General features: G+C 44.4%; 1 protein-coding gene across 1 annotated transcript; it reads left to right on the plus strand.

The window, feature by feature from the left end:
- The first annotated feature begins 13,413 nt into the window (after positions 1–13,413).
- Positions 13,414–55,303, plus strand: TRIM29 (tripartite motif containing 29). The gene is made up of 9 exons (XM_078379652.1): positions 13,414–14,554; positions 34,037–34,132; positions 35,526–35,759; positions 36,805–37,003; positions 37,289–37,291; positions 41,466–41,552; positions 42,923–43,018; positions 47,274–47,350; positions 51,934–55,303. Exons 1-9 carry the CDS (start codon positions 13,709–13,711, stop codon positions 51,994–51,996), a joined length of 1,701 nt encoding a protein of 566 aa, XP_078235778.1. The 5' UTR covers positions 13,414–13,708; the 3' UTR covers positions 51,997–55,303.
- Positions 55,304–72,089: the final 16,786 nt, after the last annotated feature.

The raw sequence follows: 72,089 nt of genomic DNA on the forward strand, positions 1-72,089 counted from the left end.
TTGCCACACAAGTGCAGATCCTAAGCTGGTTCATCTTCATGACTCCATCGGACAGATCTGCTGGAAAGCGCAGGCTAGGCTGAAGCGTCCTCCTTTCCCTTGATCAGCTGTTGACTTCTCTCTGACTGCAGCTCCTTCTCGGGTGAATCTTTTCCCACACTCCGCTAGGTGCTTGTCCAACAGTCTGTTGCAAATGGTAGCAGATCTGGGCCGGTTGACTAAGAGCAGCTTCAGGTTGTTCCAAGACGCTTAGTTTTCTTCCCCCAAAGATGGGACTGATTAAGGGTGGTTTTCATCACTTCAGCATCTGGTGGAATCTCGATAAAAGGATGAGGGTGCTACCCAACTCATTATGGCCTGTCTTTGAGGTGGAGAAAGGAGATAGTTCAGTAAAAAGCAAGCATCAGAAGAGTTATGGGTTCTGCTTCTGCCGGTCAGAATAGAAGTCGTACCATCACAGACGGGCTGAAGTAGTACTGAGAACGAAATAGGGCCTGGGTGGGCCCACTCTGTGCTCTCGTTTTAAAGCAATCACGGACAGTCTGTAGATCTTAGACAATGTCCAGCTCTCAGCTCTGACCTCATGCATTCTGGAAAGAAGGGATTAGGTTTTTCAAGGCCTGCATGATTCTTCGTCTGTACCTTTCTAGATAGGTAGGAAGAGGAGAGAAAGAAAGAGGTGGGCTCATCCATTGTTAGAGCAGTGTGACAATGGAACCAATGACCTTGGGAGGTGGTGAGTGCCCCAACACTGGACGCATTCAAGAGAAAATCAACCATCTGTCAGATTTGCTTTGGTTTGGATGCCTGCACTGAACAGGGGGGTTGGACTTGATGGTCTCATAAGCTCCTTCCAACTCAAGGATACTATGATGCTATGATTCTGGACCATCTGCTTCTGACTGCAACCTCGCCTGTTCCCAGCAGGTGATCTCTAAGGGTGGGGGGCTTGGTAGCAAAAAAAGCAAGGTTGTCCACCCAGATTTTGAACATTCAGGTAGGTTTCAGCATTTTGGCTGGTGGTTCTGGTGTTGAATTGTGAAGCCCTGGCTGACTTGGAGGAACCACTGCTTCTCTCAGTGGGCTCCCAGGTTTCTGCTGGCACCATGAGATGGTAGTTCTCCATGACTGGCCAACCTGAGATCCAGGAGGGCTCTGGTAGTGGCATCTAACTCATCCTGTAGGGCAATCACATGCAACAGTTTTTTTTTCTCCAAGCTCCTCCATTATGGAATTATCAGATAGACAAGACTGATTGCACAAACTTTGGGCAATACAATTATGTGAGGTAGTGGGAAGAGTGTTGAGCTGGTTCAAATCCCTTGTTGGCTGCAAAACTCAATGGGCAGCCATGGGTCAGCCCCCCTCCCCCAACTACAGTAAACCAATCTCACAGGGTGATAGGGAAGGAGGAGAACCAGAAAAACCTCCTGGAGGTCACTGGAGAAAAGATGGGCTAGAGATGAATCTAACATGTTAGAAAAATAAACGTCTGGGGTACCAGTGACAGCTGCCTGTTTGCCTTGTGCTTGTCATATTGCAGCCGAGGTTTATAGTGTTGGTTTTCATTGTGTGGTTTTATTTTTAGCCCCAAGCTTTTATATGGAAGGTTTGGGGCATAAATGCTGCTGCTGCTTATGAAGAGGATGATGCCAACCTGACCTCACTGTCCCACAGTTTTCTCCCTGTTGTTTCAACCGAAGACAGCTGCTGATTTGAGAGTACTGACTTATTTGCTCAAAAGGGCCAGATGAGACCTTAAGGCTGATTTTCTCTCTCTCTCTCTCTCTCTCTCTCTCTCTCTCTCTCTCTCTCTGCCCATTGCTGTTCAACAAAAGCATTTGAAGGATAATGCTGTAAGCTGTCTGGGTGATGGTGAGCGATGAATTCTGAGCGGTGCCTCTCCGTGCTTGTTTTGTGATGGACGAGCGGCTGCATAAAAACAAACCCTTTTACAGACAGCCCTGATGATCATCGGTTTCTCCTGACCTCCCTCTCCTCTGATTTTCTTGCTGCTGCCTTGAACACGGACAGCTGTCAATCTCTGATAGGCATCAGGGTTGGTCCAGCTGGGAGGCAGAGTGTCATGGAGGTTTGAGTGACAGGCTCCTGCTGGAAGTGAATCTGGGTTCAAGGGCTCATCAAGCCTCTGGACCAGCTGTTGTCTTTTAGCCTAAAAGACCTCATAGGGTTGTTGTGCAAGGAGTGTGGGGGTGGACAGAAGCATGTCCCTTGGAAGGAAATTGGCACACGCATAACCCTAACCCCGAACCTAAATAAAAGGACTGAATAAACATAATGATCAGAATCACCTTGTTTTCCTGAAGGGGGCACAGAGTATCTCCATACCCCCTGATCCCCATACGTATGGAAGCCCTAAGGCTTTGCATTGGGTAATTTCCATCTTACTCAACTGCAAGCCAAAAAGCACACCGAATGTGCTGCGAATCCTGGTACAATGCTGGCCGACGGATATAGGCTGACTATTTGCATGTGGTCTCCCCCAGCCCCTGCCCTGTAAAACAGAGAAATGGAAAAAAGGGAAAGCAGAATCAAACAAGCAGATGAAAGAGGTGACCGAACTGAATAGTGTTTGTCTAAGCTGATTTATATGGGCAGATGCACATTAGGAAATGCTTATTATAATTTAAATACAAATATAATGATATCTCTGTCCAGAAGGAGGAAGATGGAGAAGAAGGGAGCCAGCTGGCTTTGTCTTTCATGAAGGTGCTCCCTGTGGACAAGCCGCCTCGAGGTCCCTGCTCTGCCTTCGCTGATTTTCTTTGCCATTAAACTGGAATTAGGATGGTCACCCCTTCAAATAGGTCATGCATCTTCCAAAGAGAGGTGCATCTCTGTAAAGGAGGCCACACAACTATTCTGAAAGGAAGGGGGACTGAGAACCCCAGTGTCGTTCCTTCTGATGATCAGTCATTTCATTTTTTTTCCAAAAATATTTCTTTCTTCATTCTCTCTCTCTCTCTCTCTCTCTCTTTCTCCCCTTCCTCCTTTAACTTTGCCTCCATGGCAACAGAGGAAATCAGCTTTGCTTCCCACCTTTGCTTTCAGGAGGAAATGCCAGGGTAGGTGCTCTGCAGAAAACCAAACAAAAACAAAAACTCCTGTTGCTTCATTCCACATTTTTCAGTTTATTCAGGGTTTTCAGGCAGAAGGCAAGTCTGTAGAAACCGTCCGAGGATTCATCGCATGGTGGAAGCTGCACAAACGGAAAGGAAGCTGTTTGGCAAGTTTGGGCAAATCTCGTTTGCAGAAAAATGAGCAACTCGTCCTTCTGTGTTTCTTGCGAGCCAAGAAGGCGTCTCTGGGGAGCCAACCCTGAGTCTCATCCTAACCACAGGGCGGCTAACACTTGCTTTCTCCACTGGGAATCCTGTGCCTTCAACGCTTAGGAGGACCAGTGGAAATTCAATGGGTCGTGCTTAGTTGACAGTCAGATACCGTTTCTGGAAGAGCTTCGTAACAGAAAAAAAAAGAAAGAAATTAAAACAAAATAGGGCACCACAAATTCCCAATTATCCATTGCATCACCTTAAGCTTGTCCCTAAGCTCTGCTCCACTTTCTGATGCTATGTTTAATGGTGTCACTCCCAGCCTTGCTCCTCCTTCAGCCACGAAGAGCCAGACACGACTTAACGACTAAACAACAACAACAACAACAAGCTTGTCCCTGGCTTGTGCTGGCAGCACCTGAAACCTGCTGATCAGCTGTCTCCTTAGGGGTGGCCACTCAAAATTCATTGAAAAGAAGGTCAAAAGAGGGCTCCAAATTGAATCAAATCCCACATGCTCGTTTAAAGGTCCAGATGCAAAATCAGAATGCTTTTCATAATTTAAATGGAACCTGGGGCAAGGAAGATGATAGCCGTTTCGCCCGCTGTTGAGTCTGCTGGTTGAGGGCTCTTCATGGTGGATGATGGGCAATCTCAAAGTCACTGAGCAAACTCTCAATGATTCTTCCCCCCCTTGTTTTTTGGTCTAGACTGCCCTCCACATGGAAGACCCCCTTTAAGAGGAAGGTGGTCCTCTGGCAGCCCTTGGTCTGGAGGATCGCCCTCCTGAAAAGAGGACACTCAAGATCCTACTCATGAGCACATGTCTTCAGGAGAACTGGAGCTCTGAAAAGGTGCGGTTTGGGCTACCACTCCCAAAATCCTCAAAGGCCAGCAATGGGCATGGCCGGCCACCACAGCAGCAGCAACCGACAACAACCACATGTTGCCAAGCTCTGAGCAGGACATACTCCCTAGGAAAGGAGATCAGATCTTTCTTTTCTTGGCTGGCACTCATCTCTCTTTTCATGTTTTCAGCAGCCCGTGCCATGGGGGCAATACTGGACCACTTGGGAACGCTGGCCCTTGCACGCTGGCCATCTGTGTGCGCCAAGTCCTACTACGTTCAGCAGTGTCAAGCCGTCTTTCCAGTGAGTCGGTGCCCGAGGGCTGCTCTGCTCCCTCCCATCGCCCCAACCTTGGCTTCCTCCTGCTCTGCTCCACTTTCCGGGGCCGTGTTTAACGGTGTGACTCCCAGCCTGGCTCCTCTTTCAACCTGCCTCTTTGTTCTCAAACTTGACTTCAAACGGGCTTCCTGTCAGCCTCCAGGACCTTGCAGCCACAGACCCGAATGTTCAGCTCAGAAAGGCTGAGACCCTAAGGCAACATGGTTGCTTAGGAATAAGTCTTTGAACTCAGGTGATATTTATTTATTTTGGAGGCAGGCGAGCACACTGGTGTACGATCAGGCTGTGTGGTCCACGTCTTATTTGCATCAGCTACACTGCTGTCAGTCTGGTTTTTCTTTTAATGCGGAGCTGAGATCCTTGCCTTATATTGCTTCATATCTTTTTCCCTGTCATCTTTCTTTTGGCCTTCTCCATCCTCCATCCAGTCATTGATTTATCATTCTCTTTTTCTCTCCCTCTCTCTTTCTCTGTTATGTTTTTTCATCCTCATACATTTTCTGGACTTAATATTTTATTCCTCTAACTTCTGTTTCTTGTTCCTGCCTTCCTTTCTATTTTTTTTTTTTTAAATAGAGACAGAGAGAGAAAAGAGAGAGAGAAAAAACGTCTGGCTGTGTGACTCATTAGCTGCGTGTTCCCTTGTCTAAACCTGCTTCCACCAAGAGCCTTAGAAAAGCTGCTCACCATAAGAACGCCTTCTGAGTCAAATGATTCACAGCCTTCTGCTTTCTACCATAGTCTGAATGGCTCCATAGCTAAAGACCTTCTGGATCCTGGGGGTGGCAGGGTGGTCCATTAGCACAATGGTCCCCAACCTTGGGCCTCCAGATGTTCTTGGACTTCAACTCCCAGAAGCCTTCACCACCACCTCTGCTGGCCAGGATTTCTGGGAGTTGAAGTCCAAGAACATCTGGAGGCCCAAGGTTGGGGACCACTGCTTTAGCAGGTCTCATGTAAGTGTCTCTCTTCCTTCCACCTCTTCTGCTCTGAAAGATTTCCATTTCTATTAAGGCAGGTCTGAAATACCCTTCTGGATGGGGGGGCGGAATATGGAGTGCTTGAACCCTTGTTGTCTTTAGATGCCACCCAGTTGCTTCTGGTTGATGGAGACTTTAACCAGGCGTTGATATTTTGAAAGAGTAGTTTGACCACTGCCACTTCCCAGTGAGTTTCCCTCGCTGAGTGGAGATTTGAACCCACCTCTACAGAGTCCGAGACCAACACTCTCTCCCGTATTCTACACTGCCTTCCATTTTTAAAAATAAAAATCACAACCAGGAGAGGAATTTCATTTGGGCTGTACCCTTATGGAGTCAGTACAAAGTTACAGAACTTTTTTTTTTTTAGGCTTAGATGTAATTTATTCTACAAAAGCTTTGTACCCCATGGATTATTTTTAAAAAAATAGGGTTGGGGAGAAAACAAATGTTGTTATTATTTATTTAATTTTTTTGGGGGGGATTAAAAGTATATTGGGGCTGTGGTGTGGAGAGGAAACAACTGTATGGCTGCATATTATATTATTAACCAGCACTTACAAATTACAAGGGGACAAATAATGACCTACAATGGGTTCCTTTTTTTGGATCCTAAAGGCACAACCATATTCAAAGAAGGGAAAATGGGCTTTTGTGACGTTTTGAGAGAACAGATTTATTTCAGCATGAGGGTTTGGGATTCAAACCACAAGTTTAGTATGCGCCCTAGCCACAGTTAGGGCTGTAAGTTTGCAGTGAAATAGGACACAGGAAGTGGTAATTGTGCTGTTAACACTGGTCATAAATGTTCAAAAGGCTGCTCAGCACCAAGATTGTGGCAATAAGTGAAGTGATTAACGAATACACACATCTGCTGGGTACCTAAGCTGTTAATTGTCGGCTGAAGTGTGAAAGCAAAGGGCCTTCCTTTTATTTATTTGTTATTTTTTTTATTTCATACATTTGTACACAGTCTCATTAGTGTGATGCCCTATTCCGGCCCGGTTTATGGTCAGCTAAAAACACCATAAAGATAAGTCAAACGAAACAACATAAACAACACTGGAACAACAGAGCACAGGCACATAAAACAAGCAGAGCAGCAGAGGAACACCTTAAGCAAGGTTGTCAAAAAAAACACTCTCTCTATAAAGCAGTGTTTTAAAAAGTCTTTTAAAAGTCGGGAGGGAGAAATCCAGGTGCATCTCCACTGCCAGTTGGTTGCAAAGTGTTGGTGAAGAAGTGGAGAAGGCCCTATGTCTGGTGGATGATTTCCTGGCCTCCCTTGGCATGGAACCACAGAGGAATGTGGCCTGGGAGGACCTCATGGCACAAGATAGTCCAAAAGTTAGCAGGGTCCCAAACGATGAAGGACTTTATTGGTGATCATCAAAATCTTTTAGGGGAACCCTTTACTTTTCAGGAAGCCAGAGAACTCCAACGAAAGTGCTTTGGGTGCTAACAGGAGATTTCCAAACGGAGATTTCCGCAGGAGATTTCTAAATGGCTGAACCCATTTTGGGGATTTGATGCAGCACCTCAGATGTTCATATGAAAAACCTGGAGTAGGTTCCTCTCCCTGGCGAAATCAGAGTTACTAGCCTTTCCTGGGGTAATGCCTGCACCAGGATCACCTAAACATTCACAAGATATGCAAGCTTTTTAGTTGACAAGAACCCTTCCTCGGGCTACCTAGTAAAAATATTAGAGAGAGGGGATGAAACAGAAGCCTTTAAAGGGTGGATAGGTGTTTTAAGTCAGAGAGATCTGCAGCTAAATTTAGCCCCACGATAGAAAGTGTGAGTTTTGCGGATCACAAGGTTATGCCGGCCAGTGGAAAGAAGGTAATCTGGAGGCTTCCCATCTTTGCAAACAGAAAAAGGGTAGCTTGTAATCTACCGACAACATCTAACTGTGGGCCAAATTCAATGATTTCTCCTCCAGACATGTACACTAGCCATATTTGCTCTCTATAGCTGCATCATGTCCCTCCCTGTTAGTTTACAGCAAATTGACCTATTTCACAGGTTGGTTGTAAAGTCTGATTTAGTCAGATTTGCAGAGAACTACGGGTTCCACGGATTAATGACACTTCAGTGTGTTTTATAGGTGAGTCTTGATGACTCAGACCCTAGGTCTAGGTGTGGGAAAACTGGGCACCTCCTGCTCGTAAACCCTTGGGTGAAATCTTGAGGCTTCAACAGATGTCATGCAGCTGATCCCAGAGATAACACAAGTGGGAAGGGGGACTGGTAGAACATACTGATGGCTGGTGGGTTGGGGAAGATGTCTGGCACAGCCTGTAATCCTAGTAGGTCAAGAGAAGAACTGCAGACTTGATTGCCTTTTGTCTCGAAAGCCTTCTTTATTTTCCTTCCGAAAAGGATGAAGGAGGCCTCTCTGCTGACCTAACACTATATGTTTAATTAAAAGACTGTTCTATCGCTATTCACTCGGAACGTGGGAGCGCTGTGCGTCGTATGACCCAATGCAAAGTCATATCAGCTGCTGTGAAAAAGCAATGTCGAATAGCAGTGCGGGGGAGAGTGAAACGATAGCCGAGCCATATAAATAGCGGTCGGGTCAATGAATAAGGCAGAGCAGCAATCCGTATCAAGAGCTTCAGCGAGTGGGACCTTGGGAATATTTTGAGAAAGCTGACTTCATCCTGAGCTGATGTGCAAAATGGGACAGGGGTCTCATCTGGATCCCACGCTTCTTGCCAAACATTTATAGGTTTAATACGCTTTGAATGCATTTTTCATGTATTTTGAGCTAAAATGTATTCAGAGCAATTTCAGACAAGGCTTTGATCAAGCTGTTGTCCTACTTCATTTGGTGAATGTTATGGGGGCTTCAGGCATCATTATACCTCCCTTGTTTTTCCATAAAACCCGTTAGGCAGAAAAAAAAGTTGGAATTGCTGAACAGAGGCTCCTGATTGATGACATTAGGAGACGCGGAGTGTATTTTGAAAATTACTTTCATATAATGAAAGCTGTCATACAAGTAATTATATATATTTAAAATGAAATTGTGGCGTGCACTTATTTCTTACCCATAAGAATTGCATGCGTGTATGAGACTTTCCTTTTGTTGAGATGCTATGATGTTTTACCCCTTCATGAATATTATTAAAATTACCATAATAACCTACCGTTTAACTCCTAAAAGCACCTCCATTTTTTAAAAAAGGCCATCCCCCCCAAATGGGGAACAATAGGAAGTCTGGCCATTGATGCAGTCGGGAAATTTCCAAAAAGATAAGTTGCCTTCATAACAAATTGGGAAATACCGTAAAAACTGGAAAGTGTTAATAAAATCAATTCACAAGAGACAGAAAGTAGTTGATTGTTTTATGTGGGAATGGGCAAAATGCAGTTCTGCTTTAATCGTTATGAATCATAATTAACCTGAAAAATTAAAGACCAGTTTGTGAATATCAAAGATCACTGTGTAATTATTTGAGCAGACCAGTTTTTCTCTGTATTAGTTCAGATAATTGGCCTGTCTGTCCAAGGACTGACCAACGCTCAAGGGAGCAAAACTCAGAATAGTTGTGTGGCTATCTTCTAATTGCTAGGATGATGGGATCCCTGCCCCAAGATGTGCCTTAAATGTGCATATTTTTATTTCCTTTTAATGCAGACTCTTAAGGGGGACCTTGTCAGAAAATTATAAATTGGGGTGAAACATTTACAAAGAGGGAGGAATCATGAGGAAAAATCTAGAGCTAGGAGGAGCTTTCTTCCACCAAAGAATGTGTAGGAGACCAAATGTGACCTAGATCTCCTTTCTCTGGAATGTACTCGTTTCCTACAAGTAGGCTGGTCGTTATATTAAATGTCATTTATAAATGTGAGATTGGTCCTTCCGCTGCCATCTTTGTTTTTGTTGTTTAGTCGTTTAGTTGTGTCCAACTCTTTGTGACCCCCTGGACCAGAGCCACCAGGCCCTCCTGTCTTCCACTGCCTCCTGGAGTTGGGTCAAATTCATGTCGGTAGCTTCGATAACGCTGTCCAACCATCTCATCCTCTGTTGTCCCCTTCTCCTCTTGCCTTCACACTTTCCTAACATCAGAGGCTTTTCCAGGGAGTTTTCTTGTTGAATCTAGAGAGGAGTTACTGTGTGATTTTGCTAAATATTTGTGGGTCTGGAACATTGCTTCCATTTGGAAGAGGTGTTTGGTCTTAAGTGCCCACTGTCTGGAGTGTTTCCTAGGACACCGGCTCTTTCTCAACTAACTGCCCAGCGTGGGTTGACTTGGGCACTGTCAAATGGGACACTTAACGAATGTACTTATTAAAAAAAAAGCATGCAAGAACTTCCGCTGCGTAAGATGTACCGATTGCAAGGATCTGTCACCACCTTTCACTCCCTCAACACGCTGTCTAGACACACCTTGAGTAGAATAAGATGACAGAAGGATTATGTTGTGCCAGGGGCTGGCTGATGTATGACTCACCGATCCCTCTTCTCTGTGTTGTTTTCTCTGCCCATGTGCGGGGAAAAAACTCACAAAGAGGTGGTGGGCCTCAACCATGGGATATTAGTTTTGGGGTTGTTTTATTTTTATTTGTGTGTGTGTGTGTGTGTGTATTTTGGTAGGCTGATTTCAATATGGAAAGCAGGCTTTCCAGTTGAGTGTAAACCCCTTGCACACCCACATTGACACACATGCCCTTGGGGTCACAAAGAGTTGGACATGATTTAACGACTAAACAACAACAAGTGTAGCCATTCATTCCTTGTTAAGTCTGAAAATCTGGAGAGGATCTGTGAATCTGGGATGGGCCTGGCTTCTCTGCCTCACTTTCCCTATTCCACTAAACTAGTATAAATTTGGCAGGGAGCCATGGACTGGAATGAGATGTAAACCTAGCCATGGGTTTGCAAACTGAGCATCCTTGCATTCATGGTTTTGATCTGCATATTTTATAAGAGGGTCAGATCTGCATTTTGCAGGGTGATGCAGGAACAGTGTGGGAAAAGCGCTCCTGGGTTGGGTCAAATGAAGACCGGATAATTTTCACACACTTTTGTATATATTAAAGGACTAAGAGCTATGGAGGAGCAATTAATATTCTAAGAGCTAAGAATGCAGGTCAGATTCACATCTCCCAGGCAGTTCAGGGTGGGGAGGGGAATGGAAGACATACTATCTTATTTCAATCCACCAAAAACAGAGAAGTTGGAAGCTTTGACAATGGGTAGCCGGAAGACGTCTTCAGGAGGGAGAAAGATTGCAGCAGTGGGTTCCTTTTGTGCAAAACATCACACCCAGCTTAGTATGTCACCAGAATACCACCTGCAGTCATGCTCTGCTCTGTCCCTTTAAAGCATTCCAGCTTTTAAAAAGTAGAAGCCCCCTGGGACAGAGGGGGCAAAAAGCCTCTGAATTGGGAGCCAAAATGACTGGACTGATTCGAATTGGCCTTTGTGTCATCTGATCAGTAAAAAAAGTGTAAATTATCTGTTTTATATCTATAGCAAATCCCGCAGTATTTGACTACATGGTCACTGACTATGTTTGTTTTGATCATCTGCATTTTCTCTTCAAAAATGATCACTGTTTCATCTCTTTGCCAGTTTTTCAGCCCAGTTTCCCCTGTTCCACAGGAAAGGTAACCAACAGAATCAGTGGCTGGACTACTTTTCTTTGAGAAAATTCAAAAGCAGGGGAAAGGTGACTAAGGAATGACACCAGATAGGTTTATAGCATTATACATAACATAAGCAGGTGGATAGATGGAAGCTTGTCTGTCTTTCTTTCTTATTATATTAAAGATGGTAGCTCATCCAGACAAATTCTTCAGTAGAAGATCCAAGAGGAACAACAGAAAGCTCTCTTTCATGCCACAAGTTCTGCTCAATGGAATGTGCTTCAAGAAGACATGCTGCTGACCACAATTGGTTAGATCGCATTGAAAGAGGACAAGATAAAACCACAGAGGATAGGTACAAAAATGTCTCTCTAGGTAGCTACAGAGAGGGCAAAGATTGAATTTTTTTTGTGGTGGCTGCATCCAACAATCTCAAAGAAGATAATTTTGTAAGTCTTGCTGGGAGAGGAAGCCACCCTTGAAGGCTGATGCCTTTGTGAGGCTTCAAGGCCATTTCATGAGAATAATGTGTGCACAGAAGAAGTATGTGTGTGTTAGAAAATGTGAAAAGAGCTAAAAATGTACATAGGCAAGAAAAAAAGATATATGCACAAACACAAGTTAGCCCATAGGGAAAAGTTGTGTAACTTTAGGGGAAAATGGCACATTAAGAAAAGGTCTTGGGGGGGGGGGAAGGTGTGGCAACTGGCAAGCAGCACCGGCCCAGCCACTGGATGTATTGAGACAGCTGCTGTTTTCACTAAGACAGTCTTTCTCCATTGGCAGAAGGAAGGGGTGGAAAGACCCTGTCACCCCCTTCAAGAAGGGATGGGACACCCTCTCCTTTGGGATCTGGGCAAAATGACAGGCTCCCAATCTTAGCTCCCTAAATGTACTCCAGCTACGAGTTCCAAAAACTCTCACCAGCGCTGCTCGTGGTGAGGGCTTCTGGGACTTGTCGTGCAAAAACATCTGGGGATCCCGGGTTGGGAACGACTGCTGCAGAACACTTCCCATTTGAGACCTCCTTCTGCTGGGAGGCCTTTGGAGTCTCAAACAGCGTGGCCTCTCACCCGGTCCTTGTGGCTGGATAGGAATTAGTTCCTTCTGAAAAGTTCAGTCACTAGTTGCTAGAGGTTTTGCGCTCCCTAAAGTGTTAATCTGGGTTTAATGGAAAGAAAGGGAAACAGACCAAAAACACAACCCTGCATATTTGTCTTTGTACATCTCAGAACACAGAACTCCACCCTAGAACATTCTTTAATCGTCTCGAGTTCCCCTGAGGCTATTGTCTTAACAGATCACCTTAGCTCAAGAAATGCAAAGCCAAGGGAAAAAAAGAGAAACCCAGTAGCTCAGGTTATGAATTGAGCCATTGCTTTTTTTCCCCAGTTAAAATAAAATGAAAAAAAAAATGTGTGACTTGCATTTCTCAAAAATTAGAGGATGCTCTGTTTTTCTGGAGAGGGATTAGGGCTGGTTCATACTGGCAAAGAAGCCCAGTGGAACACAGGAGAAACACTGGTGTCCATAATGCCCTGGAATGATTGAAGTGCCCTGGAATTTCTTGGGCATATATGGGAAAACCTTGATGAATACATTTCTAGCATCTTGAGATTTGCAATCCCCCTTTTTACAAATGGAGAAAAAATTGCTGGAGAGATCATGGTTTAGGTACAGAATCACAGAATCATAGAATCATTGAGTTGGAAGAGGCCTATAAGGCCATCGAATCCAACCTCCTGCTCAATGCAGGAATCCAAGTCAAAGCCAAGAATCACAGGTTGGGAGTTCAATTCCCCACTTGTGCCTTCTTGAAAGGAGCTGGACTTGATGATCCATAGGGTCCCTTCCAGCTCTGCGGTTCTAAGATGATGATGACTATTATAAAATGTACGCCTTTGATGGTGGTTAAAGTGTGCGACTTCCAAGAACACGGCCTTTGAAAGTCCAGAGCTCCCTTATTCTCTGTTTCTAATGAAGAATCCTGAAGAATTTAACTCCTTCCGAGCCTGGTATTGGAGCTTTTCCTCCTCATTCTCGCTGAACATTGCTGGCTTTCCAATTTTTCTCTCTCTCTCCCAGGTGTCATGGCACATGTGCACCAGTGACCCATTTAAATGGAAACAGCCACCATGAAGTTTAGTCTCCCCAGGTGATCTGTCCATGTTTCTTTTTAAAAAAAGGTCATTCTACTCTTGGTGTCAACAGGTAACTATTTCTAAAGCAGGTAGCAGAACTGGTTGCTGCTGCTTCTTAATGAAAATTTTCTTTGAAAAAAAAAGGGACACATAAACAGCTCTTCATTCCCAAACCTGGTTAGACAAGAATGTTTCTGGGTGTGGGCTGCCTTGTATAATTAACTGTGCAGCTGGGGTTTTTTAAAAAACCATCTCTCTCTTTCTCTCTCTAGCTCTGCCCAGTATAATTCAGGTATCTCGCTTCTCCACCCCGTTTTTCCAGGCGTGGCATTTAGGGAGCCTCTTTTGTGTCTTCCATTTCCATTAGCTGCTGGGACAACAGCCGGCAAGGTAGCCTGCTTCAGCCACACTCGAGAACTAGGCCGAGATTTGACCCTTTCTTGGCAGGAAGGAGGTTGCAAGGGACAAAAAAAGGCAAGCCAAGGCTGAAGGAAAGCGTAAGGAATGGAGACAGTCAGAGCAAACGGGACCATAGGAAAGTCAGAGGAAGTGAAGACGTCTGTCTCTCCTAAGAAGGAAGGCGAAGACGGGAAGATAGCCACCAGCCCCAGTCGAGGAGAGAAAGATGTAAATAAAAACAATGCCAGCCCCTCTCTGGAAACGGGCCAGCTCAAAAATTCCATTTATGCCGGAGGTGACTGGAAGAGACCCATCATCCAGTTCGTTGACTCGTCAGATGAGAAGAGGTCAACCTACTTCAATATGGATTCAGGAGAGGTCAAGAAGCCAACGTTCCCCAACGTACAGCTAGGGGAAACCCGTCGGCCCCAAATTTCCTTCCCAGAGAGAGGGGACCTGAGGAAATCCTTATTCAACATGGAGGGCAAGAAACCCTTCACAAGTGACGGGGAGGGGAAAAAGTCGCTGTACGCCAGCAGCCCCATTGCCGACCTCAGGAAATCCACAGTCTCCCTTGGGGAGTCAGGAGAGGCTAAGAGGAACAGCTACAACAAGGTCAACCGAGGGTCGAGTTCGAGGCCCCGGGTCTTGGAAGATGTCCTTTGTGACTCCTGCATCGACAACAAGCAGAAAGCCGTGAAGTCCTGCCTGGTGTGTCAAGCCAGCTTCTGCGAGGTTCACCTGAAACCCCACTTGGAAGGAGCTGCTTTCCGAGATCATCAGCTCCTGGATCCCATCAAGGATTTCGAAGCCAGGAAATGCCCTGTCCATGGGAAGACCATGGAGCTCTTTTGCCAGACGGACCAGGTCTGCATCTGTTACCTCTGCATGTTCCAGGAGCACAAGAACCACACCACGGTCACAGTGGAGATAGAGAAGTCCGGCAAAGAGGTACGGTTCTGTGGTTTCCTTGCCACAAATTCCTTATTTTTCAACAAACTCCTGTGTCCCATTTCCCATAATGGCAATGTGTTATCCCATGTAGCACTCAGTGGGTGCATATTTTCTATCTGTGGTCTTTACAATGATCTTGTCCACATAGGCATGACCGTCGTTCGTTCAAACAGCATATACGACTTATATATGAATGTATCTGCGTTGATTTCATACTTAAAACACCTTGTCTAAAGGAAAGGTGAGGTTTGATAGAAGATTGTCAAGTTGACTCATTCACATGTGCCAATTGCTGCTTGATCTTAGAGGTGACCCAGTGAGAACATGCATGCATTTTATAAGTTAGAAAAGCATAGTTTTCACCAGTTCTGGCTATCAAGAAGATGGACAGTCAGAGACCCTGTCAGTTTAAATCAGATCCCCTAGTTTCATTTCCTTAACACATTTAACCCAAAGTACACCAGTGCTAGGTGATTCTAAGATTATTTGTGATTTTTTGGAAGACAAAAGACTTTGGAAAAGTTGGAACATCAGTAAGTTTTTGACAGGGTTTAGGGAAGTTAATTTTCTAAACCGTAGCTTCCAGAATTCCCCTACATGCTAACTTTTCAGACTTCTAGATTTCAATATTTTTTGGGATGACAGCTTCCAGAACCTTCCAGCCAACAGAGCAGTCTTTAAAGTTCTCATCCAAAAAAGTTGCATTCCCCTTGTCCGGGTGAGTGCCTTTGTAGGAGTTAGAGAATATGAAATGCCTATAGAAGCCTGCGGCAGTTACAAGCAGCAAAAAGAGAATAAGAGAGGCAGTGTGAAGACTGATGGTAGGGCAATGTTTTTTTGGAACTGCTTAGTAGCTGGATGGCGGTTTCAGTGGGCAATTTGCAAGGTACAGGTAACTGACAAGACAAACAGAGAGAGAGAGAGATTGAGAGGCAGAGACAAAGATGGGTTTCCTGGAAGAGAAGGGGAAAGTCGACAGGAAGAAACTTGTATCACACAGTTTTTATGTTTCTGGGAAGACGATCAAATGCCAGGAGGACAAAAATCGGGTACCTTTAATAGCCTGACAAAAGAGACAGATTTAGGAAGTACTTCAGCTTCCTGTGCACTCATTGGAGACAACACAGAGCACAACTTGAAAATCAGTTTATTTTCATGGAAAGAGAATGTTCATCTGGGAAAAACAGTAGGGAAGAGAGCAGTAACGCGGCTAGATGCATAAATGGGAAGATTGTTCACTGAACTATACGAACAAGGAGGGTCTGAAGGCCTGGTAGCAGAGTTGGAGAAGTTGTGAGTTGCAGTCCAAGAACATCTGGAGGGCCGTATGTTGTCGGCTTTCAATTAAAGAGTTCTGAACTCCGGGTCTTGTTGAATAATAATAAAAAAGAATTAATGGCACTCACAATCATTCAATTCAAAGCTACTCTTTCTTACTTCACATCGTCAGTATAATTAAGGGTGTCTGTGGGAAAGTCATTTTGTTAATTCTGTTCTAAAACAATCCAAAGCCAGAAATCTTGTCGTTCTGTTGCAAATTACCTACACAGCACCCAGTAGCTCTATGTGGACCTTCTGCCTACCTGCTGTAGAGGTTGAGATCATTTCCATGCCTACCATAGCAGTCATCTGGGAACAAATACATGGTTATGTGTAGACACTACGTCTTCAAATCCTACGTGAGGATCCTGTAAAATATACCACTGTTTAAAATATGGTAGCCACCCTAACCATGTAGTGTAGCTTGATGAAATGGATGACAAGAGTATGGAAGAGGATATTTCAACAACGATAGCTTGTGTGATAAGATACCACACATAGAATGTCCTCTTCTACACCACCCGAGTCAGTGTGGTGTGGTGGCTAGAATTTTGAATCAAGAGTCAGAAGAGCTGGGGTCAAATTATGCTGCTCAGCCACAAAAGTCACTAGGCAACCTTGGACGATTCTTTGTCCATCATTCTGGTGAATTTCACAAAGATGTTGTGAGGATAAAAAGGAGGAGAGGGAAGTCAGGTAAGCCCCCTTGATCTTGCTGGAGAAAAGGTGGGAAATGTAACAAGGAAGGAAGGAAGGAAGGAAGGAAGGAAGGAAGGAAGGAAGGAAGGAAGGAAGGAAGGAAGGAAGGAAGGAAGGAAGGAAGGAAGGAAGGAAGGAAGGAAGGAATCCTGTTTCCCTGTATCAGCTGCAAAACTCTCCAATCCATACATTATGGGACTTTCTCAGGACTTGTGCTAGGAGACAGACACATGGAGATCTCCAAATTGTACGACAAGTGCAGGCACTGTGGAGCCTAAGTGTAAGGTTAGAGTCTGGATTAGGCCCTGGTTCCCAACCATTCCCTCTTCTGAGAAGCATAATCTCTCTTGAAAACAAACTCTGGCTTGTCCTTACATGAGCCAGGGATTCTAGAAGCCTGGAGGGTGGAGTCTTTTGCTCCACCCACAGTAAAAAAGGAGACGAGCCAAGAAAATGTGTGCTCCCCATGACATGGTCCCTGTTGTCCTGCATGGCAATAATTGTTGACTACATGGACAAATCTAAAATACTGGGCAGGATAAGGCCCTGAAAAATGCATGGAGCTTTTGACAATGTGCAAGAGTCTTAGGCATTGTGGAGCTGAAATACTCCATAATGGCTAGGTATTATGAGTTAGGATCGAGTTTGGATAGGGTTAGGAGCCTCAGCGTAGTATTAGGGTCCAATTCGTAATTGTTTACACATGTGTTATCAATTAATCAGGAAAGGGTTACCATTCAATATAAAACACATCCATTTTTTTGTCCAAGGTTTATTTCCAAGCATCTTCAAAGAATAAGCGAATGGATGATGGCAAAAATCTCTGCGTGGGAAAGTAGTTGAAATCGTCTGTCAGACTGAGTAGAAAATGAAGAGCCACATAGTAGAGTTTAAGACAGCTTTGGTTTGAGAATTTATTGAAGCTTATTCTTAACTACAGTTTGATTTTCTCACTTACTGGGAAATGTAATTACACCTCAAAGGCTGGAAAAGTTACTTTTCTGGACTGTAATCATGTTGGTTAGAGGATTTTAGAAATTGTGGTTAATTATCATTTCCTGAGCAATATTACACTTCTTCTATTTTTTTTTTTTAAATCTGGAAACTTTGTGTAGAATAAATTGGCAGCCATAATCCAGAATCTCAATTAAAACAACATTTTGAAACAAACAGTCATCAAAGTAGGGTGTTCCCCCCCGCACACCCCGTTTCCTGGGTTTTGCTCCAAAGATTTAGGGGCAGGCTGTGATTCACCCAAAACTTGTTATGACTTGAAAGTTTGCTGAAATTAATTGGAAATCTATTAATGAGATTCACTTTGGTCACGTGGATGTTGAATGGAATTTGTTTGAGTTTTTCTTGTCTGGATTGTTTTTTTTTTTTTTAATTGTTGCTTGTTTGTCACAGGCTAATTATTAAAGTTGGCAAGAGAAGCTTGGTAAGGAAAGCAGCAGAAGTTGGCAGAATGCAAGGCACTTAAAAACAGGGATTGAAGGTTGTAGTGCAGCCAAGACGAAGGGAACATCAACACCTCTTTGCGTCAAAGCCAAGAGACCAAACACAGAGAGGGCGGCTGACCCAGTTTCAAACCAGCCCGGTGCAATCCAAATCACAAGCTTTAAATCATCGGGTTTTTAAAGAGTCAGCTACTACAATCCAAATCACAAGCTTTAAATCATCGGGTTTTTAAAGAGTCAGCTACTACAATCCTTTCTTTTGACATTATAGCTTCAAATTTTGCTTATTACCTCTTTAGCATCTAATTTCTCTAAGGAAATTAACCCCTGCCATTTTATTGTATGGCAAGTTAAATTAGGTTGGGTTTCTGAGTAGCCCAGGGCAGTTAATAAGCATCTTGGCTTGAATGCAGATTTAATTTGGATTCCTCTAGCTTTGGCCTCTTTACCAAACCACTCCAATGTATAGTCTCGTTCAGCACTGTCTCTCTTTGTGTGAAGGATGCGCACAAAGCCGCTAACCGACTAACGAATGTCCTTTGTGAATTGTTGCGAATTCCTGCCATGGCTAGCATTGATTATGTAAACGGAAGTTACTGTCATTTTTAGCAGTGCGATAACCCCAGCATCATATGTAGCAGTGGGATCGATTTCCACCACCAGACCTGCCACCCTAATGACATCTTGTGGGAAGGTGATGGGAGACTATAACCTCCATGTATGTTGGGTAGGAAAAATGGTGGCAGATGTCAACTGGTTGGCCTGTATTTCTGTCTCATCGGCGCTAAGATTTGTGACATTGACTGCCGGTAAGTCTGTCTGCACTGAGCTGTGTTTAACATCAACAGGCAAAAATCACCCAAGACTTCCTGCTTTCCAAAGTGCAACCTTGTCTATTGGCATCTAACCAGATTATATGAACTTTCTAGCCTTTTCATTCTGCTTGGATCAGAAAACATGTTAAGATGCTGCAAGGTGTCATATTAGCAACCCAATTATCCCCGAAACTTCCTGGCTTCTGTTTCTGATTCTTTCTCTTTATTTTTTTCCCCTTCATTTCTTTATCTTTTTCGTCTTCTTTTATGTTGCAGTACCGCTCCCACTTTCCTCTCCAACCTGTCAAAGCTTTCAACCTGACACTTTTAAGGAAACAGATTGAAGAAAAAAAAGTTTAAAAACATAGAAGGGGAGAAAGATTATTGAATAAAATTCTCATTTTCACCTATAGTGCGAGCTTCAAACCCACTTCCTCTCTCTTCAGTAAGATAGGCAGGAGAGAGTTTTACAAACAGAATTTGGAAGAGTTTTCAGGGAGCAGAATATATGGTTTGTTTAAAAGAAATCCTTCTACAACCTGTTTTTGAAGGTTGTTTTCTTCTTGCCTTCTCCTTTAAATAAATAAAAAAAAGCACAAAACCCTGACAAAGTATCAGAAATATATCACAACCCTTGATCTGTCAATGACAAAGATGTACTGGTTCAACCCTCATCTCATGTGAAATCACATCTGACACTTGATTCCTTTCTTCCTTTCAATATTTTTCCCTCCACCTTTTCTTTGTGGGAACTGGGTGTTTCTAATTTAAACAAAATGGTTTGTGGATAAAAACTATTCAAAGACCTTCCCCAGTTTTTGATAAGTGACACGCCAGGGAGAGCCTTGGGACTCCCTGTAGGTTTGTGGGAGATTTATTCTCCGAAAGCAAACAAGACTTCAAGGATGTGCCTTGAACAGAGTCTTATTATCCCTTATTGGTCAAAGAATTATTGCTGTTATACAGGGTGCAAAGATCTAGCATCTGGTTGTCATTAGGGTCTTTCTTCAAAAGTCCTACAGATCTCAGATGGCTGGTTTCTGCTTTATTGTTCCGAAAGTGGGACATGGTGCCCATTATCAGAGTTGGCTTGGCGATTCTTAATTAGGTACTGCTTAGAAGAAAACTAGGTGTACAGAAAAAGGTTAGGCAGAAAGAGACCTCTCTTTCATTGGGAGACTGCACCTGAAGATGTGAGCTATGGTTCACAAAGGCCTATGCCAAAAAAACCCGCTGAGTATTTAAGTCCCCTTGTTTATGGAAGAATGCAGTCACTGTTTCCCATCTCAAAGTCTGGAAGTGACCACTTACAAATAGCTAATACCTTGTAACACCTTTTGCAATGAACTGAGGTGTAATTAAGGTCTCAGTGATACTGGCTGTAACAACCACAGCTGAATCACTTTTATAAGTCGATTCATAAATTCTTGGCTACACGATGCAGGGGTGAAACTGGTTTTTTGGGGGGCTGCAAAATGAGGGTTTTTTTAAAACTTGGCCAGCAGGTGCTTTTTAAAAATACCTCAGTTCTTAAATCAAGTCTTTATGTATCGCTTCAGATAATGTGAACACCCCGTTGTGGGTGGTCACGGCTTTTGGACCGCAGGGACCACCCAAAATAATTTTTTATTGTTTTTCTAAATTAGTACTGCATCACTGTACAAATATTTCACTTAAAATTTATTTATTTTAAAATAAATAAATAAATCCAACGGATGCCTGATAACTGAAGAAAATTTCACCAAGAGTGTTTCTCGAAGAGAATGGAAAATGAGTGGATTACTGTGTGGCTTCCCAAACTAGTTTTAATTATCTGAAATACATTGAAGTAATTTAAATCAAAGTGAATGTGCCTACCTAATTCTATACCATGTGACTTTCTACTGATGCAAAAAATGTCAGGACAGGAATCAATGTAAATTGACAGTGTGACCGAGCCCTAAGTTATGTTATGCATGTAATTGAGCAACAGGTATTATCATTCCCTTTGTGGTATCTGAAACATTTTTGCTACCTTTCTAGTTATGAGGCGCGGCCTCTCTAAACGATGGAGCAGAAATGCCACAAGGTTCACGTTCTGGTTCTGCGACATGATGGGTGCACTCTGCTGCCTCATACTCTGTTGTATTTATTTATTTATTTATTTATTTATTTATTTATTTATTTATTTATTTATTTATTTATTTATTTATTTATTTATTTATTTTATATCCCGCCTATCTGGTCAACTAAGGACCAGATGCTGGTGCAGCAAGGAAGTGGATAGGAACTGTAGGTCCCCCCCCCCCCCGAGCAATGCTTAAGAGTTAGCCATGAAGCTCACTGAGAGAAGAGAATTCACAAGAGAATTTCTCTTTTAGACCAACAACATCACACAGGTTTGTCACAAGGATAAAAATTAAGGCAACCCCTCTCTATGCTGCTTGATGGAAGGGCGGGATAGAGTTATGACATAGTTATGAATGTAGCAACCCTAACATATCTCTGTTCTCTCATGAACTTAACGACTCCTTTGCACTGGTAAGGAAATGAGGAATGGCATTTGGAGAAGAAAATGTAGGGATTATGTACTTTGTTTTGGTTCCAGTCCCTGGAAAAAAAATGAGTATTTTATGTATTTAGAGAGGGCTAAGGAGAAAAGGGGCAGAATGTGGGAGGGAGGTAGAAGGGTAGCAGTTAAAGAGAAGATAATTGTAGGAGAGGGAGAACTACAGAAAGAGGGAAATTCCAGAAACATATGGGCTGTTTCAGGCAGAAACAAAGTCTTCATGTTTATGTTTACATGGAAAGTTACTAGGCCTCACCTGTGGACATTCCCATAGCATCTGGTTGCCCAGGTAGAATACTAATGTAGATAAAGTGCTTGATAGATAGTAGAGCTTTCCTCTGATCTATGTGGAAATTTAATGTAAGGATTGACAACGTGTGTACCTGCACCCCATGTTACTAAACGGTAACATCTCATCGTCCTTCACCACTGGCTAGGGACATGATGGGAGATGTAACCCATCAATACCTGGAGGGCCAGATGTTTGGACACCCTGATTTAGTGATATCATGTTCAATTGGCTGGGTAGCTCAGTGGTTTAGATATCTGGCTACACAGGTCAGGAATCTGACACCCCATGGTTCCTTCAGAGAAAAGAGCCAGCTTGTGTGGCCTTGAGCAGGCCGCGCGCAACCCCAAGGCAGCCCCAGAAGCAGGGACTGGTAAACCACTGTCATCATCAACTTGACAGCATGCAACTATCATTATGCCCATGTGTGCATGTGTGAAAGAGAGAGGGAGAGTGAGCGAGAGAGAGCATGGCAGAGGGATTTCAATTAGACTAACAGGAATTTCATCAACTGAAATGCTGCAGGCACTGATGTGGGAGTTTCACATGATTGGGACATCTTGCATTAACGAGAAGGGTCACATTGTGTCGATTGCCTTCACCAGGCTATACCTATGTACAGTTATAGGCATAGAGGTAGGTCATGTGCCATTGACGAGGCCAAAAACAATACCTGGGTTTTTAGGATTTAGGATATTTTGATGAGGAGGTGAGAAGCTAAGGGCATTTTTAAAAAACCTATCCCGTTGACCTAAAAGAGTGCCATCCACTTGGTCTCTTACATCCAATGGTGTTGCATTGCCACTTGAGATTCCTGTTGGGTAGCAAGGGAGAAAGTGATGTAAATATGACAATCAAAAAAATCCCTGCAGTGAATCAGACAGATCTTTAGGTGCTGGGGTGAATGAGAATGAAGAAAAACTTTGGGATAACTCATGGGGATCCAGTTAATAGACCCCACAAAAGGGATAGATTAAAATGAAGTATGTATTCACGAAGGCTTTCACGGCAGGGATCTAATGGTTGTTGTGGGTTTTCCGGGCACTTTGGCCATGTTCTGAAGGTTGTTCTTCCTGACGTTTCACCAGTCTCCGTGGTGAAATGTTAGGAAGAACAACCTTCAGAACATGGCCGAAGAGCCCGAAAAACCCACAACAATCATAAAATGAAATAATTTCTTATCTGGTCCCAAAGGTGATGGTGTCACAGGGGGATCAATTTTGTATTAGTGCACGGCATGTATGTATGCAGACTTTATGTTAGTATTGTTCTTATGGTTTTTTGTTTCATTAATTAAAAAAGGGGATAGATTCTGTTTGACACTGTACTTTGTCATCTCTGAGCTGTGCATTATGCACCATGATCAACAGAGAAACAGAGCCTGTATTTTCAAGGAAGCCATATAATTTATGAAAATAAAATTAAAAATTAAAGATTTTTTTTGCTTCCTGACCTTCAAAAGATCATGCAGTCAGGTAGAAACTGACAAATGCATGTACAAAATTGATAATCTAATGCATTAAAAGAATTCCAGCTATCTTGGCATCCACCCGAATGCCGACCAACCCAAACAGACAAGTTTTACGAGGCGTACGGATGACGCTCACAGTTCAGGTCCTAACTAGTCCTCAGAAGAAGGGAGTGGTCCACAGCTATCGTTTATAATTTGCATGCTTGATGGTAAGCCATCTCTGTAGAGGTTTGATTTAACATGGTATGTCTCTTGGTCGGTTGCCCCAACCACAGGGGGACATGAGGAGAACGTTCTTAGTGTTCAAAACATCTGCCTACAGTTGAAATATTAAATGTTGACAGCAAGCATTTGTTGCAGCAATGTTATGTTGAAGCAACCAGCAGCTGGAAAACGCCTGTCCTAGATGCCAAGGAATATTGCCTGGAGCTGATGGGATCTGTTGGACCACCAACATTTCCCATCTCTCTGATAATCCAAGGGAAGTATGTGTGAGTGTGTGAGTGTGTGAGTGTGTGAGTGTGTGTGTGTGTGTGTGTGTGTGTGTGTGTGTGTGTGTGTGTGTGTGTGTGAGAGAGAGAGAGAGAGAGAGAGAGAGAGAGAGAGAGAGAGAGATGGTTAGCTGGTTGGGTTTGGCCATCTCTTGGCCTTCTGTGGGTCCCCAGATGTTCTTGGTCTACAACTCCCAGAAATCCTGTCTAGCACAGCTAGTGGTGAAGGCTTCTGCATAGCAGTCAATGAACATCTCTGGGCCCCAGGTTGGGAACCATTATTCATAGTGATTTCTCTCAGATCTATTCCTTCCTGTATTAATGAAACAGGTTTTTCTAAATCCTCTTTTGTTTGTGAAGGATGCTCAGTGCTGGGGCATCATCTCCAATATGGTGGCTATCAGCTTAGCTGTAGACACGAAAGACAGTTGTAGGGCATGAAAGACAGCTGTATGTATTTTAGGTACCTAAATATAGGCGTGTTTTGGTGCATTTTGTTGTATCCTGAAAGGATCTCCTAGAAATAATCTTTTGATTTAATGTGAACATCCTGATGGATTACTCCTGTTCTTTAACCCCAACGCTCATCACGCTAGCCTGTGGCACTCTGCTAGGATGTGTACCACAAATTGAAAAAGAACTGGTAATGCGAGAGAAGTTACAAATATCCTGATGTTAAAGTCTGGCACCAGCAAATTCATGATATCAGCTTCAGTGGATATAATCTTTTTGGCCTCTTGGAGGAAAGAGACATCAGGAGAGAGTGGGCTGATTTGCCACATTGCCGAACAGCCTCCCCTCATAATTCAAGAGGCAAGACTCATGTTCTGTCGTCTCTGGCGCTCCATTTCTCACTGCAGAAGTCACATTCGGCCCCTGCTCTTGCAAGCCGTTGGAGGGCATTTGGGCGAATGCCCAGAATGCGCGAACAGTGGATCAGCGTGAAGTTTCTTGAGTCTGTCTTTCATCATGTTGATTGGTGGTCACTGATGACTCTTGATTTGCACTCCCATCAGCTTGATGTGTTTAATTAGCTGAAACCTTGGGTATGTTTAATGAATTAAAAGTACTTCTAACTTTGCCAGTCCTCTGACATAAGTCACTCTCTGGGCACACCATGCCAGCGCACCATTGTATCGCCCTTCTGTTGACACAGCAATAACTGAATTTATTTTCATCCTTACCTTTGTTCCTTTGATTCATTTCTAATGTCATTCTCTATTGCTAGTTCCTGATCTTGGTGAGATGGGGCATTTCTCATGAGACTGAAAAAAAGACTCAACATCACCGCCACTATAATCTTGCATTTTGTAGGTATCTGGCAGGACTTGGGCATATTTTGCTTTGGAAAACAACACCCAGGATCCACTGTCTGTCTTGGGGATTCTTAGGATAGTAGTCCAGAAAGAAAGACCATCCTGGAAGATTGATAGGCAATTAAAGTATTTTAAGGGACAAGTCCTGGAAAAGTTTATTTTCTGGACTACAGCTTCCAGTGTTGATAGGAAAGTAAAATAGTCTTGGTTCCAAAATAACTTTCCCATCATCTGTTAAAGGTTTGCCCCTCCTCATTGCCAGGTCGGAATGATCTGGTTCAAACAGAGTAAAAAAAAAAGTGTTTTCAGTGCTGCATTTTCTGAGCTCAAGAGTGTATTCAATGCAGGGAACACATAGAACCACCCAGCGACGCTCTGAAATACTTAATGGCTTGCTTTTCAAGATGGACTTTAATGTGCTCTTGACACAGCAGGAAAGGTGAGGATTGTTAAGGGCTGACCCCAAAAAACGGCTCTTGAGCCTTTAAAAGCTGCGTGCTAGAAAGGAGAAAGGCAGAGGTGCTCTCCCTCATGACAAAAGAAGCTGCACCTGTATGTTTTGTCCCCACCAGGCAGCTATTCAAAGCACAGGGAGTCCTCTTTGGTCGAGGAACTGGAATCGCTCAGTGTTCAATGGTGCACATCTAGGGTGGAGCAGGAGGAGGAAGTGGTTGTAATGTTTATTATGCAGCTGTCACAAAGGGCGCCTCTTGGGAAATGTGTACCATGGCTAGCACATGTGGTGTTCCCCAGGCAGACCTTGGAAAGCTTACTTTTGTTTGAGTTTTTGCAAACTCGCATGCTGCTTTTAGTAGGTTTTAGGAGGTACCTTTCTGGGCTGGGATGACTATCAATCTATCCAGCAGTAACCAATAGTTCCATCCTGCCTCTGAGTTCAAAGAGAGTCCCGCCTCTCTGCTCAGTGTTCTTTCCCCCTCTCTAGAGTCTGTTGAAGTTTGTTGCTGAAAGCAGCCATGTTTGCCCATGCACTGTTTGATCTCTGTGATTGTAATTAGTGAAACCTTTATTCTTTCTACTATTGATGTCTCAGAGTGACTGTAAGTGCCAGTTGATGAGAAAAAGGCTGGGCTACCTGGGGAATTTGAGGCTATACCTGCTCTGTGGATCCCTGCACTTCTGCTGTGCAGTTAGAGGAATTCAACCAAAAAACTCTGAAGCAACGTTTTGGGGACACAACACGAAGTATCTCCTGGCCAGGTTGACTGCATAGCATGATGGCTGTGGGATTCTGGAAAATGTGACCCCAAATAGTAATATTGCCACACTTTGCTCTCTGAAGAGGAGGATGATTGCTCAAACGAAGCTGTCCTGAGATGATGAGACCTCTACACTGCCTGGTGATCAGGCGATCTGTACCTTTTGCATGATAAATCCAAGCCCACCACTGTTGAAGGCATCTCTGGTGGAGACACAAGACCAGGTCTTTTTAGTAGTAACCCCCTTAGACTCTAGAACTCTCTGAAGTACAGAGTCAGTCCCCTCTTTTCTGTGTGTCAGACAAACGTGGGGGGCAACTGTTCAGAAGCTCAATCTGTCTTGTTGCGTGTATAATTGATCAGCTGCTGTGCTTCAATTGGCTCTGCCTTTTAAATTCTGTATTTTAATATAACTTGTTGCCTTTAATCAGATTTTCAGGGCAAAAAAGCAGGGTATAAATCTGACAAATAAGAAGTTACTACAACCATTTTTTCTAACCACGATTTGACTAGAACTGTGGTGTTGCCCCATAGTTCCACTGTAAGGATGTCATCCTTCCTCGTTTCATTCCCCTGAGAACAAGAAACCACAAAATGGATCTGCTTGCTTGTTCGACTCCTTCCCTGCCTTGATGCCATTCTCAGTGAGAGCTTTGGCATGAGTACAAAAGCTTTTTGTGCGGGTTAAATTGCATAAAGCAATTTAACAGCTTTGTGGCTTGTTGTGTTTTTTTAAATTAAAAGCATCAGATGGGTTGTTTGTGTTTCACTGATCAATCAACCTGTTTTCTGTATTCCTTGTATGTGTGTGCTTAGCTACTTAAAAGCAAAAGAGATTAGTTTTGTGCAGATACAATGTTTTTGTTCAAAATGTGTCTCCAGAAACCCTCAATAGTCCATCTTGACCTTCCAAGATGACCCATCTCATCAAGAACGAGCAATTTACTGAGATTTCTTTTCACAAACTTAACCCTTTCCACTGTACAAGTTGGAAACAGACCATTGTCAACACACAAGAGCCTCCTCTAAAGAACCCCTGGAATCTTAATTTGACCTTGGTTGTGAGAAAGTGTTAGATACACCCAGCCTCTGCTTCAGGCTATGGCCAAAATCCCATTGTTTAGCAGATTAAATTGCACTGGAGGAGACCCATTGATTAAATGAGAATTTAATGAGTGAGCTCCTCCATAAATTCAATTGATTCAAATGGACTTACTCTAATTGCAACTTTCAGTGTGGAAGTAACCCACAGTTAGAGTAAGCCCATTTAAATCAATGGAACTTATGTAGGTGTTGACTCACCAAATCCTCATTGATTCAGTGGGTCTACTCTACTGTAGCCTACTATGCCAAACAACACAATTTTGATCAATGACACTTCCCAGGATCCTCTGGGAAATAGGAAGGGCCGAAAGCATTGAAATTTACATGAAATTGTATTTATGTTTTCACATCTTCTCTCTGTTCATTGCTTTGCCAGAAGCCTATAGTGCCCCTACTGACTGAAGATGGAGGGAATTATTTGGACAATTAAACAGCAGACTAGAGGATGAGTTCTAGCTGAGAATCTTTTCTATGGCTTAAAAATTGTTTGGAAGCTGCGTAATGTGAAGACTGTACTGTTCAGAACACATCAGAGCATTTTTTGATCCCATACAGGGGAGCATATTTATGAAAATAGGAAATATTTGTAGCCTAGCATTGCTTTGCAGATCTGCGTGCAAGCCACTCAATACACAATTCACTGCTTTCACCAGGGCAGATCACAAGCATTTCAAACCATCATTGAGTTCATAGCTGTTCAGAGTTGTTATGGCCAATTCATTCCTTGGTGCCCGAGCTCCCGATAATGATATTCACACTAAGGCTCAGGATGGTAAACCTGCAGTTTTGCCACTGGGGCAATCCTGGAAGCCTTACCATCTTGATAGAACCTACAGGAACTTGTGCTCCATCAGCATAGCTTTTGAGAGCTTTTTCACCAGTGGTTCCTGACCTTGGGCCCCCAGATGTTCTTGAACTACAGCTCCTTGAAATCCTGGCCAGCACAGCTAGTGGTGAAGGCTTCTGGGAGTTTTAATTCAAGAACCACTGTTCTACACCATGATGATGCAACTGAGTAAGACTTTGTGTATGGTCCTGAAATTCTGAGATGAACAAGCTCTTCTTAGATTACCAAAACAAATTTTTTAAAAAATATATATGAAACCAGACATATTGGTATCTAATACAATAGATAGCTGTGCTCCAAGGTCTCAGAGTGAGGTTCTCAAATAGATGGAGGTCTTAGCCATCATCTACTGCAAATCACATTTTAAAAAGGAATTGCCAGGGATTAACGATGGTATTTAGTGGAGTTTGGTGATGCAGAGTTTTAGCCTTACCTTTACAAGAACCATGCATGGTGCCAAATCTATCTCAGAGATAGAGTTTAACATATCAGATAACTCCTGTAAAGGTCAAACTAAAATCAGGGGTAGATTCACCACCCCACTGAAGTCACCAGTCTCCGTTGCTGGGCCTCTTCTGTGTGCTTAAATCCTGACTTGTGGCCTTGTAAGAACCCAGTGTGAAAAACAACACCTCTTTAACTTTGTGAAGGGTTCACAGCATGGGCCATCAGACCCCCCACATCTTTTATTTCGAACCTACTCTTGATTTACTCTTTTTTCTTTTTTAAAAATTATGTCCTCCAGCCCTGTTGTGAGATGCTTCTCCCACATACACACTTCTATCCCATAATAAATCAATTTGTTTTGGTGTCCTTCACTACTTGCTTCCCTGCTTACATTTCTTTCTCTCCCCTCCTGCGCTCCTTCCCCTGTTTATGGGAATTTGCAATGTGAGAGCATCCTCATCATTTTCCTCCAATAACTCTCTGGCTTTAAAATCACATTTGGTTGCAACGACTGATATGTGAGCTATCCTAAATTCCTGATTATGTTTTAGCCTACAGTCACCCTCGTTGTCATCCATTGTCCCATGGAGACTGATGTCAACAACACATCCATCGTTCTCATCTGGAATGAGAAGAGATCAAATGGATTATAGCTTAGAGAAGGGCTTAGTAATAAAAGGTTTACAAAACTCTTGGGAGTCCACCTCTCTGATGAGGCATTGTGAAAAAAGCAGTTGCGTCTTCCTCCTATCATTCTCTCTTCTTCTCTTGGGCATTTAAACATCTTTTCAGCTCTACCTCATCCACCCACTGGGCTGTGCATCACCCACCCATTACCCACGGTTTGACATGACCTCAAGCTCACCCTCTCTTGAAGCCGTATCTGATCCACAACCTTCCAGATTCATTTCTCCTCTGCTTTGGTTCCCTCTTCAGATTCTGACATGTGTCAGCAGCCTGTCCGTCTTAGCCATCATCTACTGCAAATTTAATTTTAAATAGGAAGTGCCAGAGATTAACGATGATACTTAGTGGAGTTTGGTGATGCCGAGTTTTAGCCTTACCTTTACAAGAACCATCCATGGTGCCAAATCTATCTCAGAGATAGAGTTTAACATGTCAGATAACTCCTGTAAAGGTCAAACTAAAACCTGGGGTAGATTCACCACCTCATTCTTTTCAAATGAAGAATTTAGCATTTCTAGGAGCGAACCTTCTTCCTCTCTTAGCACAATGTTTGGGTTTCTGTGGAAGCTGGCTGGACAGCTCAGTGAGTTATCTGGCTGTGGAGCCAGAGGTTGGGAGTTTGATTCCCCCCACGGGGCCTCCTGGGAGAAGAGCCAGCCTGGGTGGCCTTGGGCCAGCTGCGCAGGAGTTCCCGGGCACCCCCAAAAGAAGGGAAAGGTAAAGTATTTCTCAGTATTCCTTATCTAGAAAATGCTGAAAAGGGTCTCCATGTCAGAACTGACTTAATGGCCCATGATGATGATTTGGATTTTTATCAGATTTAAACTCTTGAGTTGGAGGCACAGCTATCTGTCTTCAGCCTTTGCTCCTCATGACCACAGGCCCGTGAGGCATAAAGTATCCCACACAGCCCCGAACTTGGTGTGCTCCTCCAGAAGCTTAGGGTGTGAAGGAATCTTGCCAAATCTCATGCTCTTGCAATCACGACAGCCTGCCAAAAGTTGATCAACCCCATGAACTATTTTGTTGGTCTCCAGCATAAAGGTGAGCCTTTGAGGGGGTTTCTTTTCACCCAGGTCTCTACAAATTGTGCAAAATGGCTCTGAGCAAAACGAGATTCTTCTTTTGCATGTCGAGTAAAGCAGGCCCACGCAGCATGCGTTGAACAAAAAATGACTGACTGGCCAACAAGATGAAAGGAACCCATCCAGTGCCTCAGCCAGAAACTCCATGCAGATGGGAATCCTGAAGTGGTTGCAGCTGATAGACTCCTGTCCCCCATGCAAATGCTAACATTTGAAGTAAAAGGAGAAGAGCTGAAGTGGATTTTGTCCGTTGTGAAAAGGGGGCTCAGGTGGCCAAGGTGTGTCTGGGGGATTCTGGAAGCTGTTGTCTAAAGAAGAGAGTAGATTTTCCAAGCTTTTGCCTTGAAAGTGGCAGTTGAACCTGTTTAAAGTGGGAAATGTCCTTCTCTTCAAGTGAGAGCCTTCCGTCCAGTGACCTCATGGCACCACGGATGGTTCTCCTCCTCCATGCGCCATCCTGTGAAGTGGGTCAGGAGTCCAACTACCCCAGTGACTTTCATGGTTCAGTGGGGACTCAAAGCGAAATCAAACCCCAGTCCAACATTCTAAACACCACCCTGGTGATAATTATTGTCTCTCAGCTTAATGGCAGAGAATTAAATGAGATAAAACTTTTTCTTGCTCCAAGCTCTTGAAATTACTTGTGAAATAAATTGCCATATCTGTAATGACAAAGGTGTCCACCCAGGAAATCTGATGGCGCAGCTTGTGCTTCTCCCTCCCTGTCAGTTATTCAACATGTGGAATGGTAATGTTTATCTGCATTGTAGATTTATTGCTGGAGACTCCAGTTTTATGAATAATGTAGGAGTGGGAGACCTTTTCCCCACTTATTCATGTTCTGAATTTTGTGCAGGAAAATAATTCACCGCTCGCTGCACTTTTGTCTTCCTGTCCTTATAAACAAACCCCTTTGCATTGTTTATGGACGTACGCTTACTGGAACAGTATCACCAGCTCAAGTTAAATGCTCGGCACCCTCTGATTATAAAAAATGAACCCAGAACTGTCCCTGGACAATTTCAATCAAGATTATTGAGAAGGAAGGTGGACCACAAAGTGATATGAGTTTCGGTTTAATTCGCTGGAAATTAAATACCATTCATGCTCCATACCAATTGTGAATGAAAGCATTGCAAAATGAAATCTGAGGCTGAGGTGGTGACGTTGATAAAACTGCATCGTTCACTCATTGCTGGGTAATCACTCAGCTCTGAAAGTGAAGCTGGACAACTCTTTGGGGTTAGAGAGCTAATTTGCCTAATGTAGATATATGCAATTAATTGATGTAATAGCTACATTAATTGGCATCCTAGCCAATTAACTAGCAGGGTTGGTGACTAAGTGGAACCTCCTCATTTTAATGCAGTATATCCCTGTACATCCAGAGCAGGGAACCAAAAGGGAAATTCTTTTCCCTTACAGTGGGGTGGTGAATTTCCTACAAAGGTTTGGGGCCACTGCTGGAGACAGGAAACTGAGTTAGATGAATCTTTGCTCTGATCCACTACAGCTGTTTTTACATGGGTAAGAAAAACTGGGTGAGTCCGAAAGCTCAGCTGTGATTTGATACGTAGGACTGCCTTTTAATGGATCCATTGCATGTAGATTACAGATCACATGTTAGAGTGCAAAGGATACAAAAATCAGTTCCTAAATTTTTGCTGGTTCAAACACACTGACATCCTGGTTCTGTTCATCATACATCCACCAATGATTACCTTGGCATAAAAATGCACCTGTGCACAATTTCTATCCTTTCATCTCCTGTGAACCTCAAATCGTAAAAGGGAGAAGGGGACGACAGCGGACCTGGCTTTCTAAGCCAGTCTTACGATTTCTGCAAATTTTTCTCCTGCCACGAATTCCCTTTCTCCTCTCTTATATTCATCCTGCCTTGATCACCGCCGTGCCGAAGGGCTAAACCCAGAGCCAATGACTCCGCCGTCATGTCTGAACAACATTTCTGCCCAGGGCGTCCTCCTGCCTGTTGCAACACGGAGCCGACGTCATCCTGTAATTACACGAAAAAAACTGTTAGTGTTGCAAAAGGCACACCCTGCGCAGGGCAGGGCCCTTTGCTTCAAAAGCAGCTGTATTTGGAAATCAGCCTCTCTCATCCAGTGAAGGACTGTGTCCTGATGAGAAGGGGCTCACAATTCCTCCTGCCCCTCTTGCCCCAACATATTGACGGAAACAGATTTGGAGCCCCAAGTTTTAAAATGTGTAGGTTGGTGGGGGAAGGGAGAAAGATAGATTTTGAATCACTTTTCAGGGAATGCAGCAGTTAACATTCTGTGGTTATGTTGGCTGAGAGCTTCAGAGATCTGTATTTATTCTTATTCTTATTCTTATTCTTATTCTTATTCTTTTCCTACAACTTTTCTAAGCAGTGTGCACAATCTCCCATTTCTGATCACGTTGCTTTTCTCCTGATCCCACCTGTGTCTCTTCTCTGTTTTATGTCAGGTTGTAACAATCCATGTTTTCTTCCCACAAGGAGAGCTGAATCCAGTTTTTACACATCTTTTCTTCTTGTAAAAGTGGGAACGCCGGGGGGGTTTAGTCCCTGCTGAGTGGTCTCTTTCATTGTACGTTTGTGTCTTTTTGTGTTCCTGTATGTTTGTGCTTCTGTGAGCTGTTCTTGTTGTTGTTGTTCCAACTTATATACCACCCCATAGTAGTAGAGAACTCTCTGGGTGGTTAAGAACACAATTATGCAAACAGCAATGTGCCCCCCCCCAGCAAGCTGGGTGCTTCTTTTACCAGCCTTGGAATGACAGAAGGTTGAGCCTACTACCTGAATCTATTGGGACTGAACTCAGATAATGAGCAGAAGTTTGGCTGCAATTGTTGTTTAGTCGTTAAGTCGTGTCCGACTCTTTGTGACCCCATGGACCAGAGCGCGCCAGACCCTCCTGTCTTCCACGGCCTCCCGGAGTTGGGTCAAATTCATCTTGGTCGCTACGATGACTCTGTCCAACCATCTCGCCGTTGGCTGCAGTCCTGCAGTTTATTTTATTTATTTATTTATTCATTTGTTCGATTTCTATCCCGCCCATCTGGTATATTCTACCACTCTGGGCGGCTTACAGAATATCAAAATAATTAAAAAACATAAAAACATTAGCATACAACAATAACAAATAGTGCAGGAATAAATAAATAATAAATAGCAAAGCAAAAGAAATCAGTATTTGACAGGAGAGAAGGCCTGGATGTACATCCATGTTTTCAGCTGGCATTTGAAAGTACCCAGCGTAGGGGCCTCACGAATCTCCAGAGGAAGGTTGTTCCAAAGGCGAGGAGCCACCGCTGAGAAGGCCCGACTTCGAGTCCATTCCCTCTGGGCCTCCTTCGGCGTCAGGATCCTCAGCTTCACCTCCTGACTCGTGCGGGTGATCCGAATAGATCTTGGTGGGAGCAGGCACTCCGCCAAGTGTCGAGGTCCTAAACCGTTTAGGGCCTTATAGTTTAATCACTGCCCCACAGGGGGACAATCATTTGACCCACTCTGACTGCTGTTTCAAAGTGGGGCTTCTCCCAAACTCATGCTGGCTACTCCTGTGAGACTCCCAGGCTCTGTGGGTCTAGCCAAGCTGCCTAAGAGACGGGGCGCCTTGATGAATGCCAGGGCAGGCTTTGTGCCGTGTGATCTCATGGCTTCCTTCCTCTCCTTCCTACAGACTGAACTCTCCCTCCAGAAGGAGCAGCTGCAGCTCAAGATCATAGAGCTGGAAGATGAAGTGGATAAATGGCACAAGGAGAGAGATCGCATCAAGGTGAGAATGGCATGCTCTTCCTCCTTTCCCCCTCTTCCAGAATCCTCTCCAGTCCTTCACCTTCTATAATGGTGTTTCTTTCTTCCCCCTTGGGCGCACCTGCGTCCTTCTGCCTTCCTCTTTCTGACCCTCTCCTTCTGTTCTCCCGTGTGGTTCTTTCAAGGGCTTACTCTCACCCTCTTTGCCTTTTGGCCTCCGGCTCGGTTTCCTTTTAGAGTATCTCTTCCTCTGGGCCTGATCAACCTCGTGAATTGGGGAAAAAAACAGGGGCCGCGTCGCGGAGCTGGCAAGAAGCCCAGAATGCACAAGCGGGTCTCACACTCCGGGGACGACTCGAAGCGTTCATTTGGTGTGTTGGTTTTGCCAAAGATTTTGCTTTATCTCACCTGCCAGAGCTCAGCCCTGAATATCTGAGGGAGGTTGTTGCAAAAAAACAAAAACAAAAAACAAAAACCTGAAGCACAACAGAACATGCAAAGGCTGCTCTCTTTTTTCACTTCACAGAGAAAACACCTGAGTATGTAGGGACCTCCACGTGCATCAGTTTGTCCAATCACTAAATTCTTTACACTTTGTAAAGTCAATCACAATTCAAGTTCATGGAACAGCTTGCTTTCAACACCCTCTTCTTTCAATACACTCTTATCTCTGATCAGTGACCGGAGATAGCAGCAGCATAAATTGCTGGCCAGTTGGTTTTGAACCCCTGGAGATCATATCCGACTTGGTAGTCGGAATTCCCGTGCCCTGCAATACAATATGTAGCTTCAAACATAGCCCTTGTGTCCGGGTGTCCAGAATGTGGGTAACCATGTTGAAATTACCAGCTCCCCCCTGTTCCAACATGCCTTTCCAAGAATTGCTGAACGGTTCAATGGTTTTAAGTCTTTGGCTGCAGAGCCAGAGGTTGGGAGTTCGATTCCCCCGCTGGGCCTCCTTGACAGAAGCTGGACTTAATGATCCAGAGGGTCCCTTCCAGCTCTGCCGTTCTAAGACTCTAAAAGACATAGTAAGATCAGTGCAGCATTTGCTGGGCTCACTGTATGTATGAATGTGTATGAAGTTATTAGTTTACAACCTTGTATATAGAAAACCAGTATGTGAGAGAATATGGCCCTGTTTTATTTATTTATTTATTTATTTATTTATTTATTTATTTATTTATTTATTTATTTATTTATTTATTTATTTATTTATTTATTTATTTAATTTATATGCCGCCTACACTACCCAAAGGTCTCTGGGCGGCTTACAGCATTTTAGGTTATTATGACCTATTATGAGCTTTTATTTCTGCGTTCATTTCTTTGCAGGTTGTAAAGCGGTTTTTGCAGTTAGATCTTTCTGCAAAAAAACACTCATTTGTCCCCTTTCTCTCTGTGTGTGTCTGTAGAACTTCACAACCAACGAGAAAGCTACCGTGGACCAGCATTTTAAAGAGCTGATCCGTGACCTGGAGAAGCAACGGGAGGAAGTGAAGGCTGGCTTGGACCACAGAGAGAAGGTCGCTGTGGAGAACATCAAGGAGATTGTGGAAGAGCTAGAAGACAGGGCCAAGCTGCTGCAGGAGGACAAAGAGACGAGGGACCAGATTGGCCAGATCAGTGACTCGGTGCTCTTCCTGCAGGTGAGTAAGTGGCGGTGCTTATACCCTTACCCCCAGAGCCTTGGATAAGGTGATCAGAGGGCAAAGCCGCTGCATAATCGCAAGCTTATTTATTACCAGAGTCATCTCCATGTGTGTCATGGATCTACTTAGTAGTCAGCATATTGCCAATATACGTATATGTCTGTGACTCCAACAAAATGTCTTAACTGTTAGAGCAGTACAACAATGGATCCCAGGACCTTGGGAGGTGCTGAGGGCTCCAGACATTCAGGAAAGAAATTGGACCACTGTCTGTCAGATCTGCTTTGATTTAGATTCCTGCCTTGAGCAGGGGGTCAGACTCGATGTCCTTAGAGGCCCCTTCCAACTCCATGATTCTATGATTCTATAAAAAGCTAAAATTTTTGACCTGGTACGTTATGCCAATGGGATGGTTATGCTTACACTTATATGAATAATTTCTTCTACCAGCAACGAGGAAGAAAGAAGCTTCCACAGTATTGCCCTCAGCCAAACTCTAGATGTTCTGCTTAATCTTCTCAAGAACTCCCCAGCGACTCACCACATGCCTTAAAGTGTATTTTCATTACCGTCATGTTAATTAACTTGCACCCACTGTCTTTCCCATTTTGAACTGTGTTCCTGTTCAGAGAATGAAAAAAAAATTAGAAAGCACTTGTGGAACCAAAGAATGGAAGAGACACTCATCAGGAATATGGTGGAGCAATCTTTGTTATTAAAATGTCCAGCACATTTTTGGACTGTTAATGTCTGCCGAAAGGGCCCCTGGTAATGATCATTAAGTATTTCCTTTGTCCTCAAGTAGTCCTGGAGACCCCTTTGAAGAGCAATTTCTGTGGAGTGAACCTTTAACTGCCGGAGAAGAAATAAAAATGTTAACAGGGGGGAAATGAATTGGAGATTCTAATAATGAAGGCTACGCAATAATATCTTGAGACATGTTATGTTCCACATGCATGTTTACATGGTGCTTTCTTTTTGTCTCCCTGCTGTTGCTGTTGCTGTTATTACAATTGCTATTATTATTTATTCCACCTGGCAGGAGTTTGGTGCTATGATGCGGAGCTATACCATCCCTCCATCTCTGCCTACCTACAGCATTCTGCTTGAAGGGGAGAACATGAGCCCAGCCATGGGACTACTTAGAGATGATCTCCTGAACGTATGCATGAGACATGTCGAGAAGATCTGCAAGGCAGACCTGAGCAGGAACTTCATTGAGAGGAACCATATGGAGAATGGTAGGTGGAACCAAGAGAAGGCCCACCTCCCTGTCCTTAAATGTCACCTCCTCATTGGATTTGGTTCACAACCAAATTCACAATTTCCTGCATCACATCTGAGAAAGACCCTTTGTTGATTTACTTCTAAGGCTCCTCTCCTTCCTTTAACCTATGTTGTCCCAAATGGTCAAATATCTCTTAAGGACCATCAATCTTCCATGTCAATCTTTCCATACACTTGAATTCCCAACTTTATGCTTCCCTAGCCCACATTCTGAGCTACTGTGGATGGTTATACAGAAGGAGGTTTTCTTTGGCATCACCTCCCCAAGGATTTATTTATTGTTATTTATTTTATGGATTTGCATCTGGGACTTTTTGCAGATGTGCGGTCTACTTCCTCAAATGCTTAAAGAGCAATCATGGAAGATTTCTCACTGGGAGAGTTGATTGGCCTCCAGATTCCAGAATTCTTTTAATTCTACCCTCGCTGGAGGGTTGTGCAGGTTCTGGTGCAGAAAAGTGAACTTTCTGAAGATAAGAAATGGGCTAGATATCCATGAAAGCTCTTAACGCGGCGCGTTGCTTTTATTTTAATTATTTTCCTCCCACTTCTGCAATACGTCACTGCTGCCTGGGTTGGAAAACAGCTCAAGGGAAGTTGGAGACTTCACGAAACCACCCACTGTGTTCCTAAGAGGGTAGGAGAGGCCTTTTGGTTTAAAAGAGAGAATTTGTGATGAGCATCAAAGGGCTGCCATGGGGTGTTGTGCTATCTCACCAAGGCCCTGGGGGTCGTGATTCTCCCACATAGGCTGTCATGTGTATATATGGATGTACACTGAAGAATATGAAAGCATCATCTTGCCCATGCCTTCAGTGCTTCTCTGCAAACTGGAGATGAGACTTTGCCACAAGGAGCAAAAGCAAAACAATAATTCTGGCAGCAACCAACCATGAGAACAACAACGAGGCCTTCCTAGCTCATCAGTTGTGGTCCTTGGGATGCAATGTGTGTGTCGTTCAGGTCACGGGACTGGCAAGGATGGGGCAAAAAGACGGCTCCCCATCGCCTTTCCATTTGCGAACGGAAGATGAAGTTGTGGAGAGATTTCTATAACAGAACAAAGCCTTTGATGTGGCTCTCGATTAAGGTGGAAACCCCAGATCCTTATCATTTCATTAAGATCTTATCCAACATACCGGTTTATTTCTTGGCTTAGACATCTTGGTAAGCTTCAAATGCGTTGAAAAGCCGCAGACATGTTGGGACACTTGAGTGCGATAACCAGATGATGGGAAGAAACGGAGCAAACAGGGAAGAAGGGCAGACGCATTGCTGAATAAGATATGCCTTAGTTTCCTCTGCCAGGATTTCTGCGTCTCCAGAGCTTAAAACAGGAATAGAGTCAGACGCTAGTTTCTTCCTACATACGAATCCACCACCACCACCCCACTGGCGAACTATGGTCTGTTAAAGTGTGGTTTCATGGCAGGAAAGGTTGCCATTTGGACCTCACGTGGGGAGGTACAACGTGATCAGTTTCCCTATGATCATGCGGCTTGTGGGGATTTGTGCTCAACCTGACCTTGATCTCTACCCAAGCTGGATCTTTTTGGTCCAGCTGTAGGGCCTTCTCCTTTTGGAGGCTGGATTGGAGCAATTCCTTGGCAGACAGAATGGTTGCTTTAAGGGCTCTCACTCTCTGGAGGATTTGAAACCTTCCCATTGGCTGATTGCACCCCTGCCTAGGTGCAGGATGGAAATCTTTCCGATATTCCCACCGTGCCTGTATGTTATCCTTCCCAACATCCCCAGTGATTAGCAACAACTTAATTCAGAGGAATAGGACACTAGTGGCTTCTACCAAGAAAGAGAATGTGGATACTCTGTTCACAAATTTCCTTAATCACATCCACAGTTACTTGACTCAAGGTGACTGCAGCAGCAATAGCTCTGGATGTTGCTTTAGACTTTAGATCCATTCCCGACCTTCTCTGAGTTGTGACCCCTTTGATATTAGCCGAGCAACCTGCGTACCTCCCCATGTTTGCTTTAAAAGGCAATTTTAATGACATAAAACCATCCCTTCTCTGAAAGTAGAGGCTTCTTTCTCCCCTCAGGGGCCTGTTTCTCATACATCCACATGCACGTTAAGTTTAATATCCCACTCTGAAAGGTCAAGGAAGAAATTATTTAAGGAGGGGCACAACACATATAGGATGACCTGCGGCCCCAAAGAAAACACAGCCCCCAGGTTGGGAAACACTACTTTAGAACAATTATTTAAGAGAAAATGTCATTTTAAGTAGGTGTAGCTTTCCATGATCTAGAATCCAGTGATTTAGTATTTCTGGTGTACTGGACAGACAATTATCTTGGCCAAGACTTCAGCCACTTCCTTTCAACCCTCAGCTAAGCTTCTGAAAACCACCAAGTTCTCTATCTTTTTAGGAAGTCCCATACCCTGCTTGGGAAAAGGAAATGTGCGTCTCTAACCCAAGCCTTCCCCTGCTTTCTCTGTAATTGATGTCTTATTTTGAGAGAGCTGCGATACTATTTTCACAGCTGGTCACGTTCATGGGCAGCTGCAAAGAGTGTTACTAAGTGGTCGCTTCCTTCAAGATGAGTCGGAACAGCAGAAGTAATGCATGAGTATAGGTTCTCTGCTGGGATAATAATCATTGTTGGCAGGTGGCCATAAAGTATAGGTTAGCTCATCAAATGGTGGCTTCTGTTAAGCATGGCTTACTCCCAATCAGCAGGACTTCTGTGTGGGGGACTTATTAGACCACATAGGATACAATCTTGTAGACACCTACAATTGAACAGCTGATCTGTTCTGGCTTCCCTGGTTTGATGACAGATCCCATGATGGCAGCCGTAGAAAATAGAGACCTTGGCTTCTCTTCATATTCAGCTGGGCACATTCTTCCCACCCAGTCCAAAGACCTTGACCAAAGCATTCTCTGTTTCTTCTTCCCCCAATGGACCATCCCAACTGTAAACTTTAGACATCTACATGCGGATGGAATTTCATCTTGGCTTAAGAACACAAGAGTTCCTATGGTGGATCGAGTCAACATTCAGTCTAGCTCTCAATGTTGTTTCCCAAGAGGGCTAGTTAGATAAAGAAGAAACGCTGACAAATCAGGGCATGTATATAATTGCTGCCCTTTCTTCTTCTTCTTTGAACATCAGATGCCCTGAGGTATATTGCCTCTTAAATGGGAGCCCCTTAGTTAGCTGTCACAGCTGATGTCTGTTTGCTCAGGCAGACTTTGATCCATCCGTGTCTTCTTGCATGTCAAATGCTTGTTGTTGTTTAGTCATTCAGTCGTGTCCGACTCTTTGTCACCCCACGGACCAGAGCACGCCAGGCCCTCCTGTCTTCCACTGCCTCCTGGAGTTGGGTCAAATTCATGCTGGTCGCTTCAATGACCCTGTCCAACCATCTCATCCTCTGTCGTCCCCTTTTCCTCTTGCCTTCACACTTTCCTAACATCAGGGTTCTTTTCCAGGGAGTCCTCACTTCTTATGAGATGGCCAAAGTATTGGAGCCTCAGCTTCAGGATCTGTCCTTCCAGTGAGCACTCAGGGTTGATTTCCTTCAGAATGGATAGGTTTGTTCTCCTTGCAGTCCAGGGGACTCTCAAGGGTCTCTCCTCCAGCACCACAATTCAAAAGCATCAATTCTTCAGCGTTCAGCCTTCTTTATGGTCCGGCTCTCTTCAGGATATTAGCAGGAGCCACTTCTGTATGAACAGTGAGATTTAATTAGATTGTTTAACCAAGCCCCACTGCTCCCAAGAGGCTCACACTAGTTCATTTGCTGTTGCTACTTTAGCTGTACCCTTAGTCTGAATTGTAAAGGAGCTGACTAAGGTGCTGAACCTACCTTTGGAAGAGGGTTCAGAACCTTGCATGCTTCCTGTAAAGTTTGGAGAAAAATCCAGAGTGGCTCCATCTCCTGACTGGCACCAGAACTACCATCCTTTATTCTAGAGCTCTGACGACCACGTTCAAACAAGCAGTTATTTCCATGGTCTTGTCCTTATCCCATTGTAAACATGCAGATATGTATCCCCAGTTCAAGTTGCACCCAAAATAACCTTGTGGGGATTTGTCTTTATAACCTAGACCAGGAATGGGTAAAATGCAGTCTTCTTCATACTGATGGACTATGATCAGCCTTAACCAGCATTGCCAATGGTGATGATTTATGGGAGCTGCAGGCCAACAATATCAGGCCACTTCTGGTCATGACCGATGTCCTCTGACCTGGTGCCCTCTGTGGTTTCTGGAGGTGGTGGCAGGTGTAGTCCAGTACACTGGAAAGATGCCAGGTTAGGAGAAGCTGGTCTAGAAGTCCCACACCATCATTCTGTGCTTTCACAATGGAGTCCTTACAACTTTTATTTCCCTCTCATACTCATGTGGTGACCGGTGCTTTTTCTCCCCACTTTTGTTTCTTTTCAGGAGACCATCGTTTCATGATGAACAACTACAGTGACTGGAACCAGCCTGATAGCCTGAAGAGGTTTTCCATGTTCTTGACTCCAAAAGGTATGAAGCAGAGTTGAGTCAGAATGACACAGGTGGCAAAACGGTTGGCCTTTGACCCAAACTAGCCCACAAGTGTGAAAACTTTCATCGACAGTGAAAGATTTAATCTCACGATCTTGCCTATCTTGTTCTTCTGCATCAGAACAAGACGAGCAAGGATTGACATCCTTACATTCATGCAGCTGCTGTCCCGTTTCCCAATTATCACACATTGAGCTGAAGTGGAAAAAAGTTCCAGTGTGGCTAGGACTTGAGCCTTTAATAAGTGTGAAGGAGAAATTCGGTTGGTTCAAAAGGCTGATGCAAAATAACCTAGTTTCTTTCACTTTTAAATCAATATGCAGAGGAAAACTGAGTTATCCTTAAACATTTACACGAATCTAACTTTGCAACAGACATCTCCAATGTATTTTTTTAAAAAATGCATGCGAAATGTTTGTAGTGCAAAAACCAGAACTTGGAAAAGTTAATTCTGAGATTTGATCCAGTCTCACCTTTGGTCCAACACTAGGATGGTGTGGGTCGTGATGGTTTGAGGTTGGAAAGTTGGTGAGCTGGGATAAAACAGCTCCCATCCACACCTTGGTCAAAGGCGGGGCAGGGGAGCTTGTAAAGAGAGATGACATCTGGTACGATGACCATGTGGACACCCCATAAATCTGATCCTATAGGGGAGTGGAAAGGATTGGACTAAGCTGCAGTGGGGCCCAATAAGAGCAAGGGCTGTAAGAGAAGAATGAAAGCAATGTTGCAGCCACTTGAACATTTAACAAGATGGTCATTTTTAAAATTAACTTGCTGATTTCCAATCAAGCGGTGAATTGAAAGAATCTTCTCATTACTAGGTGCATTTTGTTCTAGTGCAGAAATGAAGAAGCCTGCCCTTCCTGATCTCTCTGGAGGACGGTTGTGGTGCAAAGACCAGGCTATACATACTTTAAATAGACACTTGCATTTCTTTGGAAATTTCCATTTCCTTCCATTCTCCGCCAAGGAGCATCTTAACCTGCTCACAGCCTCTCTTTCCCACGGCCCGAGTCTCAAGAGGCCCAAGATATATTAGATGGGAGATAATAGATCCGAGACATGAACCATGAGTGGGCAAATGAATGTAACTAACAGCCACTCAGGGGGAGTTTTGGCCCATTCAGCTCAAAACTCCCTCTGGCACAATAAGAGCGAGGGAGAGAACATTTTGTTCACATCCTCTGCGGACCGAGCGCCTTCCTTGCTTAGTCAAGTCAGTTATCTTATTCTTGGCCTCCCACCTGGTAGCTGAGGGATTGTTTTGATGTAGCGTGAGGTGGGTCCTCAACCTGTCTCCTTTGATGGATGCCAAGTCATTTCCAAACTGGATTCCCTTGTTCTAGGTGGCAACTACAACTCCAGAGCGTGGGAATTTTCTGCCATGCAGACTGCTGCAGAGGAGTCGCTGACGACAGCTAACTCGGCGTTCTCCTTGAAAGGTACGCTCAGCAACTTTGGTTGGAAAGAGGGATGCCTCGTTGTTCCACCTCATCCCAACCATTTCTTTTTACCACCTTGATCCTGTTCCTACGTCTGGGGTCCCTGCTCAGTTGCAGAGCATCTGATGTATTTGCAGAAGGCCCCTTTTCCACATTTTGCCATTTTTTAAAAGTTAAGGATCTTCTGGAGAAGATCTCTCTGGGGTGGGGTGGAACAGCACGGGATCAGTGTCCAGCTTCAGAAAACAGGAACAGAGCTTGGAAAAATGGCCTCCTTTTCCCTGGAAGGGGGATTCCGGGAGGTTTGGCCCAAGTAACCCTTTCAAAGCTCTGATCTGGGCTGGATTTCTTTTTTTAAAAAAAGTCAATACGTACATGAGAAATTTACATCCAAAGAGCTGGAAGACCAGCATAATGAATAAGAAGTGTCCATAGCAAATCCAGCCAGTCATGTTCAGGCAGAGTTATTAATATAAAGAAAAGAAAAAACAGCCTGCCTAAATGAAAATGTAATTACATTTTCACTCGTGAATCAATTAGGGATACCTGTTGTTCTCTAGTAATGAGTATGGCTCAATTCTGCCTTGAACATTTTTGTCCCACAATATCACAAGAGGCTCAGCCGTTTCCTTGCTCAGTGATCTGTTCTGCTTGCTGTCTTTCTGTCCTTCTTCTCATGAAGTGTGTTGAGTTTGATGCTAGTTCCTTTTTTATAAATTCACACCCTTCTTAAATTGAAGGAAGCCTTGATCTTTAGAAGAAAAGACATGCTGTCACTTTGCTGTCTTCACGGTTGAGCGTTCCTGAAAAATAACATGCCTTGGTTTGTAGATCTCCGGATGCATTTCATCACAGATTATATGTGTTGGAACCCAGCACAGTGGAGGGGCACCAGATGCCCCAATACTGCCTTGACACATCCTTGAAACCCAGAGCATTAAAAAGTTACTTTTTGAATGCCAACTTCCAGAATCTTCCAGGGCATTTTTGGAGTTGGAGTCAAAAAAAGTAACTTTTCCAAGTTCAAGCCAAAGACTCTAAAATAATTAGTTTTTTTTTCTGATGGAACTCAAGTGAACAAGTGCTCAGACTAAGGACCGACCAATACATTGAAGAGCCCATGTGATCAGAAAGGGCAATCCTTAACTGGAAGTTGAGTCATGGCAACTGGACTTCTTTCTGGTTAGGCTGAAATGTTTCGCTACTCATCCAAGTAGCTTCTTCGGTCTATTTGGATGAGTAGCAAAATGTTTCAGTCAAACAGGAAAGAAGTCCATTTGCCATGACTCAACTTCCAGATAGCCACACTATCAGATGACTGAGAATCTTCACAGATATACAGCACTCCTTAAGTGCCCCAAATGTAGTCTGATCATTGCTACAGACATTTGATGCATTCCTGTGGTCTTCAGCTCAGCTGGCTTTGTGTTGGACTGGTCTTCAAGATGACGTCATAGGCTTTGTCTGAAAATCTGATCTCTTGGACACAAAACTCTTCTGGAATGAAGTCTCTGGAAGACATTCATCGCATGTAGTTTGGCCGTCTGCTGAGCCCTGCAGTACTCCTTAGGTTAATTCTTCCTCCAAATTCTGCTGAGAAGGGCAGGGATTCAAAGGGGCAGCCCCCCGTCTCCTTTCCATAAGCTCCTGTTAGGCTTGCTCAGGCAGTAAAGCCCAGTGGAGTGTCGGCACCTTCCAGGAGAGGTTGCTGGGCCCTCCATGAAACCCAATTGGGGAGCGGTATTCTTTCCATAGAATACCGCATTGGACCTTTGGGTTCAGGGATATACATTTGAGTGGTGTTTGTTTGTGTGTGAGATGAGAGAGAGATGAGATGAGCTTCAATCAGCAGCACCATTTGCCCTTTATGTTCTTCTACTGGTGCCGCTGTACTTTGGGATTCATTCATTCATTCCATCCATCAGTCATTCAAACTGTCACCCAACCTTTCCACCAAAGAGACTCAAGGCAGCTCACACCTTTTTTTAAAAAAATCAAGGACACCTACATAAATGAAAATTGAATGTGTTACAGTGGTGTCGAACTGTGGCCCTCCAGATGTTCTTGGACTTCAACTCCCAGAAGCCTTCACCGCCACCTCTGCTGGCCAGGATTTCTGGGAGTTGAAGGCCAAGAACATCTGGAGGGCCACAGTTCGACACCACTGTATATTAAATGTGTCAATTGCTAAATTGGCAGTCTTAAGCTAGCAGGACCAGCAGTCTGAAGCAAGTGTTAAGGCAACGTTTTAAGACCAGCTAGACATGGAGACTATAAGCAGGCTGGTCCTCCCTTCATGGCATGGAATTACAATGAAGGGGTTGCTTCTGTTCTCTAAAGGCATAGCAGTAGGAGCCATCCAGATGTTGAAATTCTCTAGTCCTCCTGAAGGTGAAGTCTAACTTTGGGGTTCACCTTTCACTTCCTTTTCATGAGCTTTTTTCATCTGATACAAACCATGAGACAAATCTTCATTTTCCAGCTGGAGCTGGTTAGTTTGAGAAAAGTGTAAACCTTCCATGTCCCATTCGTCCTCCACCTGTGTGATGCGTTCAGATGTTCATCTCAACTTGTGCAGACCAAGGAGCGGAAGGGTACACATGGACTTCATATGTGCTTTTGGGACAACATCTGAAAGAGGCAAGGGATGCAAGCCATATGAACTCTACACAGATAATAGACATGTACGCTCTGTCTGTGCTCTTGGGGAACTCTGCTTAATCAAAACTCTCCAGCAGAAGAGACAGAGCTTTCTCAAGTGAACTCCATGCTTTATGTCCAAAAGGGGTCCAGAATTTGTAGCTGCAGATGGGTGACCCTGCTCCCCTTTCTACACATTCAGATGACTGTCTGAAGGCCACAATGGAAGCACCACACAGTCTGAAGACCCTCTGCTCATGGGGGAGGCTGCAGACACCCGTCGCTCTGCGTTCTTGTGTTACCTCTTACCAAAAGTTACTTTCGTCTTCAGCAAAGATGAATTGCCACAAAATGCACTCCTAGGGTAGAGTAAACCAGACTGTGATGTGTGAAGAGGTCTATAAATATAAATCAGCCAGAAAGGGAAAGAAAGAGGTAGACAGAGAGGATGTAATTCGACCACCTACACAGCTCGGTGTGCTATAAAAATTCCCATCAAAAAGTTGTAAGTCTGTGTCAGCCAGTTATGGTAAAAATAGAAATTAAGTCTGTCATCTGATTAAAGAAGGCTTAAAAGATTGCTCATGCAAGGTTAAAATAAATTCATTGATAACTGGTTGATTAAATGTGCATATAATTTCTTATGAATATGAATAAGGGTTCTGAAGGAAGACACATACTTCCTTTATTTTGAGAGGACGATAATGATTTCAAGGATGTTGTCTGTCCGACTGATCGAGAACATTTTTTACATGACTGAAGAGGTTTAAAGGGCATTAGTGTAGCCAGCTAACTGATTACATCTGCAACCCCAGCTGCAGACATTTTTGCAGGATCAGGGAAGGATGTGCTCATTTTGGGACACTAGAACATTTGAGGAGAACTTGGCATCTGGTTTTTACAGTTGTGGAAGCCACAACACCGGGTAGGACTTGATCTCCGCTGTCTTCCTGATTTCTTTGGAGTTCTTATGACTTCCAATGATGCTTTCATCAAAGAAGCAGAAATGTATTTGATCTTTCTGCTTCCTATCAGTTCCCATCAGGAGAAGGGGCGTGTGTGCCTTGTGGTCTCCCCCAAGATTGGAATGGACGGATCCTGCTGATATGCCAAGGGTGGGATCCGTTGCTGTTCCCATGGTCTGCAGTCTTGGGATCAGGCCAGACACAAGTGAAAAATGGAGAAACACTGGCACAGCGTTCTACCCCTCCGCAAGTTAATGTCGCTTCTTCTATTTCCCAGTAGGCAATGGAACCAAGGTGCCTTATCAGTTCCCCTCAATTGGCCAGAGTTCACCCGGAGATTTCAGCAAGCAGTCTGATGGGAGCCTCTATACTAAGAATGGTACTTCAGGGCTCCTTCGAGTTCCTTTCTGCTCCCTCTCTCCTCCTTTTCTCTCTTTTCCCCTTGGGAGTGTACTCTTTCCAAATACCTCTGCCTGCCTTGGTGGTGTCTTGGGACTCCTGTGCCTTACTAACTCGGAGACAGATAAAATAATATGGATCTCCTACATTTAAATAAGGTATTTCTTGCTCTCTCCTTCTGGAATGCACTCGGCTGCATGCAATGGAGGCTGTTGTAGGAAGTAACCACAGGTGCCTTCTGTCTCCCCCAGCGTACCCCTCAATAGTGAGGCACCAAGCTGCTAAAGCACAGCCCCAGACATGGAAGTCTTCCAAGCAGAGCATGCTGGTAAGTTCTCGACATCTGCACTGACTTTCCATGCCTTCCATGAGAACAACTTCTAGGCTGTTTCTGAAATGTTGGAGAAGCATGGGAAGCTTGTGCTTGGAGTACGCAGCGAAGACCATTTCAGGCAGAAAAGAAAAGAAAATATTATAGGGACTCCATCTAACACAGTGGTTGCCAACCTTGGGTCCCCAGATGTTCTTGGGCTACAACTCCCAGAAATCTTCGCCAACGCAGCTACTGGTGGAGGCTTCTGGGAGTTTTAGTCCAATAACTTTTGGGGACCCAAGACTGGGAACCAGGGGTCAAGCAATAGGGTTGGGATGCTGTGGCTAGCTGTGTACTTAAGAGAAAGAGGAAAAAGAGAAAGAGAAGGAGAGAGAGAGAGAGAAGGAGAGGGAGAGAGAGCAGACCTGAGAGAAGAAGGAAGCGAAGTAATTTTGAACCAGATTAGTTAAGAGGGGAAAAACAAGAGGTAACCCCAGCCGTCTGTTTTCAACAGTAATGCCCTGTATAGGAACATAATCTTAGTGCAAACAGAGCCCCACTCTACTTTCAACAAAGTATACCTCCTGTCTCAGACCTCTTCTAGACTGGGTTCACAACTGGATGTTGCTAAGTCAATTCTGGCCTCCCAGGGCCAATCTAGATGGAATGGCTGTACAGTGGTGCCTCGCTTGATGACGTTAATCCGTTCCAGCAAAATCACTGTTAAACGAAATCGTCATCAAGCGAATTTTAAAAACCCATTGAAACGCATTGAAAACCCTTCAATGCATTCCAATGGGCTAAATACCTCATTGTAAAGCAAAGATCCTCCATAGGGTGGCCATTTTCCAGTGCCTGTTTAGTGAGGATTCTGTCCTAAAACACAGCGGGGAGCCATTTTGCACAGCAGGCAGCCATTTTAGAGCCGCCGATCAGCTGTTTGAAAATCATCATCTAGCGAAAAATCGGTCCCTGAAGCAGGGAACCGATCATCATGAAACAATTTTTTCCTATTAGAACATCGTTTTGTGATCACAAAAGTGATTGCAAGAACCTCATCGTCAAGTGGTTTCATTGTTTAATGAGGTAATCGTTAAGCGAGGCACCAATTGTATATTCTTGACAGCAGGCCACTGTAGGCAGAGCGGCTGCTGCTACTCTATGATTGAACTCTTTTCCTAGTGGGTCTTAATGAGAAGCAAACATCAAACAGGTTCTCCAGCAGATGGAACAACAGTGACAAGTGGAATATGTTTGTCACTCATTCTTACCCTGTTATGGCTCTTTTTTTAAAAAAAAATATGCATCACTCATGCATCCACAAGGGAGGAAAAGCTTAGAGCATGAGTACTTCGAGGACTTCGGGATTTTGAGAAAGTGATTAAAGAGGATCAGGGAAAGAGATAGTGGCTAAGCTCTATTGATGAGGGAGGATCTTGATTGTTAGTTGGTGATCCTTAAGGAAAAAGATAACACCAGAAATAATTAACCGCATGGCCTCTACAGAGACAGAATAAAGGTGGCTTGCGAACGGTGCCATGTTTGGATCTCAAGGGGAGTGGGGCAGTTTGGCTGACACTTTTTATAATAACAATCTAATAACTCTGATTCACTTGTGGCATGTGTGCATGAATGCCTCTGAACCTCTCCAGACTCCTCATGGTCTCTTTTCAGCCTACTTTCATCACCATCTCACCTGATAATGGCTGGTAGGGCTGACCACTAAAGAGAAGGAAGGACTCAATGATATGTTCCCCACCCACCCCCACTGCTGTCCTCTTTCTCCTTCTCCACTTTAGCTCCCTTATTAAGCTGCCCTCTTAGGAAAAAGCGCAAGAAGCTGTCTCATACTCAGCCCAGTCTGTTGGTCACCCTGACCTACTACGGTCTATGTGGACTTGCAGCAGTGATTTCATGATTTGGGGAGAAACGTCTTTTTAGCCCTACCTGGAGATGCCTGGCATTGAGCCTGGGATCTTCTTCATCCAACCCACGGGCTGCACCACTGAGATCCACAAACTTCCTAAAATTCCTACCATCGTATTCTTGGGTGGGTGGGACTGTGAGACTGGAGGGTTCAATGCCTATAGAGTGGTGAATATGAAAGTATTCATGTTGAGCCTTGAACAGCACAGGCTGTTCGGGAGATAGACTTCAGCACATCGGACAGCTCCTGCAAAAGGATGAGCTAAAACCCAGAGCTGAACTTTCCAGAGCCTTCAGCTTCCAGTGGGTTAGAAATCTCCCATCCAGGTGCTAAATGGATCAACCTCCCATGTCCCAGTGGGCTTGGGTATATTCAGGATAGCATGTGTGTGTGTTGGCAAACCAATCTTCAGGCTATCATGCTTTTACCAGGGCCATTTTTTTACCTAGATTGAGTATGGCAGCCGTACATCTTATTTTATGGAGGACATTTCTCAGTTGAAAGCCCCATCCAGTTCATATTGTGTTTAAAGAAATGCCTAGAGTAGGTACGGTGGCCATGCACCCTCTTTTATGGAGGACAGTTCTTTGTGTGACCCGTGTCATCTTTTTTCCATTAGAAGAGCATGTAGGAAACGTCCTACCTAAATGTGACCGTATTGTCCGGGAGAATATGGGAGGTGGAGTTCAAGGAAGTAACTTCTCCAAGCTCTGGTCCATAGCCAAGAGGGCTGTGCAGTCCTTAAACTGCATTGGTATTCATCAAAGGAAACAATGCAAACAGACTGATAAATAAAGAGCATTAAAAGTCCCAGAAGAGATGCAATTCGGCTGGACTGCAGAGTCTTGTCAGGAGCTTTTATGGTCTGTTGGGCCAGCAATCCAGCTTTAAAAGCTGCTTTAAATATGTGTTTGAGCAATCCATGTTTCCTTACGGACAGGTCCGTAACTATGAATTCTAGCCATCAGCTGTGCAGCTTTCAGGGCTCCTGTCCTACCAGTCCATTGAGGGTTATTTAAAGGGTAGCTTATTTCCCCCTTTAATTAGGGACAAAATTGGTGCTGTAAAATAAATGGGTTTTAATACTCCAGCAATGCTGAGCAGGAAATGCTTGGAAGAAGACAGAAAGCAGAATTAAATGGGCAGGTGGCTCTTTGCTACCATCTCTTAGCAGAACCATCACTACCAAGAGTGTAAATCTATTTAACCTGATGGGTTAACAAGGGTGTTGCTAATCCTTACCATCTCTCCAGCTTTCTCCTGGAGTAGAAATTTGCAAAAGCAAAAGTCCTTTATGCAAGTGTGATTGAATTATTTCACAGTATAAGAACTCAATTTCAGAATGATCAGAGTTAGAAAATGCTTTGGCGAGGGGGGGAGTCAAGATTGGACTATGACTTCTGTAGTCTTACAATTATCCAGTTGAGTTCTTGGAGTTGTAGTCCAGAAGACAAATGCTTGCTATCTTGCAGATTGATTGGTCACAAGATAACTGAACTTGGGGGTCAACAGCAATAAAATAATTATTAACATAACAGCAACATGATTTTGCCTTTCCACAGTAGATTTCCAGTTTTGGGCTCTCCAGATGTTGTGCACCTCAAGTCCTCAAAGATCAGTCAAAGTGGCCAATAAATTAGGGGTTATGGGGAGCCAAGTGGAAAACAAGTCAGAAACGGAGAACCTTTTTCTTAAAGCACTTGCAGTGTATATTTTTCCATCTGGAAAACCAACAGCCGGTATCCTGTTCATTACTTACCCATGTATCGAACTCCAATTATGGAAGTTGCCACAGTAAGCTGCTGAAGCGCCAGTCTTTAATAACCAGGCACAGAACCATCACCGTTGGTCCAGATAGGTGGGATAAAAATCAAATAAATAAATAAATAAATAAATAAATAAATAAATAAATAAATAAATAAATAAATAAATAAATAAATAAATAAATAAATAAATAAATAAATAAATAAATAAATAAATAAATAATGATACAGCAGCTTCTCCAGCTGGGGCATCCGGCACATAAATACGGAATAGCACGCCAGCCAAGGAACACGAGGTCACTGTGGACCAGCGTATTGATGAATAGCAGAGCACATATGTTTCAAAATGGTGAAAAGGTAGAACACAGAAGATCTGAGTTTTTTAAAAAAAAATCAATACAAAATAAAGTCTAATACATGTATACTATCAAATCCACACTGAAAAGAAATTTCCTTCCCTTGAGCTGAGGAGAGTGAGAGCATGACAAAAGCGTTTAAATCACAGGATGAACATCACTGCTTCATCCTTCAACTGTTTTGGAATCCAGCATCAAAAATATGGATTTTTCAAATCCATGTTAAGTATTTTGAATAAGCAGAAAGTCTCCCTTGACAGGCTTCTGTGGGTAGCCATTGTATATGTGTGTGTATGTATCTATGTAGGTATTAAGCAAATTATACTGCAACTTGATCACAGAGGATGAGAATTGGGACAGTCCCATTGAAGCTTCCAGGTACCTCTCAATGATACAATGGAAAATGGTCTTTAAGGATGTTCAGCAAGGGGAGATAAAGGGATTAATGACTGAAGATGCAGGGTTGGGGTTACTCAGCGCTGTATCCACACTAGCGGAAGCCAGTAGCATCCCTCGCCATCCTAACACATGTCCTGCCTTCTCCCCCTGCAGTCCCACTACCGCCCTTTCTACGTCAACAAGGGCAACGGAGTCTCTTCCAATGAAGCACCGTGATCCTCTAGATTCCCAGGAGCAGCCGGTCGTGGGAGGAGATGAGGACGCACAGACGAGAATTTTCCCGGATGCTTCTGCTCTATCGCTAGCCATGCTGTGTTCTAACCTTGTTTTGTTTTGTTTTAATGCGGGGGGGGGGGAGAGAAGATGTTCAGGGTGGGACAGAAGAGGTAGGAGCCAATGTCCCATTCTGGTGGAGAGGTGAAGATTGTCCTTCAGCTTAGGTTGACCTTAGGCACCCTCTTGCTATTTTTGGTAAAAGCTTTGCACATGCCAAAAGTCCAATCCCAGATCCGGAGGCTGGACAGTGGTCTTTTTGGGTCTTCAGTTCCCAGAATCCCCCAGCCAGTGGGGCCACCGAGGGATTTTGGGTTTTATCACCCCTCCCAACAAATCACAAGCCCTGCTTAACCCCCCCCCCCGACTGTTTGCCAACATTGGGGAGGGGAAAACCCATAAAATGTTCCTCATTCTTTATTTGCCAAGAGTCAAGTCGAGCCCAATGGCTCCCTGGTAGCCCTTCCACCCCTCCTCTCTCTCTCTCTCTGCCTCCAGCCACCCTCTTAAATATAAATTAGGGGTTGAAATCTATCCAGCTAATAGAAGATTGATTAGATGTCTCTGCTTCTCCTTCAGCTACACAACTCGTGGCTGATATGTTTTGGTTCATTTGTTTTGTTTTATCTAGAAGAAGGATGATCTGGGAATTTTGAGCCTGAAGCTTATAAGGTTGCAAAGAGATTGCCCCTGTGTGCGTGCACATGTGTGTTAAATGCGTGCCTGGAGAGGACACTTACGAGTCTGTTGGGCTGCAGACTACCAGACATGGCGAGGCTTTCAAGAGAAATTGAGACAACCACCTGGCAGATATCCTTTGCTTTGTATTCCTGCATTGAGCAGGGGGTTGGACTCAATGGGCGTATAGGCCCCTTCCAACTTCATGATTCTATGAGGCAGCTGCTGCTTGTGCCCATGGAGAATACGTACAGCTGCCCTGGCTACCATTTTGAAATGGTACACGCATTTAAGAGTCCCTGGAAGTTTCTGAGAGCCACATGCTCCAGTATTCTCAACAGAGGGTGGAGATTAGGGCAGTCCCAAGCCAACCTGATGCCTGAGATCAAGGCAAACTGGTAGCCCCTTCCCCCTTCATGGACCAAAGCCAACTGGATTGGCAAGTAAATCGTCCTTCCCTCCTGCCAACAGGATAGTGGCCTCAACGGCACTTGAGAACAACAGGCTAAGCTTGGGCAGTGCAGGACGGAGGAGCCAGGGGACGGAAGAGACATGGGTCGGGGCCACCACGCTGTCGCCCAGTATCTGCTGCCTGTGCTGGAGTTGGCACCACTCTGTCTAAGGATAGGGCCGGCCCTGTTGGAGACAAAGAGCCTCTTCCATGGAAGGGCTTTCTGTCTAGGAAAGCTAAATGGTGGAGGAGCAAAGTAAATATCCCTTCTCGTCCCGAAACTAATTATCTCTCCTCTCCTTGCCTCGCTTTCAAATTAAAAAGAAAATGGTTGTAAATATAAACACATGCATATATACACAACTTGACCAACGGGAGGTCACATCTATTGAATGCTGAAAAATGCTTTGCAACTCATCTCTCTTTCTTTGCGAGAAAGCCCCACACTATAGCCTGCTTTTCCTACATTGCACTGTAATGCTGCCGACTTTAAAACGTCATATACCCACCTCCTTCTTTAGCATTGTGTCTCTAGGTAAACAAGCTAAAGCAGATCTGAAGTGGAGGGTGAACCGGGAAAACATTTGCTTTGAACATTTTCTGTTGCTGATGTGTGTGTTTTTTTGGGGGGGTTGCTTTGTTTTTAAATGCAGGGAAGGGAAAGAGTTTAAATACATGATAAGACAGGTGTGCCCATAACTTGCAGAAAGGGTAACGGTAAATCTGAAAATAGGGGAACGCTTCTGAGATGAGCAGTTTCTGACGCAGTTCATTGCTCTTCTCCGAAAGATACCTAGGGGGGAAATTACTCTATAACTTCCCAAAGCTTTCATTGGATGGCTGTCTATCCTTGCATAATGTCAATCCCAAATTGAGGTTCTACCTGCTCTGTTATGTCTCAGACTGGGGTGGGTGGGTGGGTTAAAAGGGTTTTCTGTTAAAAACAAGCTGGAAACAGAGAGGCCATTAATACTTAGCAGGCCAGCTTGCTGGATCTCATGATAGTGGGCTGCTCATTTGTCTTGTTTTGTAACTACACTGTGCTTTTTTTTTTTTTTTTTTTTGGTCATATGTACAAAAAAGGCACAAGTCTGTTGCTTTGCCAGGTGTTGAGAAATCCATACAGCCTAAAATAGGAGAACAGAGAAGAGAAAGGCCAGCTGGAGAAGGCTTTCTAAGAAGACACTTCCAGGTTGCCTATAAGCAAAACGGCCACTGATTCCATGCATCTCTTCCTTTCTAGAGGGCTGATTCTTTGTCATTCATCATCCTGGCTCTCCCTGAAACCATGCCAGCCTTCCTTTGTGTGAAGGAGAGCCTAAAGGAACACACAAACATGTGTACAGGTGTTTTCACTACTAGTGAGAGAATGGACACTCGAATAACAGCCTTCTTGGGGTGTGTGTGAATTCTTACACTTATATCATTACTTCTACACGATTGTGCAGGTAAATATATTTCTGGCCAGGAAGTCTTCATTGGAATAGACAATCAGAAAAGGTTGTGCTGTTATGGGTTTCTTTGTCATCACACTTTTCAGAGTAAAAAAAAAACATATTTCAATGTCCATTTGTTGCTGCTTGTTGTCTGAAAACCATCAAGCATGTGCAATATGTCTGATCGCATCTGTTGATCATCTTGCTTAAATACATTGGTTTAACCTTCAAGGGATTTGATCTTCTGCAAGCAGCTCAGTGTTATTCTTGCAACTGATCTCTTGCAAAAGTCATCTTGCTTTTGCTCCCCCAGGCCCCGAAATGAAGACGCAAGACAACAATTCTTTGGATTTAAATATGGGCCACACTTTATTAAACCAAATTAAATGCCATCAAATAAACCAACTCCAAAATTGAGGGGGCCTGCGGTAGTGCGGGGAAATAACGCCAAATAATTCCTTATCAGTCAATGGGCGAGTCCCAGGCCCCAGGTTCCAACTGTCTAACGACCGGAGGAACCTGGAAGGCCTCAATTAAACACCCCGGACCTCTAGCCATCGTATTTGATGACCTTTGGTCCGCAAGTGGTCCAGCGCATCAGCCGCCTTCGGCCCTGTAATCGCACGATCCGCAGAACCGTCAGAACTGACGCGCTGTTTGCTTTATGATAATTACAAAAGGGAGACACCGTGACAAGCAGTTATTCCCGCACTACCCGCCAGTGTGACCGATTATAAAAAGCCACCATCAAGTGCCAACAAACCCTTTTCCAGTGTGGGATAGGCGAAAAATCCCCCCATCCAATGCCAATCAGGATAGAGGTCAAAAATTCCTATCCGGCCCCACAACAGGCAACCCCAAAAGACACACTAGAAAGAGGGTGGGCGGGTGGGTGCCAGAATCGAAAGAGGATCAGATTGTAAACCGGCACTACCTTAAGTAGCGCCGTTTTCCCGCCAAAAAGGTCACGTGGCCCGGGTTGCTTGCTATCTCCCCGGGGCCCGGAAAGCAAAAACACTGCGCAGTTCAATTGGCCATTGGCACTACTCCTGCGCGTGCACACATTCCAAAACTTTTTTCAAAAAGAAAAAAGAAAGGAAGGAAAAAAATTAAGCATGTTTAAATGTTTCAGGATAGAATCTGAGGGGGGGGGGAAACATAAAACAAAATTTTAAAAAAACAAATATTTAAAAAAGAGAATATTTGAATTTGGTGCAGCAATAAATCAGCCTTTAGAGAGTCTGTTCTCCCCAAAAGATCAAGGGATTGGCATGCTTCTCATTTCACCACCAACCTCCACTCCCTGAATATTGGGGAAATCCAATAATTTCCCTCTTTCATGAAATTTGTGCATAAGTGCAACTGGACTTGCTTTCCAAAATGGTTCTGAATTCTTGGGCTGAGTCCCAGACTACATGCTATCAGGATAAAGACAAGTCCACAGAGCATGTACAGGGAGCTGCCTTTATCTCACCATTGATAAAGGCCCTCTGGGATTAGGGGGCAAAGCATCTCTGCAAAAGGGGGTGGCTTCCAGCAACTCTCTGTTCTTTTCATGGTTGCAAAAGGAAGGGTGTTGAAATCCACAGACGTAGGGAAAGACCCACAAACAAGCTTAACTAAGGTGGAGCAACTGCTGTCCAGACTCTTAATTCCCATTTCTGGATGCAGCCACATCCAGAAGCTTTGGGACAGTCGGGTACAGGTTTCAAACCCTCTCTCACAAGACAATGTTTATTGCTCTCAAAGTTTTTTTTACCTTTGTCCTTGAAAGCAGAATGTTAGAATAAAAATGTATACAGTATTAAAGTCCGTCCTTCCTTCCTTCCTTCCTTCCTACCTTCCTTCCTTCCTTCCTTCCTTCCTTCCTTCCTTCCTTCAAATGCCATATATGGGCACTATTCCATTGTTGCCTGAACATTACATGCATTGCTCATGTCATCCCAGAGGCATGTACCTGCATGCGGGGTGCAAGTTAGTTCCCCCCCCCCCGCGGTACACAATTAAGAGACAAAAGGGATTCAATTTCTACCCATGACTTGTTACATTAATATTGTTAGAGCCGGATCTTATTTTTCCCTGGCCAAAAATGCAGAAAGACGGGGGAGGCTGATGAGGGGGGGAGAGATAGGGTTCTCTGGATGAATAAATTCACACACATGGCAGGAATAAAACAATTTTTCAGAAACTGCAGAGAGTCTTTGCTGTGGCTTCTCTCTACATTATGATTGCGCAGCTAATATTATTTAGTTTCTCAGTTCATTTTTAGACTCTGGAGAGGTCCACTAAAGAATCAAAACCGCAGTGGTCCCTTGAAACCAAGGTTGCCAACAGCTCCATCAGCACCTGATCCTGTGCCTTTTAGCAGTTGCTTGATCCACATACAGTCTGGTGCAGATAATTATGTCTGTGTATTCTTTAAATATACTGTATATATATAACCCACAGATTCCTGCAAAACAAGCTGATGGAGCACAGGAGCAAAATTACTATTTTTCTCTAGTCAGTTGGCAAACTCTTGCTGGTCCCCAATTAACATCAAAGTTGTGGCGTTCTTTGCAATTTCTCTAGACAGAAGCAGGTTGGGAAATAGGCTTCTTAGTGTTCTTTCTTTCTTTTTTTCCAACTTGCCCTTTCTTTCTTTTTTTCCTTTCCTTTTTTTAAGAAGAAGAAAATTATGATGATTTCAACCCTTTGCCCATAATGATTGCCAGGGCTGGCGTCGTTTCCCGAGCGAGAGGGACTGGAGCAAGCCATGCTTAAGTGCAGTCGGCCATAAATTCTCCTCATTTATGCTACGTGCTTGGACTTATTGGCTCTTCCCGTCCTTTCTGCTTGCTGCATCCATTACCATTATTACTGTGATTAAAAAGCAATCAAAGGGAATCTTCTTCTCTTCCTAAAATGGCTGCAAATGCTTCTTTTCCACCTCCCTGGATGCAAGCAAAGGAAGCAGTCGCAGCAGCAGCAGCAGCAGCTGGCTGGAACCGCTTCAGATTCTGGGCAAGGGGCCAAGGCGCGTGGCGGGCACAAGGCGGGGTTCGCTCCGATCTGGAGCGTGAGGTCGAAACTGATACACGGACCTACCGCTGAAGCAAGCAGTGCTGCGGAAGAAATGAAGATTCCCTGTTTCTCATCCGTAGGTGCCAGTTCAGAATCTCACAGAACCACATCTTGTCTGATATGTAAACATTTCAGCTCTTGGGGGTTATTTGCAGAGTCAAACTCTGAGATGGGTTGCTGTTTGGCAGCCGCCGTGAGATGCTGTTCCCATAATGATCTCCCGTGTTTGCCTGCTCTCGGTAGCTGCTCAGTTTCTCTCATCTTTGGTCGTACTAACAGGCAGGGGACTTTTGACCCTCCAGACCTGTGGGGCTACTGCCGTCAAAATCCCACGCCATTCACCTTCCTGGCTAGGACTTCTTCTGTTGCACACCATCATTGAGCTGCTGTCTCCCTCTACATCTCAGCTTGCCTACGTAGCAAATGTTTCCCAGAGACAAAAGTAGCCCAAACACATTTTGCGGTCTGAATCAGAAGGCAAGATGGTGGCTTCACACCCCATGTTTGCAAGATGAATTCACGCCTGGAACGAGTTTGTTTCTCCACTTTTACTGGAGGCCAGCGGGCTAGCTTCAGAGGTGCAGGGCAGGACCCATGGGGGACAGCGCTCTCACCTCCAACGCCCTGCCTCATTTCTGTTCACTACCCTTGGTCTTTGGCTCCAGAAGTTCTACCTAACGGTAGAGCTGGCCCAACTTGGAGCAGGACTCAGCCCTCCATGCACATTGCAGGTGGAACTCCAGCAATGAGAAATTCCACACTTTCATACTTCAATTGTACACCTCACCGCCACTAGCAATGATAGCGGCCATCAGCTGAGGTCAGTGGTTCCCAAATATTTTCGACTTGCTTGACTTACTGGCCACAGGTCCCGCAATACGATACTTTGGGTGATTGGGGTGGGGGGGAGGGAGAGGGGAAGGCCAACCTGAGCAGTGCTTCTGAGGCACCCCTGGCTGAGTTTGGTGGCGCCACGGTGCACAGCTGGGGGACCACTGGCTTAGGTCAAAGATAAGCAACAAGTATTTCTGCATTTTCCGTATGTGGGCTACTTCTTGAATTGTGTAGCTCCCTCATATTATCTGCAGTGCAGGCCCTGTTTTGAAGCAGGTCCAGACTCCTGGAATTTTCTATTGCTGTGGCAGGGAGTGGAAATCATTACCAGGTCTGCAACTGGCCATTTGGTCATTGGGGCAAATAATTCTGAGTCCCACCCCTTCTCATCATGGAAGCGAGGAGAAGGAGGGGGAGAATGTGGTGTCCCCCCTCCAAAAAAGAAAAGAAAGAAAAGAAAAGAAAATTTAGGTAAAGTGAATAAGGCGAAAGGTGTCCTCATTTCCCCTCTAACACTCCCTGTTAGATTCACCTCTCGATTCCACTGTCCTCTTGATTTTGGTGGTCTGGGGCACAGTGCCAGTAGCTCCACCCTAGTCCCGTCTTCGTCCGGGATGCAAATGGTGCAGGAGGGAGCCGTTGCTTTTGAATCCAGAGCCCTTTTTAACAGAGGCAGTGGAACCCAAGTCCCCTGTTCATTGCACAGAGCTTTCTTTCATGTACAAACTAACCTGTTTCAATTGAGTATGCGGAACTCTTTGTTTGAGGTTGCTGATGCTTCCATCTGTATGGCAAAGTCGGTCTTTGGCGTATTCCTGTTCTTTGCTTTACAGTGCATCATTGTTGGCTCTACCCGGCCGTTGGCAAGAAGCGGGAGGCTCAGTCCAGCAGGTGTCACTGTTCCACTTCCGTTCTCGAGGCCCATTTTTCTTCTGAAACTGTGGTTGTTCCCTCTGTATTGTGGGTTGGAGAGTACATCACCCACCACGTCTGCTAGGACACCCACCTGGGTGCCAGAAGAGCGTTTTGAAAATGAAGTTACCCTACTTGCAGCTGGAGGCAGAGAAGGCTACAGAGATCTAGGACCGGTGTTGTGTACTGCAAGGCTGGATGTTGCTTTGGATGTATTTAAATCAAAGATTCTCCCTTTAACTCTGGCCCATTTTTTAAAGGATGATCTGTCCCGTCAAATTAATCGGAATCAGCACTAAATGACCAAATTGTGCTAAACAGGCTGCTCTACTTAGCCCCACTGAAATCACTGCATCACAATATTGGCACAGTTCATCTGCAAAACTCAGTTCTAGGGGAAGCAACAGGATCCCAGTGGAAGCACAGCAGCAGATCCTTATTGCTGAATCTGTGACTCTTTATGTTGCTGTTGCTGTAAATTCGCAGCTCGGTTCTCTGAACAGTGAAAACTCCATGATGGTTTCTCCACCCCGCTGGAATGCTGTGTCAAGAAGCTCCTTCTGTTTTGTGATACATAATTTATTCCACATATTTACAAGAGGTGAGCATAAGGGCGGCTCCCACCATAAACACCCCAGCAGATTTCTTCTCCCCCCCTCCAAATCCTTGGATTAAAAGAATTCCACTCCGGATGAGTCTCGGCCAGCCTCTGCTCAAAATGTTTGCTGCGCATCCTCACCCCAGTGAAAAGAAGCAGGGAGGATATGGACGAGTCCTCTCCACCCATCACTGATGCCTTATTGGGCCATCTGGCCTCTCATTCAGACACATCACCTCCCTATCACAGTCTTTCGTCAGTCTCTGGATCTCGCTTAACCAGCCCTGCTTCAAGGCAGCCCATGGAAGTCTCAGCGTGCATCTACACTAAACAATTGCAGCGGTTTGATGCCACTTTAACTGCTGTACCTCCACCCCTCTCTCCTGAACTCTTGCAGAGGACTCTTCAGTAGAATTCTGTTGGATGGAGCCAACAGGCATCAACCCAACATAGCTGCATGGAGCATCTACACTCTCCATCCAGTATCTAATGGTGCAAATGTAGAGCTGGAAGGGTAGGTGCTCAAGGTCCTCTTCCACTTCAGGTGGCTTCCATTGTGTGACCAGTTCAAAAAAAAAAAAAAACACCTTCATTGGGAAATATAGGGGATTGGCACACGTAGGCAGTAGGCAACTGACCTTAAAGTAAAGAACCACAGATTTGTAAGAGATTGTGGGAAGATCCGTTGCATCATCTCCACCCCACATTCCAGTATCGAGATTTATCTAACCAAGACTTTGATGTTCAGCTCAAAAGGAAAATCCAATCCCAAACTGCAAGGGAAGCCTTCACCCCAAAGCCCAAATACACAGTGTGACCAAAAACAACCTCCTTTGCATGCTGTTTCCGTTTGCTATCAGGATTCATTTTAAAGAGCTCTCCACCAAACTTAATATCTTTAAAGAGAAGGCACAGTTCTTCAGTAAGAGCAGGAGGTTAATACGCATTCAACCCTTTCTGTCAAAGGTTAAAAGAATAGAATACATGCCCAAATACTTGTGGTAATTAATTTATATGGGGCTTGCTTTTGTCCAACATGTAAATTAAGCCTAGTAATCTTAAAGGCCCTCCTCAATCATTGAGAAAAGCTGCCAGATGGTTGCTCGGCTTAGTTGAACAGACGGTTCTACGATCCGTACGCACAATTATCTGGGCTGCGGTTAGTACCCCTTTGACCCCCACCCAACAGAGGCTATCCAGCTCCTAAAAATGGAAGTGCAGACACTGACAGCCAGAGGTGAGCAAATATAAATTCAGAAAGTCTGAAGCCCAGAACCTGCCTCCCTTTCTTCCGGAGGGGGGGGGGGCGGTCACATCAATATGTCTACAGGAGGGGTGACAGAGAGACAGGTAGACAGGTAGGTAGAAGTGACCCCTTCAGGTATGATCAGGCACATCTCTTTGTCGCCAGCTGATCACATTGTTTTGTTTGTTGCTTTCTGGTTTAGTAACCACACACAACATCCCTTCCCATATGTTCCTGCTATATCACAGTTTCCAAAGCCCCCGTCCCATTACAGCCGACAAGAAAAATCTGGTAACCTACATGCCATTATATCCTTTTATAGCTACTTTGGTGATCTGACTTATCTTCCGGCTTGGCAAATGTGTCCTTAGTGTCCTTCTACTACAAGACCACCATGACTCTAATAATAATTGTGTGCCAACAAGTTGATTCAGACTTATGACAACCCTTTTCAGGTTTTTCCAGGCAGAGAAAACTCAGAACTGATTTACCCCGTCTTCCTGGGGTGCTCTGGGACTGTGCAGTTGGCCCAAAGCCACTTAGGTTGGCTCTTCTTCCTGGAGGCTCAGTGGGGAATCGAACTCCCAACCTCTGGATCCTCAGCAAGATACTTAATTCATTGAGGTCCTGTAGAATTGTGGCCAGATTTTATTTTTCCTAGCTGTCATCCTCCCACCACATCAGTTATCCCAATTCAGTGGGACTTGGTTACAACGGGACTGAGGAATGAAGGAAAAATACAAATTATAACACCGTATGGATGAAACAGGGATACTTCTTCCTCGGTAACCCACCCCATATTATACACTGTTGAAGGCTCTTCCCAACCCACTTCTTCCTTTTCACATGCTCTGTGTTGAATTTATTCCTCAGTGCCCCACCGGCTTCTGAAGTATCATGGCTTAATTGGTGGACCTCAACATTTTTTTTTAAAAAAGGCATCTTATGAATGTTCAATAGATTGTTTAATTTTGCAGAGGAGCTGGTTGTGCTTATTGTGGAATGGCGACAACTCTTACACATTCTGGAAGCTATTTCCACTTTAGATAGATCATTCATAAGAGAATAGGTGGAGAGCAAGTGTAGGGGCCTTGAACACTAATGCATGAGAATGATTGTGCATCTCCTCCTCCCTTCTCTCTCTCACACGCATTTTGATTTCTTGGGACCAAGAGAATTAGAGTTAGGAGCTGAAATATGAAGAATTCTCCCATGCATCTCAGTTCACCAAGCCTAATTTTAGAAGGTATCCCCAAAAGGCTAGGTCTCAGAGGCAGGCAGGTGGTGCATGGACAACAAAACCCAGATTCCCCCAGGCAGCGTAGTGTCTTGAGGAATTCGGGGCTTTGTAGTCTTAAAACAGATATCTGCACATCTTGATTATGTATCAAAAATCCAGGAATGACCTGGCTGAAGAAGGGCGATTGGCATCTTCAGGTGGAATTTCCAATTCTTCCCCAAAAGAATCTCACTCCTTTTTGGAGCTACACTTCCGTATTCCTTCCCCTAGTCGTCGTTTAGTTGTTAAGTCATGTCCGACTCTTTGTGATGCCATGGACAAGAGCAAGCCAGGCCCTCCTATCTTCCACTGCCTCCCGGAGTTGTGTCAAATTCATTCTGGTAGCTTCGATGACCCTGTCCAACCATCTCGCCCTCTGTCGCCCCCTTCTCCTCCTGCCTTCACACCTTCCCAACATCAGGGTCTTTTCCAGGGAGTCCTCTCCTCTCATGAGATGACCAAAGCATTGGAGCCTCAGCTTCAGGATCTTTCCTTCCAGTGAGCACTCAGGGTTGATTTCCTTTAGAATTGATAGGTTTGTTCTCCTTGCGGTCCAGGGGATTCACAAGATCCTCCTCCAGCACTTCCCCTAGTACCTCTGTTCAATTTATCTCTCCTGTTACCAGCCACCAGGCATTGAGGTTTCAGAGTTAGTCTTCCAACCTGGAGAGCATATTTGTGCTACAACTTTCAGGCCTGCCAAACCTCAGTTGTATTCAGGGGCTTTAAAGTTTAACTGCCTCTCAATAGAGCATCTGCAATCACCAGTCAGACATGGCATCAAAATAAGCTTGTGGGTCTGATAAAGAATCTCTACAGACCATACCTGGCCCAATAGATCCAGCTTTCCCCACCCTCCCTTTCAATGAATTCCCTTCCCCCTCCTCCATCTCCTCCCTCCTCCTTACATCCCCTCCTTGACTGTTAATTATATTCCTGCAAAGTAAACAGACATAATATTCCTTGGTTGGCGTCATCTCCGAAGCCAAGATCTATGGGGGCTTACTCTTTCCCCCTTCCCTCTGTTGTCAGAGAAAATTCTAGCCAGGGGATGGTGGCGTCCCTCCCCTGCATCTGCCCTTTGCCGGCTTCCTGACTGCTTATGGATTCTGCTGTCCGTCTCATTTTGCAAATCCTGTAGGATTTAATATCCACTCTGTAATCTATTGGCACCAACAGGCATTATCTAACTAAACCTTAAATTGAAAATCTGAGTCTCTCCATTTTTGCAGACTATCGAGAAAAGAGTCTGGGGCTTTCATAGCCTGGTGTAATTTACTCTCCTGCTAATTAAAAGACGTCCATCAGCTGGTCCTATCGGAGGGTCTTGGATGGCTAATATTACGGGTACTTGAAGGCATGGCAGTGTGTGTTGGGATGAGGCTGCTGCAGGAGAGAATGGCTGAAGATTGTGTGCTTGTGTGTGTGTGTCTGTGTGTATGTGTGTGCAGGGGGGCTAAGCACGTGTACAGAAGCAGTACACCTCTGAGTATCATTTCCTGGGGAAGACAGAGGGAGAGGTTTCACCCATGTCTTACAGCCAGGATTGCCACAGACGACCAGTTGGCTCTTGTATGAGCAGAATGCTGGATTAGCTATAATCACAGACTTAGATCAGCATAGTTCATCATTGTTTTAATATATGTGCTTATGAGAAGTTTTGTAAGCCATCTTGGGCCCCGTTGGGAGAAAAGTGTGGTATAAAATGATTAAATGATCAAATGGACAAACAAACAAATAAACGAAGGGAAGGAACTAAAACGGGAAGTAGCAGTTACCAGTTATAAGTCTTTGCTCGACGCCAGGGGCTACTTCCGATGGTGGGAGAGGTCATTGCCCCTCACTTGGTAGCTACAGCCCACCATAAGCTGGGCAACCCCCAGCCAGTGCTGCCTTGCCACGGCCTGTTAACCTCTCAGGGTGCATAGGGTTTAGGGTGAAAGCTGACAAGCAGATCAAAAACCCTGCACCATGCAACAATCATGAGATGGAGAATGAGTGCAGGGAAATCGCCCCAGAGGGAGACCACAGCTGCAGTACAAGGATATTTGCAAGCAGGATCTGAAGACCTTAGGAATGGACCTTGACAGAGGGGAAACTTTGACCTCTGAGCATTCAGCCTGGAGGCAGGCGTTGAATCACGGCTTCTCCCAATTTGAAGAGACTCTTGTCCAGCAGGCCGAGGCAAAGAGGCAGACCCGAAACCAGCAAAATTAGGGAGCTGGACAGAGGACAGGTTGTATTTGGTCTTCAGTGTGGAAGTGATGGTCACTCTCAAACTGGCCTTCTCAGCCACCCTAGATGATGTTCCAAGTTCTCTATACAAAGCACGTTACCATAGTCTCTCGAGACTGAAGGATGCCTAATCAATTCAGGAAAGAACATTTTCAGAAACCTGTTCCTCATTTTAGGGCATCATCTTCAGCAGATCATTGAGATCTGAATATCACTAAACAATGTTCATTTCCTTTCTTTCCTTCCTTTTTTTTTAAAGGGGGGGAAGTAAGGGAGGGCAATCCCACATGATCTAGCAAGGAAAGAAAGAGAAGGCGAAAAAGCCTCTTTCTTACATCACTTGACTAAATGAGGCTCCTTAATAATCAGTCTTAAACATGACCTTAAGTTGTTGAATTGAGTAGAAGTGGGAAAGTGAAAGAAAGCCTCATTTAATAATCATCCGGTATGGGCGCTGATGGATTTAGAATAGTGGTGCTGTGACCTTGATTCTAGTCTTGGAAAATGAATATAACCTTTCATCCCAAGAAGGATGAGATGCTGCCTAGCGGATTTCACAGCACTGAAAAGTGTGGTTCTCACACAAGTAAACTGTGTTTGGGTTGTGCAACATTTCAGATTTGATGTCCGGGCACTCAGGTTTCGATGTAGCTCCACACAAATAGACAAATACCAGGTGAAAGGTGTCCCACAAATGACACAAAATGAATTAAAAATAAAGAAAGAAGTGAAACATCCCTGCGTAAGGAAAAGGAGTATATCAGGCTAAGCTGGAACTCTTTCCCCTGAATTGCTAGTTTTCTCTTTGCAGTCGTTCTTATCCTCTTGCACAGCAGGTGATGTCACCATCAGTCGATTGCCCATAATTAAAGATTTCTTTCTTCAGTTTCAGAGTGTGCACAACTCATGTGCAATGAGAAAAAGTCTCACACACATACACACTGAAATAAAAAATGAGACTCTTTAATTGGTGCCAACATGCCCCCATCTCTGTTTCTGACATTTTTCCTCTCGTGTGCCAGCAGAGCTCCATAAGAAGAGTCCTGAATTTTGTCCTTAACCCTTTCCTCCTCAGGAAGAGAACAAAAAGCTAAGACTTGCCCTGCCATTTTCTAGACCAGTGGTTACCAACCTTGGGTTCCCCAGATGTTCTTGGACTACAATTCCCAGAAATCCTGGCTGGTACATCTAGTGGTGAAGGCCAAGAACATCTGGTGAGCCAAGGTTGGGAACTAATGCTGTAGACCAAGGGTAAACAAAACCCTGATTTAAAAAAAAATTCTGCAAGAAACCTGAAATAAGTAAAGGCCTTGTGGTTGATCAGCGCTTCTCCCTCTATGCTACAGACAGAGGTGGTACTGAGCAGCATTACCTTTACCTGTTCCATGTTTCTTGTGCATGAATAAACATTTTGCTCATCTCAGAAATGACTCTGGTGTACTTACAATGATGCTAACACCATCTGAATGCTTAAAGAGAGCACTTGGTGCTTTTTTTTAAAAAAAATGCCAAAACTACTTTAGCAGCTAACAGGAGTCATCTCAGACTTTATAGATCAGTTTAGGTAATGCAAACAAGTAGTAAACTCAAACACATCCCTTCTGTAATTGGGTTGCAGGAAGCGCAAGGAACAAAGAGTTTGCTGGGATGGGAGGATCGAGACAAAACGGTGCACACGTGACCTTAGAATTCTCCAGGGGTTTCTTCAGAGCAAGGATCCTGTTGCTATTAGTGGTGAGAGGACCACAGCTGCTTTGCCTTTGTTTTCTTTCAGGTGTGTGTGTGTGTGTGTGTGTGTGTGTGTGTGTGTGTGTGTGTGTGTGTGTGTGTGTGTGTGTGTGTGTGTGTGTGTGTGTGTGTGTGTGTGTGTGTGTGTGTGTGTGCGCGCACGCACACAGACAACTATGCAACTTTTACATCTTCCACAATTTGTGTCCTTATGGGACCTTGTGCCTGCGTCTTTCTGGCAGAGAACCATAAAATCTTGGAGAACGTGTGAAGAATGTTCTGAGACAAAGTATGATATCAGAACTACTCTCCACAAGAGGTCTTCTGGGAGATGTTCGCTCCGCTCTGATTATGGCCTCAGTCCAGGACAGGATTTTTGGGAACATGAAACACCACCAATACAACAGACTCCATTCGTTTGTCCTTTCACCCTATATTTTCTGTTCCAAGTGTCTGTGGGAGGGATGAGCAACCATGATCTCCTAGATCAGTGGTACCCAGACTGGGGACCTCAGATGTTCTCGGACTCCGATTGCCAGAAGCCTTCACCACTAGCTGTGCTACCCGAGGTTTCTGGGAGTTACAGTCCAATAACATCTGGGGAAAGTTGGAAGTATTGTCCTAGGTGTATCCAACAACAATAATGCCTTATGTCCTCCATAGACAAGACAGAGAATCCTCCCTTCTCAGGATGTGCCCAAAGTAGGTTTTCCTCGACTTCAACCATTTTTGCTTCCAGAGACAGTTCAGGCTTGATTTGCTCTGGGACCCATTAGTTCATCTTCCTGGCAGTCCAGGGTATCTACAAAGCTCTCCCCCAACATCACATTTCAAATGAATCAGTTTCCCCCCCCTCTCACAACCTTTCACTATTGCCTAAACTATCAATGGAACATGGGAACTATAGGCTAATAAACATCTTGAGGGTTGCAATTGTCCACCTTAGGTCTAGAGTAGTGGTTGTTAGGGAAGGGAGTTTTGGATTTATTTAATTTTTTAATTACAAATCCATAATTCCCCATTTTGGGAGTTCTAGATGCAAATATTGTTAATTAGGTCCCTTTTCTGTGCTTCAGTCCACGTGGTATGGATCAGGTCTGTCTGTATTGGCATTCATAGTGATTCATTCCTCAAGGATCCCTTAGTTTTTCTATGTCCAGCTGGTCAATTTTTCAGCCTGAACAATCAGTGCCTATGTTTGTCTTTTTTTTCCTCCTCTTCCCTCCTCTGCCCTTTTTCCTTTTGTGCCATGTATTTTGAATTGTAAGCATCTGAATGGAAAGCTCTCTTGTGTTTGCTGTTTGTATATAAAATAAGAAGCCTTTTCAGCTGAAGATCAAGATTAAAATGCGAATGGGGATGCTAAGAAGTCTGAGATGGAGAAATTACTATTTTGGACTACAGATCCTATAACCCTCCAGCTGGCATGGCCAGTGGTAAAGCCTACATAGGCATGAAAAAGAATTGAACTTTTTTTTTCTGGTCTGGTACCCTAATTGTTCTCCTCTTCTTCAGAAATTTTCCCATACATTATAATTCATTAATCATCGTTTTAGCAAGCCACATAAGTAATAACCAGCATAAAACAACCAATCTTTTTTTAAAAAAAGGGAAGAGAATTTTTTTTCCAAAACAACAAAAGCAATAATTGAAAGTAAGAATAAAAAAAAGCTACAATTAACTGCTGAATCATTATTTGCTGAACAGATGAATCCAATAACATACAGAGAAAAAAAAAACAGGGGGGAAATGTAATTAGTGTAATGAGAAGAAAAATGATTATAAATGTACCAGTGATCAACAGACATAAAAGGAACATCATTTTGATGGTTTGGCAATCCTGTGAGGTTTACAGTGTCTTGACAAGTAAATTTACACACCCTGCAGATTATAAATAAATAAAACTATCCTTTGCTATTCTTTGAAACTGTACATTTAGAAATAAATTTGCAATTCTTGACTGCTGCAAAATAATTCCCACTCATGGACTTGTCTATGAAAACATACATTAAAATGTAAGTCCTTAAGTTGCCCCCACGTTTTTGTCTTTCTAAATTTTTCATCTTTCCGTTTTTGTTTATTTTCATTTTGTTTTTAAAGCTTTAATCAGCCAACTAAGGTTGCCGTCCTTGGGTGCAAGCCCTGTCTCAGCCAGGCTTACTTCTGAGTAGAAACTCAGTTTGCCTGTCCCTTTTTGCAAGAGGATACAATAGAGACATCACTCGTGTGGCGTAAATTTCCTTACAAAGAACTGGGGGAGTGGGAATACGGGCTCCTTCAATTTGGTTCAGCATTATTTGTCTTAAACATTGCAGTTGGTGCTTCAAGCCGAATTCTAACCGAATTCTGGTTGATTTCATGAGTATCTTAAATATCTCACAGTATTTGCACATACCTGTATGAGTTAGAATAGTGAAAAACCATGAAAATAGGAAAATAAAGCATTCCAATACAGGATGGGGATGGGTGGAATTCAACGTTGTCAACTACTCTTCACCCTGTAGTCTTCAGGCCTTCCTTCCTTCCCTCCGTCCGTCCGTCTGTCCGTTCCATTCCCTCCCTCCCTCCCTCCCTCCCTTCCTTCCTTCCTTCCTTCCTTCCTTCCTTCCTTCCTTCCTTCCTTCCTTCCCTTCCCTTCCCTTCCCTTCCCTTCCCTTTCCCTTCCTTCCTTCCTTCCTTCCTTCCTTCCTTCCTTCCTCTCTCCCAGCCATAACATTTACTCCCTGGCCAACTCCCACCCTTCCCTGAGTCCATCCTGCCAGGCACTCCTGTTGTTCTTTTGTGCCATCCAGTTGCCTCCCACTTAGGGTGGCTCTTCTGGTGAAGGAATGGTCTCCGCAATGCTCTGTCCTCCACACCCCCTCCTCAGCTCTCATAGACTCAAGCCCTTGGCTTCCTTTAGGGAGTCAGCCAGTGGCTCTGCATCTGGACCAGCATTTCTGTGGATCCAAATTTAGTCACAATTGCACTGCAGTGGGCATCTCAGATCTTGATCTACTCATTTATGGTGACCTGGAGCTTGGTGTCTATGTCATGCTTTTTCCAGAGCCAACATATCCGCTTCTGCCAAACTTTCAGAAATTCTATAATAGTGAATAACAATAAGGTAATGAAGACAGCTAAGCTCTTTAGATCATAGGTCTATCACAAAATAACCACCTAATGGGCAAAAGGAATCTTTTTATAAAATGTTTCAAATTACGCTACACTTTTATCCTTGCACTTAGGTCTAATCAGCCAACTGTATCTCCCCCCTTCCTTTTCTTCTGCTCACCTACCCCTTGATTGCTACGGCTTCCAGTGACCGCAAGGAAAAGAAATGGTACCATATCGCCAGAGAACAGGATTACACGAGCTCACGCCTAAGCGCACACAGAGGACCATTAGAAGGCAGATACAAAACCCATTGAATTCCTTTTATTGATCTTAATTGGGCCTTGGATCCAGGCCTAGCTGCAGAATGAAGGGTGATTAAATCCATAAATAGGACAGCCTAATAGATCAATTAGGCTAATGCAGTTATTGCTTCTATAAATGCAGAAGAAAGGAGAACTGTTTCCTTGCACGGCAGGAGCAGAAGGGGGGGAAAAAGTGATTTTAGCAAGAGGTGCAGAGGGAAATATACCTGCATTACACCGAAAGAACGAAGGAGTTTCAACTCTGCAATAAATGGTACAAATTAACTGCCCAATTAACACGGGTTTGTTTGGCTTCATCTTGTTTTGTTTGTTGTCGGAGACACAGAGTCAGGGTTTGCGGTTGTTTGAATACAGAGCAGGATTTGTCACCAAACCTGTCAACTTTTCTCTGCATTTGAGTGATGAGTTAATAGCAGGCCAAATACAAGAAGCTGTTCATACACTCACACCCTTATGTCTCCCTTTTTAATTGCTCAGAGTTGTGTTTCTGATTCATTCCCCTATGTTTCTGGGCCATGAGAACCAGTTCTGGGTCTCTTGCTATCCATGGCTTTTCTCCTCAATCTGAATGAGCATCCTCTGGAGGGAAGCTTGAGGAGATCCCCTCCTACCACGGCTTCTGGACAGCTTGGTACCTACGCAAGTTGAGTGTGGGCTACCTACTGAACACGTGCAAAGCAATCCTAAGTCAAGAGCTGAGCTGGTTTCTCTGGTCAGAGCAATGAGGTGATATGGGCAACCAGGCAGGTGTGATACACTTGAACCGTACCCATCCTTGAGCACTGGCCACATTGCCTGGAGCAACCGGTGGAGTCCAGGAACATCCATCATCCATTCATTCAACATTCATCAACTTGGCAAGAGAGAGAGAGAGAGAGAGAGAGAGAGTCACCCTTACTTTCCTCCATGGAAGCATCTGAAAAGGGGAAACTGCTTCTAATGAATAGGTAGATTAAACCCTAAAAAGCCAACAGCATTATGCATATTAGTAGAAACACATGAAAATGGTCTGGATTTCCATGTGGAGGAGAAACTGCAGGTGCAGAGATGGGGATCACACAAGCCAAACAGCTGGAAAAAAAAGGAGTGGGGACAAACCCAAACTGGCAGATCTTCCCGTGCCTTGAACAGAGCCGGGACCCACCGGTGGGCTCTCCTTTACTAATGAATGGAGATACCTCTCTTTCCTGGAAAGGATGGGCCAAAATATTCTTTCAGAATCACAGGGTGGGAAGAAGCAGAGTTTCCTGTCCATGTTAATCTTAGAACTGCAGAGTTGGAAGGGACTCTGGATTATTGAGTCCAGCCTCCTTGTCAAGGAGGCACAGCGGGGGAATCGAACTCCCAACCACTGGCAGGCAGAAGCCTGACCCCCCCCCCTGAGCCATCCAGCGTTCCTGCACCTCACTTTTTATGTACCTGCACCGGCAGTGGCTCCTTAACGATGAGGAAGCAACACAATGTCTGCCTAATCCAAACCTCCCTTTTCCCCTTTATTATTTATTCTTTCATGTGCTCTGAGCTGGAGCCCTGGCTCAAATTAACCCCCGAGGAGTGACTGATGAGATGACAACTTTCATCGCCGCACGAAGGCGGCAGAAAGGGACCCCGGGTTTTCATCTCCGGCGCTGACGCCACCACAAACAAAGCAACCTGCCTCTGTCAGGAAATCTGTACTGTCGGATTTACAAGCCGCGTTCTGGCCCCTGGGGCAGCATCTGTCACACTAATAGACAGGTCGAGACAACACAAGCCGGTACCGGTGAGTGAGGAGGAGGAGGACGAGAGCTGTAGCCGCCTGGGCTTGGCGGAAACGACGCCTCTCCCCAGGGCAGCTGTAGGGCCGGCGGCCACCGCCTTCTGCAGGAGGAGCTGAGCTGGGAGTCGGACTGGGGTCCAGAAATTGACCGCTGGGTGGACGCCAGCCCAGCTGGACTGGAGGGACCTTGCCAGGGTTGAGTATGTGTAGTGCTTCCAATTGCTTCTCTCCGGGCAACACCATCACCACCATCATCACCTTCATAGCATGCCGTACAGTCAATTCTGACTTTGGGTGTCCCTCTTCAGGGATTCCCAGGTAAAGATTCTTCTGGGGGTGCCCTGGGATTGTGCAGCTGGCCCAAAGCTACACAGGTTGGCTCTACCCACAGGAGACAC

This window comes from Pogona vitticeps, chromosome 8 (genome assembly GCF_051106095.1).
Source record: "Pogona vitticeps strain Pit_001003342236 chromosome 8, PviZW2.1, whole genome shotgun sequence".
NCBI classification, from domain to species: domain Eukaryota; kingdom Metazoa; phylum Chordata; class Lepidosauria; order Squamata; family Agamidae; genus Pogona; species Pogona vitticeps.

Excerpts from the sequence above, each read along its gene's own strand:
- TRIM29 (XM_078379652.1), top strand. The coding sequence starts at position 13,709 with ATGGAGACAGTCAGAGCAAACGGGACCATAGGAAAGTCAGAGGAAGTG. Across the intron at positions 14,555-34,036 it reads TAGAGAAGTCCGGCAAAGAG|ACTGAACTCTCCCTCCAGAA; the intron begins GTACGGTTCTGT and ends TCCTTCCTACAG. Across the intron at positions 47,351-51,933 it reads CTTCCAAGCAGAGCATGCTG|TCCCACTACCGCCCTTTCTA; the intron begins GTAAGTTCTCGA and ends CTCCCCCTGCAG.